Source organism: Tamandua tetradactyla, chromosome 2 (genome assembly GCF_023851605.1).
Source record: "Tamandua tetradactyla isolate mTamTet1 chromosome 2, mTamTet1.pri, whole genome shotgun sequence".
Lineage (NCBI taxonomy): Eukaryota > Metazoa > Chordata > Mammalia > Pilosa > Myrmecophagidae > Tamandua > Tamandua tetradactyla.
Window position 1 is genome coordinate 202,109,298 of NC_135328.1, and position 58,439 is coordinate 202,167,736.

Here is a 58,439-nt window from a genome sequence, read left to right on the forward strand (position 1 = left end):
ACGTCCCACCTCTCCCACCTCTCCCACCTCTCCCACCTCCTGCCTCCCCCACCTCCCCCACCTCTCCCACCTCCCCCACCTTCCCCCTCTCCCCCTTCTCCCCCCTCTCCCCCCCTCCCACCTGGCCGGGGCTGCCAGCAGGAGTGTCAGCCCAGGCGGGGCTGCCCCGCGGCTCAGCCTCCCATTGGCTGCCCGGCTCGTCACGCGGAGGACGGAGACCCGGACCTGAGCTGGGCGGGGCTGCGGGGCAGCAGAAGGGAGTCCGGGCCGCCAAGGGAGTCATGGTCGAGGCCCGGCAGTGGGTCCCCCTGCTCCTGTGCCTGCTGCAGTCCTCGCCAGGTAACGGAATGGGGCCACGGGGGTCGGTTCTTTCTTCCAAAGGCTAAATTTCCCAGAAATTCTTTTCTGGGAGGAACTGAAATCTGTTTCTTCATTGCTTCAAGTGAACTGGTAAAAAGAAACCATGGCCTTTTAGGAAGTAACTGCATTTATTTTAGAGTGCTTTTTAAGGTTTCCAGAAACCCTTTTCCCTGCATTGATGCAGTGCGGTGCCCTCCCCCGGCGTCCCTTCCCCTGCGGTGGCAGGGGCCCCTCCCAACCTGAGGGGTTGGAGCTCTGGCTTGGCCCACCCTGTAACCTAACAAGCTCCTTCTTCTGAGCCGCCCCCCAATGGAAAATATGTTTGATCTTCCACCATTCCAGCCAGTCCTCCGGGGAGAAGGTCCCGGAAGGGTCCTTGGACCAGATCTTATAATGAAAGCCAGCATTTATTGAGCAACTTCTACATGCTGGGCACCGTATTATCCAATTTCAGCTATACAAGAGTTCTTCAGAGTGGATTTTATTTGCCCCCTTTTCGGATGGGGAAACTGAGGCTCAGAGCAACTAAAGGAATTGTCCAAGAGGGAAGGCTGAGGTGAGACACACAGTACAGAGAACACTGAGGCTGAAGTGAGATGGCGGGTGTCGGCTTCGGGGAGGGGCAGCTGGAGCGGGGCTGTCACCCACCTTGGGCACCTCACGGAAGCCCAGCTTCTGCCTCTGCACCTGTGTAATTCCTTCACCTGCCACTTCCTTTTAATTTCTGAAGGTTTCAGGGGTTGTGATATTCCTTTGTCTTCTCAGAGAGTGTTTTTCCAGCCTGCGGGAGGTGGGGGGGGGCAATGTCCCTGTCCCTGTGGGTTTCTGGTCCCCTCGTTCACTGTCACACTCAATAGTTAACCTATCCAGACCTGGCTGCAAGTGTCCCAGACCAAGAGAGATTTAGCACATGCAACGCAGACTGTGGAGTAATGGCAGAGGGTGAAGTGCCGCTAGATCCAGGCTCAGTCAGATCCTGGCTCCTGCACAAACTAGCAGTCTCAGGCAAATTGTTTAGCTTCTGTCTTTGAGCCTCACCCCTCTGTGGAATGGAGATGACACCTAACCCATGGGATGGTTTGTCCTGAGGACCGATGAGGTTTTGCATATAATGTGCCAAACCAGTACCCTTTGATAAAGGATAGCTGCTCAAGATGCTATTTCCCCGGAGTACCCAAGCTCAAACTCTGGGCCTGTCCTACCCACAGGATACCTTACTAATGGCCTGCAGAGCAACTTCAGCCTCTTACTGGGCACCTGCTAGGAATCCCAGAGGCCAAGACTAATGGTAGCATTAGCATCCTAGTGAGCCAGTTCCAGCTACAGGCCAAGGGTGGGGTAGAAGCAGGTTCCGACGTTTGGGTCCAAAAGGGCGGGCGTGCACAGTCCAGGCTGGCCCCTCCCCCCCATGCCATTCTGTAACCTGTGTGGATTTCCATCATGGCCCACGTGGCACTTCAGGGCCCTGAATTCTCCATGGGACGGTGAGCTCTCAAAGGCAGGAATCAAGGTACATCCCTCTCGGAAACTGCAGTACCCCGCAAAGGGCCTGGTCAGTAGGTGCTTTTAGAAGGACGAAGTTGAACAGACCCCAGGAGAGTTAGAGGAGGAAGTGTGGTCAAGATCTGACCCTTGGGAGTTGGCTAGGCCTGGATTTGAATTCTGATTCTACCACTTAGTAGCTCAGAGGGCCTCAGTTTCCTCAGCTGTAACACAGCGATCATAATTCTTACCTGCCTCCTGGGGGTGTGGTGAGGATCGAAAGAGAAAAGGTAGGTAAGGTGCTTAGCACAGTGCCCGCCACACAGATTACAATACATCTTAGCTGCTATTATTAGTACCACCACCTCTTAGAGAAATCAGGGAAGACTCCATAGAGGAAGTGATATTTGAATCAAATATTTAAAAGATTAGATGGTGGAACACCAGGCAGGCAGAGACACTCAGAAGAATGCTGTGCTTTGGGAAGAGCAAGAAGGAAGATTGGCCACATCCTGGTGAGCCTTTTGAGGAGCTGTCAGGGAAAGGTCAGCCAGATGGCCCGGCCAGGTCAAGCTGGGCAGGGCCCCGTGTGCCCTGATAAGGAGTGTGGACTTTATGCTGAGGGCAAAGTGAGGAGTGAAACTGGAGAAACGCATATTGCAGAAGATGAGGTTTAGCAGTGAGAGGGAGGGGACAGAGACTTGAGAGGAGGCAGGAAGACTCAAAGACTCTCAGGAGGATGTTGTCAGTGGGAGGTGCTGGTGGCCTGCCCCAGACTGTGGCAGTGGGCGTGAAGAGAAAGGGGGATTCCAGAGTCATGTGCAGTAGACCAGTAGGAGTGAGTGATCGCTGGGAGGAGGCTGGCAAAGAAGAGGACTCAAACATTCACTCTTTCAGCGTGCATTGCAGAGCAGGCACAGAACGACTTAGGGTGAATTCAAGGCTCTCCAGCTCAGTCAGAAGCCAGGAATGGACAATCTGCAAGTTCCCCTCACCCAAGAATTCATGACTCTGGGCTGAGACCAGGGACTTGCCTGACTCCATCCCTTTTTCTCTCTTAGCAGCAAATACTTACTGACTGCCTATCATGTGCTGGGCAACGTTCTAGATCCAGGGACACAGCAGGGAACACACCATAGATCTTACCCTCATAGAACTTTCATTCTGGTGCAGGAAGGAAGACGGGACATTAGAGGATGAGTGCTGGAGAGGGAAGTAAAGTAGGATAAGGGAGATAGGGTTGCCAGGGGAGGTTGGAGGGGCCAGGTAAAGGTGGGCAGGGAAGATACCACCAAGACAGCTACATCTGAGCAGAGACGTGAAAGAAGCAAAAGGGTGAGCCAGGTGGCTGTCCAGGTGGAGAGCAGCCTAGGTAGGGGGACAGCCCGTGTGCAGAGGCCTTGAGGTGGGAGTGTCTGGTGTGCACTGAGATAGCAAAAAGGCCAGTGTTGCAGAACAGGGGGAAGCAAAAGGGGGTAGTAATAGGCTGTAATGGGTAGGGTCTTGTAGATGATTGAAAGGACTTTGGCTCTCACCTTGAGTGAGATGGAAGCCATTGGAGAATTTTCAGCAGAATTCGTGACCTGCCTTTCATTTGAACTCTGGGTGCTGTGTGGAGAATGGATCAAGGGGGCAAAGTCGAAAGCAGGGAGACCAGTTAGGAGGCCTTTGAAATAACCCAACTTATCAAAGTATTCATTCATTCACTCATCAAATACTTAGTATGTACTGTGTGCCAGGCACTATTGCAAGGTCTGGGGACTTGGCCAAGAAGAAGACAGAACCCCTGCCCTCTCGACCCTTGGGTTCATGTGGGCCCTGCCTGGTACAGCCAGGATGCTGAGGCTAGGAATGGGAAGGGCCTGCTGAGGTCAGGACAGCCAGCTGATGCCTGGAATCCTGACCCCTGGTTTGCAGAAAAGATTTACTGAAGCAGTCCTGAGACTCCTATCCTTTGAAAGTCCTGCCTGCAAGGTTGGCCCTTGACTGACCTCTGAGAACTTAGATTTGGGGAGGGGTCCCACCTTATCAGGGTTCTTAACCACCCACTGCCTGGTTAAGAGAGGCTCACTGTGCCTAAACAGCTTGTGCAACAGCGTGGTTTATGCTGAATTCCTACTTTCCTTCTGGGAGCCTGGAATTATGGGACATGCCAGGCAGAGGGTGCCTGTATGACGAGCCCCTGGTAAAGACCCTGAGTACTGAGTGTCTGATGAGCTTCCCTGGTAGACAACATTTCATACATGTTGTCACAGCTTGTTGCTGGGAGGTGGGGATTAAATGCATCCTATGCGTCTTCACTGGGAGAGGACTCTTGGGTACCCCTAGCACACCTGGATTCCCAGTCCACACTGTGCCTCTTGCTTCAGCCCCCCAGTTACTCCTGGTTCCTCAAACTCAGCAATATCTGACATGCCACTGTTCAGCTCTAAATGGCCCTACATCAGGACCAGCCAGGAGCTCCAGGCTTCACAAATTCTTTTTACCCCACAGGTAGGCCCCGCCTGACCCCTCCCCAGAACGTGACTCTGCTCTCCCAGAACTTCAGTGTGTATCTGACCTGGCTCCCAGGACCTGGCAACCCCCTGAACATCACCTATTTTGTAGCCTATCAAAGGTAGAGTCTTAGGGCTGGTGGAAGGGGAGGCTGAGGAGGTGGGCCGTGACTCTCTGGGGTGGCTGTGCTCTCCGTGGTCAGCACTTGCTGGTTCTGTGTCCTTTGGGAGATGGCGTGGGGCGGGTCCATGGAGGGGCATTCTAGGCTCACGTAAAGGTCTGGAGGTAGGAATGATGCTGATAAAACAGTGCCAGGGATGGAGGTGCGTCTTTGCAAAAGTTGGCATGGGCCAATGAGAGCTAAATAATGGGATGCTCCCTTGCCTGGAATTGTTCCAGCCAAGTAGGAAGGGGAGATGAACAACAAGGGGACTGTTATAGTACCCTGCAGAGCCATTGCAAGGCGGGATGACCCCACACTTTTCCCCACTGAACCTGGCAGGGCCTCAGGATCCGTCCCGACTCATGCTTTGTTTAGTTTGCTAAGGCTGACAAAATGCAACATACCATAGGGTGCACAGGCGGTTCCGTGGAAGAATGCTCGCCTTTCATGCGGGAGGTCTGGGTTCGATTCCCGACAATGCACCCCCCCCCAAGAAAATGCAACCGGAAATGGGTTGGCTTTTACAATGGGGTTTTATCAACTTACAAGTTGACAGTTCGGGCTGTGAAATTGTCCGCATCAAGGCATCAACAGGCGTTGCTTTCTCTCTGAAGACCAGCTACAAGTGAGCTTGGGCTTCTCTGTCATATAGCAAGGCACGTGGTGACGTCTGCTGGTCCTTCTCTCCTGGTTTCATTGCTCTCAGCTTCTGACTGCTCCATCTGGGGCTTGCCTTTTGAGTTTCCATATGTGTCCTTCTCTCTCAGCTTTTCTCTTTCAGCTTTCTGGCTTTTTACTATTATCTTCTCCCTGTCTTTTATCCTTTGATAAAGGACTCCAGTAAAAGGATTTAGACCCACCTGGAGCAAGTCTCAATTGAAATAGTCTAATCAAAAGGTCCCACCCACAATAAGTCTCCACCATAGGAATAGATCAACTTTAAGAACCTGATCTTTTCTGGGGTACATACAGCTTCAAACCACAACTCGGCATCCCAGGCAGCCACTGCTGATCAAGAGGAGTCTGAAAACGGAAAACAAGCAGATTCCCCATCCTTGCATGTACATGGGAATCATTGTAAATTCTTTAGTAGGAGAACAAGATGACGAAAGCTGATACTCAGGAGGATTAATCTCGAATTGGTGGGAAAGGGGAAGGAGGAAGGGGAGGACCCACCCATGCCAGACGGAGTGCTGAGGACGTTACCTGAGTATCTCACCCCCTCCCCCCAGTATCACCAGGTAGGCACAGTACTGTCCCCATTGTAGAGATGGGGAGACTGAGCTCAGAAAGGTGCTGTGATTTGCCCCAAGCAGCTAGTGTGGAATTAGAACAGGCAACCAGGTCTGTGAACCGCACAGCTAGTGTTCTCACTGTTCCATCGTGAACTAGTTATCTTGGATTAAGGCCCACCCAATTTAGTTTGGGATCTTCACAGATCCTGTTACAAGTGGGTTCATATCCACAAGACTGGGAGTTAGGACTTGAATGTATCTTTGGGGAGACATGATTCAATCCATAGCAACACTAAATTCTTTCCCTTTTTTAATCTTCATTTAGTTTTTTGGTTTGTTTGTTTTTTTTTTTTTTTTTGTATGCTATATGGTGGGGACACATCTCATTCCTTTTTTTCATGTGAGTATCCCATTATTGCAGCATCTTTGTTGAATTTTTGTTTGTTTTGCTTGTTTGTTTGTTTTGTGCAGGGAGGTGGAGGGGAAGTGCATGGATTGGGAATCACACCTGGGTCTCCTGCAGGGCAGGCAAGAATTCTACCATTGAACTACCCTTGCACCTCCCGTTTAGTTTTAGTTCTACAAATGTGCTAGACGGAATAACGTCTCCCAAAAGATGTCCATGCCCCAATCACCAGCACCTGTGAACATGTTACCTATAAGCCAAAAGGGACTCGATATAATGTGATTAAGTTAAGGATCTGGAGATGGGGAGATTATCTGGATTATCTAGGTGGATCCATTGCGATCACATGGGCCCTTATAAGAGGGAAGCTGTAGAATTAGAGAATCTCTACGATGATGGAAGCAGAGGGAGAAAAGGTGAGGCAATGCGGCGCCTTGACCCAAGGAATGAGGATAGCTGGTCGAAGCTAGAAAAGGCAAGGAAACCTGTCCTCCTCTAGAATCTCGAGAAGGAACCAGCCCTGCCAATACCTTGATTTTAGCCCCATAAAACTCATTTTGGACTTCCAGCCTCCAGAACTATAAGAGAAAAAATATTAGTTGTTTTAGGCCAATAAGTTTTGGCAATTTATAGCAGCAATAAGAAGCTATTATAACAAGTAACTATAATTAATTCTCTCCCCCAGTCCTTCTATCAGTGTCTCTCTGATGGTCTTGGTTGTCTAAAGCCTGTTCTCTTGAACATTTCTGAGGAAGGCCACATGGGAACAATGTTCCTTGACGTCTTTCATAACGTGTTGTAAGGCCTCAGGTTTCATGTGCTGCCTTCACATCTTTGAGCCTCACAGGGCCCCAAGGCCTAATCCTGAGTTTCCTTGCTCCTGCCATGTATATGCCCCCCACCCAGCGGGAAAGGCCTCCCATGCAGCTAGTTCCCCTCTCAGCCAGACCAGCTGCACTTTCTCAGTCCTCAACCTACTGGGTTTCACTTCCCTGCCAGTTGCAGAATTATTCAAACAAACCCGTCACATCCTCCTGTGGGAACCAGGAGTCACCCACCCTCTTATTTCTACTAAGTGTGCCTCCCACAGCTCCTGCTGTTCGTTCTGCTCTCAAGTGCAACCCCCACGTGGCCCTGCACGGTGGGCAGTGTCACCCTACCCCGGGCTGTGAGTCTATGTTACTGATAAGCAGCTGTCAGTCTCACCTGTCTGGTATTGGATGGCGTATGCTCGTCTATCCCCATAACTCTAGGACAGAAATCCCTCCTCAGCAAGGAATGATCATATGATAATATAGTTTCTCTATGCATTTTATACTTAAAATTAAGTTTGGATAAGTATAAAACTCTTCATTCACATTTTCTTTATTTCTGTGTGCATTTTAAATATGTCACTGCATTTTTTTCTGGAATAAAGCACTGCAGTCAAAAAGTCTGATGATAATTTAATTTTCTTCCTCTTACAAGTCACCTGCTGTTTTTGCCCTCAAGATTATTTCTTTTTCTCTAAAAAGTCCATAAATTTCACTAGACTGTGCCTTGCTGTTGGTCATTCTGGGTTGATGTTTTTAAGTACTCAGTGCACTCTCTTTACATAGTTTCAAGTCTTTTTAATTCAGGGGTGTTTCCCTGAACTACAGTTTTTAGTATTTGTTCAGTGTCCTTGCTTTGGTTTTCTTCCTCAGGGGCTCCTATTATCCTTATGTTGGATCTTCTAGTCTGTCTCCAGTGTTTGTCTTTTTCTTTCAAATTCTTTCAGTCTTCTTTTTCTCCTGTTTTTTAGATGGAATTGACTTTGTTCTTTAAAAAAAATACGGCTGTGTGCTCAACTTTCTTAAGTCGAGATTAAACATCTTTATATTCTTTATCTTAATTACCTTCGTTTATAAATCCTTAACCCCTTTTCCCTTTTAGCGGAAATGTTTGTAATTGAGATTTCACCTCTCTTATAATCCTGTTGACTTATTTCCATTTTTTTCTACCAAAATCAACATTAGCGAGTTATAGTTTACATTCAGTAAAAGTCTACTAAGGCAATTTTTTGTAACGTGTTCACATACAGTGTAAACTCCATGAGAGTAGGTGCTTTATCTCTAGCACCTAAAACAGTGCCAGGTATTGTTTATAAAACTCAACAGCTTCAAAAACATATAAATTTCCTCCCTCTCTCTCCAAATACCCAGCTTCTATCCCCAGAGGAGACCACCACTTTACCAGTGTCTTTTGTGTTTTTCAGTAATATCATAAGCATATCTAGGGGTAGATATGTGCATGTGTATTTATGTGTGTATACACTGTAGTCCTTTTTTCCTCTCCTCAGATGGGAGCATTTTATGTACATTTTCTGTTCCTTACCTTCTGCTCTATTTTGGAGTTCATTTCATGTTAATTTTGGAAAACTCTCCTTATAAAACAGCACAGAGTTAAAGTCTAGGTTAGCATAGGTTATCAGGAAATAGAAAGAGAATAGAGATTGGGCAATTGATGCTTAAGGAATACAGAATGTTCAATAATGGTGATTGTAAATGTTCAGAAATGGACAGCATAATACTGTGTGATGGTAGCACAATACTGTAACTGTCATTAACAAAGCTGAGTGTGAATTGAAAGAGGAAGGCTAGAGTCGTGCAAGTCACCAGAAGGAAAGCTAGAAGATAAAAACTGGACTCTTACAGTGAAACGTAGAGTGTACAATGATGTAGTTATTTGTATAAATATAAGAAAGTTCTATATGAACTAGAATAAACGTCCATCACTATTACAAGGTGTTAACGATAGGGTGGTATATGAGGAAAATACAATTAATGTAAATTAAGGTCTGTAGTAAACAGTAATATTGTAATATTCTTGCATTAATTGCAATAAAGGCACTATACCAAAGCCAAATACCAAAATAATGGGATAAAAGGGGTATGAGATTTTTTTCTTCACAAGAAATGAGAATGTTCTCCTATTGACTGTAGTAGTGAATGCATAACTATGTAATTATACCAAGAGCCATTGATTTTACACTTTCGGATGGATTGTGTGGTGTGCAGAATACAACTGTTAAAAAACATAAAAAAATAGTCTACTGAGGTATATAGTATGATGGGTTTTGACCTGGGTATACACTTATGTAACCAGCACCACAATCAAGATGCAAAGCATTTCCATCACCCCAAAAAGTTTCTTTATGTCACTTTGCAGGCAGTCCTCCCCAGCTCTAAAAAAGTACAGATTGACTTTGTCTCACTATCCATTTTGCGTGTTCTTGAATTTCATATCAACAGATTTGTATAGTATGAACTATTTTATCTGGCTCCCTTTACTCGGCATATTGCTTCTGAAATCCATCCACATTGTTTTGTTTATCAGTTGTTCATTACTTCTCATTGCTGAGTGTTATTCCATGTTATGGATATACTTCAATTTATTTGTCCATTTCCTCACTGATGTATATTTGGGTTGTTTCCAGTTTGGTGTTATTATGAAAGAAACTCCTATGACTATTCATATATGGGTCTCTGTTTGCTTTCATTTCTCTTAGTAAGATCTATGAGTAGAAACTGGGAGTTACGGTAACAAGAAACTATGACCATACCATTGTGCATTCCCACCAGCAATGAATGAAGTCCCAATTGCTCTCCAACACTTGGTGTTGTCAGTCTTTTTAATTTTAGTCATTCTCATGGGTTTGATTTATTTGGGCTTTAATTTCCATTTCCCGAATGATTAATAAATTTGAGCATCTTTTATGTGCTTATTGACCACTCATGTATCTTCTCTTATGATTGTTCAGATCTTTTTCCCATTTTTTTTTATTGGATGGTTTGTCTTCTTGTTGATTTGTAAGAGTTCTTTATACTAGATAAAAGTCCTTTGTTGGATATATGTATTTTGTTTTTACTTTTTTTAATTGTGAAACATAACATATATGCAAAAAAGCAATAAATTTCTAAGTGCATTTTAACAAGTAGTTAAAGAACAGATTTTAAAGTTTGGTATGGGTTACAGTTCCATGATTTTTCTGTTTTTCTTCTACTGCTCCAAGATGCTAGAGACCGCAGAAGTGTCAATATAATAATTCAGCAGCATACTCATTTGTTAAATCCTATGTTCTCTGTTATACTCCTCCTTCTCTTTAAATAACATATATGCATAAAAGCAATAAATTTCAAAGTACATCATAACAATCAACTGTACAAATTTCAGAGTTTGGTCTGGGTTACAATTCTACAGTTTTGGGTTTTTATTTCTAGCTACTGTAAGGTACTGGAAGCTAAAAGAAATATCAGTATAATGATTCAGCAATCATACTTATTTTTTTTAACTTTTTTTATTAATTAAAAACAATTAACAAACAAAACTTTAAGATATCATTCCATTCTACATATACAATCAGTAATTCTTAATATCATCACATAGTTGCATATTCATCATTTCTTAGAACATTTGCATCGATTTAGAAAAAGAAATAAAAAGACAACAGAAAAAGAAATAAAATGAAAACAGAGAAAAAAAAAGATTATACATATCATACCCGTTACCCCTCGCTTTCCTTTACCACTAGCATTTCAAACTAAATTTATTTTAACATTTGTTCCCCCTATTATTTATTTTTATTCCCTATGTTCTACTCTTCTGTTGATATAGTAGCTAAAAGGAGCATCAGACACAAGGTTTTCACATTTGCAGAATCTCATTGTGAAAGGTATATCATTGTTCAGTCATCATCAAGAAACATGGCTACTGGAACACAGCTCTACATTTTCAGGCAGTTCCCTCCAGCCTCTCTACTACATCTTGAACAACAAGCTGATATCTACTTAATGCATAAGAATAACCTCCAGGTTAACCTCTCGACTCTGTTTGGAATCTCTCAGCCATTGACAGTCTCATTTCACCTTCCCCCTTTGGTGGAGAAGTTTCTCTCAATCCCTTGATGTTAATTCTCAGCTCATTCTAGGGTTTTTCTCAGTCCCTTGATGCTGAGTCTCAGCTCATTCCAGGATCTCTGTCCCATGTTGCCAGGAAGGTCCACACCCCTGGGAGTCATGTCCCATGCAGAGAGGGGGAGGGTGGTGAGACTGCTCGTCATGTTGGCTGGAGAGAGAGGCCACCTCTGAGCAACAAAAGAGGCTCTCTTGGGGGTGACTCTTAGGCCTAAATTTTAAGTAGACTTGACCTATCCTTTGTGGGGTTGAGTTTCATATGAACAAACCCCAAGACTGGGGGCTCAGCCTATAGCTTTGGTTGTCCACACTGCTTGTGAGAATATCAAGAATTCAACTTGGGGAAGCTGAATTTCTCCCCACTCTCACCATTCCCCAAAGGGGGCTTTGCAGATACTTTTCCCCTCACTGATCAAATCACTCTGGGATTCATCTGGGCATCACTCTGGACAAACCAACAAAATCTCATGTACTACCTGAGATTCCAAGTACTTATGACATTCAATCAAACTATCTACATGAGTTATATTAGGAAATGCTCTAGTCAAAATATAAATTTTGTAACAAATAAACATTTTTTGCTTTAGTCTCACACATAAGGTGACATTTTAAAGTATTTATTACCATCTATTTTCAGCACCCTGCAATAATGACATCCCTTTGTTCTTCATGCAAAAACATTTTTAAAATTTTTACATTGTACATTTCACTATTATTATACACTCTAGGCATTCTTAGATTATACCATCTCAGTCTTTACCATCTATCTTTCTTTCTGATTTCATTTATGTCCCAGCCCTCCTCCCTCTATCATTCTCACATGTAGCTTCATTCAGTGTTTTAACATAATTACATTACAGTTAGGTAGTATTGTGCTGTCCATTTTTGAGTTTTTATATTCAATCCTGTTGCACAATCTGTATCCCTTCAGCTCCAATCACCCAATATCTCACCCTATTTCTATCTCCTGATGGTCTCTGCTACCAAGGAAATATTCCAAGTTTATTCACTAATGTCAATTCATATCAGTGAGACCATATAGTATTTGTCCTTTTGTTTCTGGCTAATCACACTCAGCATAATGTCCTTAAGGTCCATTCATGTTGTTACATACTTCATAACTTTATTCTGTTTTACAGCTGCATAATATTCCATCTTATGTAAATGTCAGTTTGTTTAGTCAACTGTCTGTTGATGGACATTTTGGCTGTTACCATCTCTTGGTAATTGTTAATAATGCTACTATAAACATTGGTGTGTAAATGTCCATTTGTGTCCTTGGCCTCGTGTCCTTTGAGTAGAGACAGCATATAGATGGGTCCTGTTTTGTAATCCATTCTGCCAGACTATGTCTTTTGATTGGAGAGTTTAATCCATTACCATTCAGTGTTCTTACTGCATGGGTAGTACTTTCTTCTACTATTTTGTCTTCTGGATTTTATATGTCATATCTCATTTTCCTTCTTTTTACCTTTACTCATAGTCTTCCTTTCTACACTCTTCTCCACACCTCTCTCTTCTGTCTTCGTATCTGTCTCTAGTGTTCCCTTTAGTATTTCTTGCAGAGCTGGTCTCTTGGTCACAAATTCTCTCAGTGATTTTTTGTCTGAGAATGTTTTAATTTCTCCCTCATTTTTGAAGGACAATTTTGCTGGATATAGAATTCTTGGTTGGCAGTTTTTCTCTTTTAATAATTTAAATATATCATCCCACTGTCTTCTTGCCTCCATGGTTTCTGCTGAGAGATCTGCGCAGAGTTTTATTGGGCTTCCCTTGTATGTGATGGATTGCTTTTCTCTTGCTGCTTTCAAGATCTTCTCTTTCGCTTTGACCTCTGACATTCTGATTATTAAATGTCTTGGAGTATGTCTATTTGGATCTATTCTCTTTGGGGTACACTGCACTTCTTGGATCTGCAATTTTAAGTCTTTCATAACAGTTGGGAAATTTTCAGTGTTAGTTTCCTCCATTAGTTTTCTCCTCCTTTTCCCTTCTCTTCTCCTTCTGGGACACCCACAACACGTATATTCATGCGCTTCATATTGTCTTTCAATTCCCTGAGTCCCTGCTCATATTTTTCCTTTTTTTTTCCTATAGTTTCCGTTTCTTGTCGGATTTCAGATGTTCCGTCCTCCAGTTTTGAAATCCTATGTTCTGTCTCTCGAAATCTACCATTGTAGGTTTCCATTATTTTTTTCATCTCTTCTACTGTGTCTTTCATTCCCATAAGTTCTGTGATCTGTTTTTTTCAGACTTTCAGTTTCTTCTTTTTGTTCTTTCCTTGCCTTCTTTATATCCTCCCTCAATTCATTGATTTGGTTTTTGATGAGGTTTTCCATGTCTGTTCGTACATTCTGAATTAATTGTTTCAGCTCCTGTATGTCATTTGGATTGTTGGTTTGTTCCTTTGACTGGGCCATATCTTCAATTTTCTTAGTGTGATTTGTTATTTTTTGCTGGTGTCTAGGCATTTAATTACCTTAATTAGTTTATTCTGGAAATTGCTTTCACTTCTTTTATCTAGGGTTTTCTTGAGGGATGAATTTGTTGTCTGTCTGTTCTTTGACATTCCGTTCAGCTTTATCTGGACCTTTAGCTTAAGTTTTGTTTAACAGAGGAGAATTTTTCAGTTCTTGTTTTCTTGTTTCTTGCCCTGCTTGTGTGGTGCCTTCCCCCCACACACACACACTTAGGAGGGTCTACTTAGATATTATAGACCCCAGCCAGATTTTCCCAGACCAAACTGGCCTCCTATCAGGAGGAAAGAGTCACCTGCATCAGTTTTCCCTGAGGGTGAGACCCAGCAGGTTGAAAGACTTTCCTGTGAAGTCTCTGGACTCTGTTTTTCTTATCCTGCCCTGTATGTGGCGCTTGTCTGACTGCAGATCCACCAGCATAAGATGATGCAGTACCTTTAACTTTGGCAGACTCTCCCTGGTGGGGGCGTGGTGGAGACAGAGGAGAGGTTGTAGGCTGGTTTTAATGGCTTCAAATTACCAAGCCCTGGGGTCTGAATTCCTTGATGGAGGGATTCCACCTGAGTTGGGCTTCACCCCTCCCCTGGGGAAGGCACAAGCTCCCCCAAAAGAGCTCACTTCTGCCTATGCCTGGGGCAGTTGCAGCCTGAAAAGTCCTGCCGCTGTATCTAGAGGCAGTCAAGCCTTTGTAGATACACAGCCACAAAAACCTCTGTTTCCTTCTTTTTTTTTTTCCCCTTTTTTCTGTCAGTCCTGCCCCCTTGGCGCCAGGGCAAAAATGAGCAACCTCCACTTTGATCAGGTTCACCTAAGCTGGGGGCCTATTTTTAGTAGTCAGAATTTGTTAATTAGTTCCACAATTGGTGTTTGATTGTGCCCAGTCCCTGCTGCTGGTAAAGTCCTTTCCTTTCCCCTCTGGGAAGTGGCCTGTGTGGGAGGGGCGCTGGCCGCCGCAGCTTTGGGAACTCACGGTTCTGGGGGTTGCTTGCAGCTGGTCCAGACTGGGGTACGCTGTGTGTCTGGTCACTGACATGGCCCCAGGAGCTGTTCTGTACTGTTTCTGGTTATTTAGTAGTTGTTCTGGAGGACGAACTAAAACGCTCATGTTGTTAAGCCGCCATCTTGACCCGGAAGTCCAATCATACTTATTTGTTAAACCCGAACTTCTCTGTATAATTCCACCATCATCTTTGATCTCTCTCCCACTCTTTGGGGGGCTATTCCCATCCTAACTTTTTCATGTTGAAAGGGGCTGTCGATAATATGGGATAGAGGGATGAAACTAGTTGATATTCTGGAAAGGCTAGCCCCTCTGCATCTCAGGACGTATCTGGTCCAGGGACCCATCTGGAGATTGTAGGTTTTGGAGAGTTACTCTAGTGCATAGCACTGTTAGAGAATCTTACATCATGCCCTAGGTATTCTTTAGGATTGATAGAAATGGTTTTGGTTGGGGGTTGGCAAGTTATGATAAGTAGCAATGTCTAACTGAAGCTTGTGTAAGAGGGACCTCCAGTGTAGCCTCTTGACTCTATTTGAACTCTCAGCCACTTACACTTCTTTTCCCTCTTTTAGTTAGGATGGGGTTGTCGATCCCGTGGTGCTGGGGCCATTCTCATCCCTGGGTATCATCTCCCACGTTGCCAGGGAGACTTTCATCCTTGAATATCATGTCCCACGTAAAGGGGAAGGCAATGGTTTCACTTGCAGAATTGGGCTTAGAGAGAGAAAGGCCACATCTGAGCAACAGAATAGATCTTCTGGAGGTGATTTTTTGGCATACCTATGGGTAGGCTAAGCTTCTCTGCTACATACATAAACTTCACAAGAGTAAGCCTCAAGATCAAAGCCTTGGCCTATTGATTTGGGTGTCCCTAATGTTTGGCACAGTATCTAGGGTTTCCAGTGGTAAAATTTAATAGTTCTGTAATTTTTCTCCCATCCCTCAGGGGACTTTGCCAATAGTTCCTAATTATCTGCTTCATAAACTCTGGGATGTATCCAGGCATTACATTAAGCTATACAGGATTAAAGGCCCTCGTTCTAATTTTGGCCTCCCTGTGTTTGAATTGTTTAAATGATCTATCCAGACAATTTGAGTTAGATTATATGCTACAGAAAATCTAGGTTCTGGACGTAATAAAACTTTTTTCCTTTGGTCTCAAAGAATAGGCGAAGTTCTAAAATGCAGGCAATATCTTCCTTACCCCTGTATTCTGAATTACCTTAATCCCAACCTGATTGGCTTCATTCTTATCTCTAAACACTAGGTTATACGTGTATAAAATAGCCCCTCAAAATCCAGAAATAACAATTACCACTCCAGACTAAATGTGACTGCTGTAAGAGCTTACAATCTAGGCCCCAGTTTTCTTATAAGTATTTTTTAAATGAGGTCATACAATATTTGCTCTTTTGTTTCTGGCTTACTTTGCTTCACCAAATGTCCCACAGGCTCATTCATGTTGTTGCATGCCTCACAGCTTCATTCCTTTTTGTAGCAGTACCATGTTCCATCGTATGTTTACACCGTCGTTCACGGATCTACTTCTCAGTTGGCGCATCTTTCAGCCGCCTCTTATCTCCTGGGCCTCATGTATAATGTCCAAAGTCAGCAGTCCATCAACACTCTCAATTTTAGATAATTTCATTGTTCCCAAGAGAATGATAGCCAATAGACACACCCTCACCAAATAGAAAATCCAGACCTCCCCCTAACTCTTATCCCTCCCCCCATTTTGTATCCCTGATACTGCTGCAGTACCGTTGATGTTTTCCTGTTGAGTATAGCCCAGAGTATGCAATATTATTTTTCCCCCATACCCCCAAATTATACCCTTTTTGTACAAGAGTCATATGATATCATCCATACTTTAAAATTTCAACTTCTGTGTGAGACTTAAGGGAGAAATGTTTATTTGGTCCAAAATTCCTATTTTGGCTAGTGTATTTCCTAATTTAACTTTTATGGTCAGTTTAATTGAACACCGTAAGTACTTGGAATCTTGAATAGGACAGGAGATTTTGTTGGTTTGTTGGTGTGATACCCCGATAAATCCCAGAGTGATTTGGACAACGAATAAAGAAATATTTGCAGAGTCCCCTTGGGGGAATGGGGAGAAAGGGGGAAATATTCAGTTTCCCATTTGGAGAATTTCTGATATGCTCACAAGCAGTGGAACAACGAAATCAGTAGGCCAAGTCCTCGATCTTGGGGTTCGCCCCTGTGAAATTTTTCTCTGCAAAGGATAGGGTAAGCCTACTTAAAATTTTGCCTATGAGTCACCCCCAGAGAACCTCGTTTGTTGCTCAGATGTGACTACTCTCTCTCTAAGCCGACAGGGCAAGTGAACTCACTGCCCCTCCCCTTCCCTCTTCCCACCCTCCACCCTGCTGCGTGGGACATGACTCCCATGAGTATAAATCTCCCTGGCAACATGGGACAGAAATCCTGGGACTTGACATCAAGGGATTGAGAAAAACTTCTTGACCAAAAGGGGGAAGAGAGAAATGAGACAAAGTGTTAGTGGCTGAGAGATTTCAGAGTCATGAAGTTATCCTCGGTATATACACTTCTGAAAATATGCCAAGTAGTGGTAGAGAGAGGATATCTATATAGTATCTTACGCATTATATAGATATCATATAGATATCCCTTTTTAGTTTATGGTATATTGGAGTGACCGGCAGGAAGTACCTGAAACTGTTGAGCTGTGTTCCAGTAGCCTTGATTCTTGAAGATGATTGTATAATGATATAACTTTTACAGTGTGACTGTGTGACTGTGAAAACCTTGTGTCTGATGCTCCTTTTAAGAGATAGGAATAAGGAGTATGGTATGTATGAGTTTTTTCTTTTTTTTCTTTTTTCTTTCTTTTGCTGGAGTGATGCAAATGTTCAAAACATAATTAAGGTGATGAATACACAACTATGTGATGATGTTGTGAGCCATTGATTGTACACCATGTATAGAATGTTTGTATGTTTGTTGAGGTTTAGCAATAAAAATATTTTTTTAATTTTAATTTTTTTAAAAAAGATTCATACCTTTGAAGTAGTTCATGCAAGGACTTATTTATATTTGTAGTGTTCATTGGTGGGACACATAAGTCTATACAACCCCTTTCAATCATGTTCACCTTCAGTATGATAATATTACTTACAGACCCATTAATGAATTACCTTCACTTCTATCAGTTCCCTTACAATTAAGTTCAACCTCATTAGCAGACTATTCACCTATCTCAAGCTTCTATGTATCTCTGAGTCCCCTATATTCTGTATTATAAGGTTCTGATTTTACCTTTACCATGGTCATAAAAATAGAGTCATTCAGTATCTGTCCTTTTACATCTGGCTTATTTCACTCAGCATTATGTCCTCAAGACTTATCCATCTTATCACATGCTTCAGGATGTCATTTCGTCCTGTATAATATTCCATTGTATGTATATACACATTTTGTTAATGTACTGGTCTTCTGATGGGCACTTAGATTGTTTCCATCTTTTAGTGATTGTGAATAGTGCTGCTGTGAACATCGGTGTGCATGTATCTCTGTGTCATCGCTTTCAGCTCTTCTGGGTATATACTGAGTAGTGGTATTGCTGGGTCGTAGGGCAAGGATATATGTATTTTAGTATTACTTTGGACTTTAAAGTCTTTATTTTGTCTTTTATTAATATAACTACTCCAGTTTCCCTTTTTATTAATTTTACATAGTATGTTTCTTTCTACCGAGAAACAAAACAGAGGTATTGCTCCTTCCCCAAATTCCATTCTCTTTGTCAGCCCCCACTTCAGCCTTCTCATTCACCCACTGCTCAGTCCCAAACCCCAAGTATGTCCTTGAATGCCCTTTTCCTCATATTTCTCCTCTAATCCATAAAAAAAAGTAAAGTGCTGTCAGCTTTACTTCTGGAATAATTTGAAACCCAACTCCTTCTTACCATTCTCTTCTGGGCCACTGCCACAACTTTCCAGCGGGTTCACCAGAGTGATCTTTTAAAAACAAAAATTGGATGACCTCAGCTCCCCCATTCAGAAGCAATGGCTTCCCATGAAACTTGGAAGAGACTCTTAACCAAGACCTGTGAGGCCAGGCCTGTTCTACCCCACCTTCCTTTCCCCCCTCATCTCCAGTCTCCCCATACCTCTACCGCCCTGGCCCATAGCCTTCGGCCATACTGGGCTTACTCTTTTCAGAACAGGTCAGGCTCCTTCCCTCCCCAGGCCTTTTGCTTTGGCAGTTCCTTCTCCCAAACCTTTATTTGGCTCTCTCCTCATCATTTAGGCCTTGGCTTCAACGCCACCTCCCAGGGAAGCCTTCCCAGAGCAGCTTTTTGAAAGAATCACTGCATGTTATCCTATTTTATCTCCCTCATTGCACTTAACCACCTCCTGCGTTTATCTTATTGATGCAATTATTGTCCCTTGTCCCTCACCTGCCAGAGTATAAGTTCCCAGGGGGCAGGAACCCCTCTCTCTGATGCTCTGCTGATTCTCCAATGCCAAGAATAGCGCCCAGCCCATAGGCCCCTTCTTTGGGCCCCATTGTTCTCAGGAGGATGGAGTAATGGACCTGCCTGTTCCCCTTTGACGTCCCCCCAGCAGCCAGCACAGTCCCTGACATACAGCCGGCAGATGCTCTGTAAACACTGTATAAATAAAGACACAGCAGAATCGTTACTAGTACTGGCAATAGCAGCTACTGCGTTGTTACCCCTATTTACAGATGAAGAGACTGAAGTTTAGGGGCATTAACCAGCCTGTTTCCAAAACTCGTGAGAAGCAGAGTGAGGATTCCCACTCACATCTGTCTGGCTCCAGAGCCCAAGTTCCCACCCAGTCTGTGACTGGCTGCCTGTCTGGACAGATGGATGGGTGGATGGATGGATGGATGGATGGATGGATGGACGGACGGATGGACGGATGGATGGATGAATAATCAGGAGGAATGGAAGGCATGAGTGATCATATGTTCCCTCACATCCCTTCCCGTCCCCCCTCCCCACAAGTGGCTGAGTCCATGGCCTAGGCTGTCCCATCTCCCCCCTCAGCTCTCTGAACCCCAGACGCTGGCGAAGAGTGAAGAAGTGTGCAGGAACCAGGGAGCTGGTGTGTTCCATGATGTGCCTGGAGAAACAAGACCTGTTCAACAAGTTCAAGGGGCGTGTGCAGGCGGCTTCTCCCAGCTCCAGGTCCCCCTGGGTGGAGTCTAAGGACTTGGATTACCTTTTTGAAGGTAGGTCTGAGGCTGAAAGAGTGGGCAGGGAGGCTCTCTGTCCAGGAACTTGACTCAGTGGCACTGCCATTCCTAGCCTTCTGCCTCCTGCTTCTCCAAAACAGAGAGCAGCTGTCCAGGATAGCCCTCCATGGTGCCCCAGATCCAGCCTGAGCGGCCTGACTTCATGGTGGGGAGTTTGGGAATTCTAGCCAGCTAACCTTAACAGAGTTAGTGACACAAACAGAGATTTACATGCTGATATTCTTAGCAGCACTATTCACAATCGCTAAAAGATGGAAACAGTCAAAAGATGAGTGGATTAACAAAATTTGGTATATACATATGATGGAATATTATGCAGCAGTAAGACGGAATGACATCCTGAGCTGCGTGACAAGCAATTCAACTTGTACTTCCTGCTAAGAATGTCTGTTATCTTTTATTGCACATCACCTTGGTCATATACTACACAAGGCATGTTATATACTTATTCCTATTTTTTTAATGTTCAAGCTCTCTCTTTAAGACACAAATTTCTTTCTGTCCTGGTGGCAAAAGTCATGTCAGTACACTGTATGATTTTGATGGGAAAAGAAGATAAAAGTAGAGAGGAAAAAAAAAATCCCTTGTGACTACTGCATTCAGAAATAAGCAATTTTAACACTTGGGAGAGACAGCACAATTTTTCCCCCCAGTTTATTTTATTTCTAATCCTCACAATGAACTTATGAGGGTTATTTTCATTATATCGTTAAAAATAAACAAAAGAAGACTCCCGGAAGCTAAGGAACTTGCTAGGTGTCACAGCTAAAAAGTAGTGGAGATAAGATGTGAGTTTAGATCTTTCTGACCTTGAGCAAGAGGATCAAGAATGGGGAGAGGCTGCTTACAAGGGGAGGATAGACACCGAGACAATACCCTCATGGAGCTTAGAGCTGTCACTTGCTGCTTTGGCAATGGAAGGAGAGGGAGGGAATGAATGAATGATGGCAGCAAAGAATGGCAGAAAAGTAAGAGATGATTTGCAAGGGAAGAAGCTGGATGGAAGGAAGAGTGAAGGGGGGAAAAAGGATTGAAAGGTAAGTGAAGAAGAAGAGAAATGTAAAAAGAGTGGAGGAGAGGAAGAGGAAACAATGGATGAATGGGAAGGAGGGAGGCTGGGTGGAAGGACAGATGCTTGTGAGGAAAGAAACAGGTGTGGATGGAGAGGTGGGGAATGGAAGTAAAGGTGATGGGTGGATCGCGCAGAAGGAAGGCCGCTGTCTAGGAAGGGCAGGAGAAAAGGGAAGGGAAAGGAAAAAGGAAAGAACTGAGGGAGGAAGAAGGGAGTAAGGAGGAAAGGAAGGAGGGAAAGGATGAAGGAAAAACAAGAAGAAAAGATCCATAGCTAGGAAAGAAAAGAAGAATGAATGAGTAGAAAAGTAGAGTGGCTGGATGCAAAGAAGGCAGGAAGTATAAATGAAGGCAGAAAGAAAGGACGAATAGGAAGGAATGTTGGCTGGAGAGAAAAGAAACAAGGAGAGGATTATCGGAAAGAGAGGAAGGATGATTGGGGAAGGCAGTCTGGCTAGAGGAATGAAGGATGAACCACGGCAACTGCTGGATAGTTTGGAATAGTAGATTAGAAGAATAGAGAGAAAGACACAGTGAAGAAGTTAAATGAAAAAAAAAAAAAAAGCCTGCTGCTTCCTCCCTGAAGCCCTCCGGATTCTCCTGCAGCAGCCCCCAAGCCAGAATGCCCCTCCCCACGTCAGTACTGCCACCGCACTATTATTCCTCCTCTCCGCTGTGACCCTGGCCACTTGCTTTCGTAGTTTGTATAGTTCATTTCCCCTTAATTGTCAGGTAAGGGCCGGGCCTGGAGGCAGGAGAACGGACACAGCAAAACCCCAGAGGGCGCTAACGGGTGCTTTCTGTCCCTGCCAGTGGAGCCGGCCCCACCCAGCCTGGTGTTCACCCAGATGGAGAAGGTCCTGAGTGTCAATGCCACATACCAGCTGCCTGAGTGCATACCCCCGCTGGATCTGGAGTATGAAGTGAATTTCTGGAAGGAGGAGACTGGGAATAAGGTAGGATGACACCCTCCCAGCCGCCTCCCGCTGAACCCCCTACTGTCCTGCCTAGCCCTGCTCTTCCCCCCCTCCCAGCCTGCTCCCCATATGCCTTCTCCAGGCAGCCTTTCCCAGCACACTCCCCACTCCTGACAGTCCCCCCTGCCCTCAGTGCCACTGAGCTAGCCTCAGTCACATCTCAGTGACCAGTGCCTGTGACTGTCTCCTAGGAACAGAAGAAACCCAGGACCCACCTGAGGGACACCCAGGACAGGGCAGGGACTGCAGAGTGATGGGCCTGCAGCCTGCAGCCTGCCCCTGCCTTCTCCACCAGAGAGGCCAAGGGCAGGGCACCTGCCCTGCACATCACAGGAGCCACAGCACAGCAGTTTTCTCCCTCGTTTCTTTTTAAATTATGAAACCCTTTATTTATTTATTTATTTTTGCACGGACAGGCACCGGGAATGAGCTCTGCCTGCTGAGCCATCGTGGCCCGCCCCAAACCCTTTATTTTTGCTTCTTAATAAAATCTGTGGAAGTAGGGTAAGCTGTAGGAAACCTATTTGTTAAGCCACGAGATTCATTACAGAAAATACAGATAAGGGCTAAGAAGAAAATCAACAGTACCCAGAGGCAACCACTAACAATTCTTTGGTGTGTAGCCCATTTCAGACCTATGTCATACGAATGCATATGTATGTATTTATTTAGAGCAGGGTTTGGCAAACTTTTTCTGTTACAGTGCTAATGAGTGTGTATTTTTGGCTTTGCAGGCCAGTCTGCATTATAATTACTGAGCTCTGCCGTTGTAGCATGAAAGCGGCCATATACTATAGGTATAGAATCAACGTGGTTATGTTTTAATAAAACTTTATCTACAGAAACAGGTGGCAGACCAGAGCTGACCTGTAGTTCACAGTTTGCCGACGTCTGATTTATGGAATCACCACCATTAAACCACTTTATAGCCAGCCTTACGCAATTAGCAACATATCACAAACATCTTAAGATGTTTTTCTGCACTGTAATAGTAAATGATTGTGTCAGGTCTATCGCATGGCTGTATGGACCATTGCTTTTTATGAAATCTTTCCCTTGTGGAAATCAGTTTTTCGTTGCTCTGGGTTATTGGACAGGTGCTTTGATCTTTCTGAGCCTCAATTTACCCCAATTTAAGCATGAGTAAACAGGTTTACACCTTCCCAAGGGAGAACTGTTGTCAAAAATTAAGCCTTTGGAAAATGGTAAATGAATATGCGTTCTCCTCACCTATCTGATCCAGGTTTTACATCGCATGAGGAGGCCTTCAGACATGCATCTAATAAACACACTCACACAGGCACACAGCCATTCAATATTTATTCAGCAAATGTTTGCCCAGTGCCTCTTACATCCTACCCGGGGTGCTGGGGTTCCACTAATCCACTTCAGGGACCAGATAGTAAATAGTTACAGCTTTACAGGCCACAGTCTGTCACAGCTGCTCACCTCCAGCTTTGTAGCACAAAAGGAGCCGCAGACCCTGTATAAACAAATGGGCATGGCCATGTTCCAATAAAACTCTGGTTACAAAAACAGGTGACGGGCCACGTTTGGCCCATGACCTACAGTTGGCTGACCCCTGTTCTTGTTCATTTTTTTTCTACCGAACCAGCATTCCCATCCCACTCTCCTGTATACTCTGGTCCTAGGGATTTAGATCTGAATCCAAGGTATACCTGGCCTCCCTTTGGGAATCTCACAGATATTCTAGACCAGCACTGTCCAGGAGAAACAGAATGCAAGCCAAAGAATTTTAATTTTTCTAGGGGCCACATCTAATAAAGTAAAAAAGAAACAGGTGAAGTTAACTTTAATAGTAGATTTTATTTAATCTTACAGATCTAAAATGTTATTGTTTCAACATGTAATTAATATAGAAATTATTGAGCTAGTTTACATTCTCTTTTTGCTTTCCACCTAGTCATTGAAATCAGTGTGTATTTTATGCCGATGGCACCTCTCAGTGTGGGCCAGCCACAGTTCAGGTGCTTGGTAGTTACATGTGGCCAGTGGCTGCTGTACTGGGCAGCACAGCCCTCGGGTCTCCTCTGCCTGTAACAGCTGAATGACCCCCTGGGGTAGGAAGTCAAGGGGCCTGCCCCCCAGAGTGCTGAAGCAAGAGGGAGGAACAGAGGACCAGCAGGCCCAGGAAAAGGTGCATGTGGGAATGGCCCTCAGTGGCAGGGTTGATTTGAACTAGGCCATCCCTCTCTCAAGACTCAGTTGAAAAAGAAACCGCGTAGTGTTGGGCAGTGCTCCCCCAGTGCTTGGACTTTAATGCAGGAAAAGAAAAGAAGGCGGAAGCATCACCGTCATACGCTGCCCACTGACCCCACGTTGACCTGGCTGCCCAGAGTCAACCCCACAGCAGATCTGCCTGACCTCTGCCTCGCTTTCCACACAGACCCTATTTCCAGCAACCCCCCATGGCCAGCTGGTCCAGATTCCTCTCCAGACAGCCACCCGTGGTCACCACTGCCTCAGTGCCAGGACCATCTATACCTTCACTGCCCCCAAATGCAGCAAGTTCTCCAAGCCCACTTGCTTCTTCCTGGAGAATCCAGGTGGGTGCAGAGGGTTACAGAGGGACTCTTTCCCCGGGTCTCAGAGTTGCCATAATATAATGGTTAGAATGTGTTGAGTCTAGAGACAGACTCACCTAGATTAAAATCCCAGCTCCACCGCACTGTTATTCTTTCTTCTCTAGAAGCCAGCTGGCCATTCCTGGTGCTGCCGCTGCTTCTGCTGCCGCTGCTGCTGGTGATTGCCACAGGGGGTGTGATCTGGACGAGCTTTGTGGGGAACCCCTGGTTTCAGCGGGCCAAGATGCCACGGGCTCTGGTATAGTAAATCTCAGGGGGCAGGTGGTAGATGGGGGTAGAGGTTGAAGAATAAGGAAGTGAGGCTAGATTTACAAGTAGTTAAGGTAGAATATCAAGACAGTCCAGACCACAGACTTCTCCTATTTTCAGGTCTAAATTTCCACCATTAATAACTCATTCCTTTGGCACCCGATTAAAATAGCAAATACTCCTGGGAGGGAGGAGTGCTTTACGTCTTTCTTAGTGAAATAACCTCATCTCTGCTAAGGATTTGTTGGGTACCAAAAACAGAGCCCTTAGTCTTAGGACTTGGGCAAGATGCCCAGAATGGATGTGGGGAAGGTGACACCGAAAGAGGAAGTCATAGGAGAGCCCAGCGCTTAGTTCACAGATTAACCAAGGACCAGTCTTGCCAGACAGGCCTTGGAACTTCCTCACTAGTCCTTGGGCTCACTTCCTTAGAATCTGATGACCAGCTTGGGTAGGGGAAAGGGGCGAGGCTCAGAGGGCAGTGGGGTGAGGTTGGGGCTTTGAGGCTGGATTCTGAGTGTCGCTGTACAGGGGAAGTTTTCAAGGTTCCTGGCTCCACTTCCTACGGGAAATCCCACTGACTCTGATGGTAGGTACAACCTCTCAGCCTTCCCATTTTGTGCTCACCAGCTCACCTTCCAGCAGACAGCACCTCCATCCCAGGGACTTCTCCTGGGGGCTAGGATCTGTCCTGCTCCAATGCATGGTAGGCTGCAAGTGGCTGGGAATTAGCACCACCGCCACCCCTTAGAGGGGTGACAGCAGCTGGTGCCTAAATGCTCTGCCCTCTCTCCCCAGGTGGGGTGCTCTGAACTGAGCACACTACAGCTGCTCCCTGAGTTCCCCAGTAGGATTTGTCCCCCAGTGCCCACAGTGGTAACTTTCTTTATAATACCCCCTTTGTTAGCTACTTTTCTGCTGCCTGGGATCACCTCCTAGAGAAAATACCCACTCTCGAGTATTTTTCTCAGTGTCTGTTTCTAGGGGAATACAAATTTAAAAAGGCATGTTTCAAGAAAGGCTGAATTCTGTGCTCTTTTCTTCCCTCCCCTAATCAGGAGTTTTCTGGACACAGAACCCCAGTGGCAGCCTTTCAGCCCAGTGGCCCAGAATCCTCAGATGACTTGCTCCTCTGTCCCAAAAAGGAACTGACCAGAAGGGCCAGGCTGACCCCTGGAGTCAGAGCCCCATCTGCCCTGCAGGCAGAGTTAGAGGACAGCACTGAGGATGAGGAGGAAGACACAGACGACAGTGACAGCTTCCAGCCCTACATCAGACCACCCCCCTTGCTGGGACAAGGGCGTCAGGTCCCGGGGCAGCCTGAGGCAGATGGGCTGGACTCAGTGGGGCCCTACATTCCCCTGGTCCAAGTCAAAGACGCCCCTACTGGGGATTATTCACGTAGACGCTGGGCCAGCACCGTGGGCTCCTCCTCCTGGGACAAGGCGGAGACCCCTGCCTACCTGGCCCAAAAGGGAACAGGCAAGGAGGTGGATGGGGATGGACATGGGGATCCTCTCCCATTACCTGAATTTTCCAAGGATTCAGGTCCCTTGGAAGAGCCACTGAAAGACGACCTCTCCTCACAGCCCACCTGGAGCTCCTCTTCAGCAGGGCCGAATCTGCTCCCCAGGGAGCCCCTGGTTTCTCTCCAGACATTGACCTTCTGCTGGGACAGTGGCCCCAAGGAGGAGGAGGAAGAGGATGGAGGGGAATCAGAAACTGAGAACAGCGAAGCTGGAGGCTGGGAGACTGAGAGACCCCTGAGCCCTCGGGGCAGGAATGGGCTGCTTGGGCACTACATGGCAAGGTGAACCCACCTTCCTGCTTCCCAGCGAGTCTGGTGCTGCTGCTCTGGCTGCTGGCTCCTCCAAGGGCCCAAGACACTACCAAGAGTTGAGAGCCTGCAGTCATCCCTGCGGCCTGAGGGTTCTCGCTACACTTCCTGGAACTGCTTGTCAGTTGGGTTGAGTGGGGAGAAGCCACCCCATCCTATGGCTCACCCTCTGAGGGCTGGACCCCCACAGGGTGGAGACAGGATGGGCTAAAATTGAGGGTTGGTTGAGAGTCAGATCCCGAGATCCATTGTTCCTGGGGTAACAGACCAGGTGGAGAAAGTACCTTCAGACAGCATGCAACAGGTGAGGTCAGATGACAGGGCACATCGAGGGCAGACACCACCGAAGAGCTGGCTGATATTTTTAGGGGAGAGGTCATCCTGCTGGACGCACTTCTGGTATATCAGAGCCTCAGGCCTTCCTCCAGCACCCGTGGAGCCCCCTCTTCCCCCAGGTCAGGCTTCCTTAGTCAAAAGTTCCCTAGAATGGGCCCAGATGAATCAAAATCCCTTCAGCTAAGGGTACCGGAGGGGAAGGCAAAGGAAGATCATTACTCAAATCCCAGTCCATGGGGTCATGGTATTGCACAGTCGTTTTTTTTTTTGCATGGCCAGGCACCGGGAATCAAACCTCAAACCCAGGTCTCCAGCATGGCTGGCAAGACCCACTGTGGCCTGCCCTGCAGTCTTTTATTGTCGGATCTGGGTTCACGTTCCTGCTCTGCCATTTACTAGCTGTGTGATCATAGGTAAGTGACCTTCCCTTCCTGAACTTAGGTTTGCTCATCTTGCATCTACCTCCGGGGCTGCTATGAGCATTCAGGGAAATCTCAGACGTGTGCCGCGTTGTACCTGCACAATTGTTCATGCCTCAGTGTGGGGCAGGAAGGGTTCTCCATCATCCAGGCTCTGAGGAGACCCCTCCCTGAGCATCTCCCATCTGTGATCCCCAAACTCCGAGTGGCTGGAAGCATCCAGCTTTCAACCCTGTCTCCCCTCTAGTTTACCTCCTTCCTCCCACCCTGCTCCTGGCCTCCCCATCAGGAAAGTGAGCCCTCAGAAGGCAGAGCTTGGTCCCTCGCCCTTTTCCCAGAAATGGGAACTCTGTGGCCCGCCTTCCAGCGGTCCAGTGTGTCGGGAGTTTGGATGCCCGGGCCTGCCATCACTGTTTTGGGTAGCATGTGAGACCCTTTGGTTGACTATTGGTGTCATGAAGGAAGAGTCGTTCCCCTTCCAGTCCTGCAAGCAGTTGACTGCCCCCACCTGAGGGTCGTGGTGGGCATTCTCAGACACTGCTTTGCTAGCCCTCCACTTGTCCTGCATACAGACACGCATCCCTGAGTCTTTGCCCTCATGACCAAGACTTTTGTCAGTTTTGTGGCCAGGGATCTGAACTCTTAGCTCTCTGACCTGAGCCCGGCCACTTAACCTGCCAGGACGTCCATTTCTCCATTTGCCATAAAAGGATATTTGTGCCTATTTTATCTACAGAGCTGTGTTGTTTGAAACCATCATAAGGGTATAGTAGTCAGTGGCAGGTATGGAAAAATTCCTAGAAGTTATCAAGTCCAGAGGTTCTCAAACCTTGCAGCTTTGAAAGGCCTTGGTCCACAGGGAGAAGTCTCAGATGGGGGGAACCACAGGGCTGGAACCCCCTCCTCACCTTCAACCTAAGCAGCCTCTTGTGCCCTGATTTGCATTCAGCGGCCTTCCACTTGAAGTTTTGTTTAGGGAATGAATAAGAAATCAGCCAACCACCACTCCAGTGAAGAAGTGGAGGCCCAGGGTGGCAAAGGTTCTTGCTAAGGTCACCCAACAAGGAATGGCAATTTATTGTGTATGAAATTGGTCTCCTCCCAACTGGGCCATGTCCAACAAAGGCCTAGATATTACCCAGGATTTCCAGGTGGCATTAAGTTGGCAAGAAGCCTTCACTGCTGCTAGGGCTCACACGTTCCTCTGGGGGTTTCCCCCACAATGAGACCTTTCCACGTTGTTGAACTCAAAGGAGGAACAAACTGAAACCACAGAGCTGGAACAGACGGTGACTCAGGGCCAGCTCCCAAGGAAATGCCCAGAGGCTGACCCAGCCAAGCTGCCTCGTGGAGGTAACGTCACAAAACTAAGAACTGCCCTTGCTACTGTTTTAAGTAACCACTTTATTCTTTAAATCCTGTTTTGTTTTGTTCTTAAAGTTCAGTTTCTAATAGAGGCTGAGATTTTGAGGAATTCTAACATCCAGCTCCGTTATGGTCATTCAGTAGGGAAAAACCCGTGGGAAGCATGTATGCCGGTTTGAATATATGATGTACCCCAGAAAAGCCATGTTTTTACCCTGAGTTAGTCTTGTGGAGGCAGCCATTTCTTTTAATCCTGTATGGCCATGTAGGTTGGAATCTTGTGGTTAGGTTGTCTCCATGGCGATGTGACCCACCCAGTTGTGGGTGTTAATTTTGGATTAGCTGAAGATGTAACGTCACCCATTCCAGGTGGATCTTGATTAGCTCACTAGAATCCTTTAAAAGGAAACATTTTGGCAAGAGTCAGAAACGAAAGAAAGGACAGAGCCTAGACAAACAACAGAAGCCTGAGAGCCGACAGAAACTTCCCAGCAGAGCTGACACAGGTGCAGACACGTGGATGTTTGGAGATGCTTTGGAGCCCAGCAGACATTGTCATGAGATGCTAAGTAAACCAGGACATAGAGAGAGCCATGGGAAGCCAAGAGATGAAGGCCAGCCCTGTAGAAGCAAAGTGAGGAACCCCCACAGGATCAGAGGCTGAAGGCAACGGAGTCCAGGAGCAAGGGACCAGTCTACCCTCTCGGATGACACAGGTGTTCCAGATGTATCAGCCTTTCTTCCATTAAGGTATCTTTCCCTGGTTGCCTTAGTTTGAACATTTCCATAGACTTCAAACTGTAAGCTTGAACCTTATTAAATTCCTCTTTTTTAAAAGCTGTTCCAGTTCTGGTATATCACATTCCAGCAGCTTGCAAACTAACACTGATAATCAATATACTATCTTGTTACATGTGTTCAGCTCTCAACTGTTTACAAAACCCTTTCACATTTCTGAGAGCAGAAGCAGGGAGCTGCAGAGCAGCGGGGAGGGTTGAACCACTCTTGAAGGATCTCAAGTGAAAAAGTGTAGCACCTTAGGTTATAGCAACATATATCATTCTTTAAAGTAGCTGAGAAGAGTCTGTATTCTTAGATATTTATATTTATTCCTAAGTTTGTTCTAGGTTTATATCATGTTTAAATAATGCCCTAATGCTTGTTGGCATCTACCCCAAACTGTTTTAATAAAGTTCTATTTTTAAAGAAAAATTGAACAGAAAAGTGTGTGCTTTTATTTTTCAATGGCTCTTCACCACTCACAATGGGAAACCTAAGTGTTAAGAAACAAGAGTCTTGGGTTAGGTCCCCCAGAAACAGGCCTAGAGACGAGGATTTGGGGGTATAAAGTGATACATTTGGCATTGACTCCAGGATGCACTGCTGGGGGTGGGGGCAGGTGAGAAAGGGAAGTGAAGGCAGCCAGTCAAGGTATATAAACGAGCAGGTTGCTGCTATGGACAGCGAGCACAGTCCCACTGGAAAATTTTTTTGGGGGGTGGGGTCATGTAGCACACTCCAGATCAGTTCCTCCTTGCCTGGGCAGGAGCTGGGGCATCGACCCTGTGTTGAAGGCTGCTCCCCTCAGGCAGAGTTCATCTGGGTGCATAGGAAAGATGAGTGCCAGGGATACGGGCAGGGCCTCAGTATCCTCAACGGCACCACCCTGGCAGCTCACTGATCGCAGCTATGGTCATTGGAAGGACATAGCACAGCCTCTGTGTGGCTGAGCTTTCAAGCCCAAACTCGTGGTGGTAGGTCTCTATCAAAGAGCGGCTCTCCACTCCCAGCGATTCTTCCAGGGCCATGTGGTGGCTGCCCAGCAAAGGCTTGCAAAGCATCACCATTGACTGATACCAGGTGAGCACCAGACCCAGATGGAGCTGGTCCAAGTCCCTTTCCCTGGGATTCGGAAGTCTTCCTGGCTGGTGGGACCGGGAACAGGTAACTTCCAACCTACAATGGCCATATTTCCCACTCTGAGGAGCAGGAAAGCCCAGTCTGCACATGAGACAAGAGCGGGGCTGCCCCATGAGAAGCCAAGAAGAGAAATGATATGCTCTGGTTTCAGTCCATTGCCAAGGCCCAGACATAGCTCTGTTCTCAGTTTCTCTAAGTTACCCTACACCCCGGTTTTAGGCCAGCATTTAAGCCACCGTCTCCTGGCTTTTATTACTTGTAACCAAATAAATGTCCTTGGTAATTCACCAAGACAGAGACAGTGAATGTCACAATTTCTGATCAGAGTTTGAATTTCTGCCTTCTTTATATGCAGAAGATCCTTTCTATATAACAGAGCAATAACTAGGGCTCTATCTGAGATTCTACAAAAGTTTCATCCACCATGATTACTTTCCAGAAACCTACAACTTCCAGATGTTCCTAGGCCAGATAAGTCCTGCAATCCAGAGGGGCCAGCCTCTCCAATAATATCAGCTAGTTCCATCCCACTATCCCATATTATCGATACCCCTTTCCAACATGAAAAAGTTAGGATGGGTATAGCCCCAATACCCATAAAGATTGGGAGAAGGATCAAAGGAGAAGGAGGAGTTATAACAGAGAAAATAGGATTTAGCAAATGAATATGACCGATGAATCATTATATTGATATTTCTTTTAGTCTCCATTGTCTTGGAGCAGCTAGAAGGAAACAACTAAAATTGAGTAACTGTAACCCATACCAAACTCTGAGATCTATCTGTTCTATAACTACTTGTTATAATGTACTTTGAAATTAACTGCTTTTTTGTATATATGTTATATTTTATAATAAAAAATGTTTAAAAATTTGACAGAGAAATTAGAAAATGAACTAGAATGAATCAAATAGTGTCACATTTTAGAATTTAAATTCTATTCAATGAACTATTTTTTAATTAAAAAAGAAAATGGAGCAAAACTTTCCTCTCCAAACCACCTCCCCACTTTCTTAACCAGGTCACCTTTTGAGCTCTTTTTAGCCTCTTTGCTTCCCTTCTGGACAGTGGTGGCGTGGCAGGGCTGCTCAGATCGCACGTGTTCTCCCAAGGGCAGTGCTCAAGGTTGCTGGGAGCGGGGAAGTTTGGGGTGATGGATGTTACCTCCTGGAACTCCTCTAAGGAAGGGACTGGTTTTCCTCCTGGCACCAGCTTCTGGCACAGAGATGAATGAATGAATGAATGAATGAATCAATGAATCAATGAATCAAGGTCAGGAAGAGGTTGAGGAAGAACTCCCAAGGCGCTGACTGTGCCTGACTTCTGTATAAGTTAGCCAGAAAGCTTGCGTCAGACGATGCCATCCTACACCCCCAAATTCCTGCTGCACAGCAATGCCTGTCTTCCCTCAACCCAGCATCTGCCTGGAGGGGGGCTTCAGAGCTGTGCAGTGAGTGAGCCAGCGAGGGACTGAGGGCAAGTGGGGCTCAACAGTCCCTGAGTCTCCTAGTGTTTTCACTCTATAACTTATTTTCCAGATGGTTAAAGCCTCACTCCATCAGTGATTGCTTGCTTACATCTTTCTTGAGTCCATATTGTGTATGCAAAGTGGAGCTAAAGTGATGAGGGATTTTTGGTTTTTTTAAACAGACCGGATGGTATATATAAACCTAAATAGGTGAGTGAGTCCCATGAGTCAATTGCTCAAGAGATACTGGTTTGCTCTGGGACCCAGTCCAACCCAGAAAGCCCCACCCCGTGGCATGTGGTAATGCAGGATACAGAGGTGTGCAGCTTTTATCAATTATCAAGGGTGATTTTTTTTTCTTACTACCTCTTTAAATAGGTTAGGAGGAGAAGGTGGGGGGGTGGTCCCAAGATAGGAGTGCCTCTGAGTACCCTGTCCTGGTGGGCAGTGGGGGTGGTCTCTGGGTGTCCGAGCCTGCAGGATGAGTCGGGGCTGTCCTTGAGGGACATGCACCACCACCCCCCAACCTCACTTTCTCTCAGGGGCCCAGAGCTCCCTTCCCCCGTTCCTCAGTGAGCCCCAGGCCCTGCCAAGGCCTCATCTGTAGGCTGCAGCGCCTTTGCCTCCCCCACCCCTGGGGTTTGGCCTCAGAAAGCCAATTCCAACTTCAAGTGGACGTCATTGTCCTCCTTGCCCCCACCCACACTTTGCACACTCAGGAATCCAGGTTGCGGCACAGGCGTTCAAGGGACCTCACTTTGCTCTTGGTTCCTCATTTGGTACCAGGCGGCTCGCTGCATGAGACCCCGCCTCAGAAGCAGCCCCGCCGCGTCGGTGTGCCTGACCCTCACAGCAGCGCTGAGGAGCAGAGGTACTGTTTCCAGTTTGCAGATGAGAAGGCTGAGGTTAAGTGACCCGCACACGGTGGGTAAATGACGGAGGTTGGATCTGAACCCAGATCTCTACCCAAAGACCATATTCTCTCCACTTCACCCAGCTCCCAGAGGGCAGGTGAAAGTGTTATCTAAATCCTGGCATGAGAAGCTGGATCTTCTTTTTTATTTTTCTGGGGAAAAATAACCTTATAAGCATGTAAGAAGCTTCTGGAACTCCTTATCCCGAGAGCTGAGTCAATAAATGCTGGGATAAATGTGTCCTCATGTAATCCACAATAGTCATGAAGGGGATTCTGGGATGGCGGGGAGATTTCCAACCCCAAAGCCACGCAGAAACAGGGAGCTCTCAAGCTCTCCGGGCCTTCGAGATGAAGTCTCCCTCCCAGAGAGAGAAGCTGAGGCCCTAAGGGAACGTGGCGTTGGGTGCAGAGCTGGGACCTGCCCAGGCCATCTAAGTCAGCGTCCCTGGTTGACACAGCCCAGGCTTAGAGTCAGATGGACGCCAAAGTGAGTCTCAGGCTTCTCTCCAGGAAGAGGCTCTGGGGCGGGTGGTCCAGCTGTGCTCTTTGTTCCTCCATCCAGGAATGCCAGGGGCCTTGGGCTCTCAACTGCAGAGTCGCCACCAGAGACAGCGCGCCCCACCCCGGAAGCCCTCCTGCAGATGCCCCTCTGCTTTTTGATGTTCTCACTTCCACAGAACAGGCTCTGATTTCCCTGGGTGTTAAAAGAAGAGAATGGAGCAGGGCACGTTCCTGAGTACGTGTCTTTTTTTTTTTTTAATTGATACACATTATATATTCACACAGCATGTAATCATCCAAACTGTGCAATCAGTGATTCGCCATATCATCATATAGCTGTGCATTCATCATCACCATCAACTTTTTTCTTTTTTTTGAAAAATAGCATATATATGAAAAAGCGATAAATTTCAGCACATCATAACAATTAGTTGTAGAACAGCTTTCAGAGTTTGGTATGGACTGCAGTTCTACAATTTCAGGTTTTTACTTCTAGCTGCTTTAAGATGCTTGTGCTGGTTTGAAAGGAAGCATGCCCCCTAAGAAAAGCCATGTTTTAATATAAATCCCATTTCATAAAGGTAGAATAATCTCTATTCAATACTGTATGTTTGAAACTGTAATGAGGTCATCTCCCTGGTTGATGTGATTTAGTCAAGAATGGTTGTTAAACTGGATTAGGGGATGACATGTCTCCACCCATTTGAGTGGGTCTTGATTAGTTTCTGAAGTCCTATAAAAGAGGAAATATTTTGGAGAGAGAGATTCAAAGAGAGCAGAGAATGCTGCAGCACCACGAAGCAGAGCGTCCACGAGCCAGTGACCTTTGGAGATGAAGAAGGAAAATGCCTCCTGGGGAGCTTCATGAAACCAGAAGCCAGGAGAGAAAGCTAGCAGATGATGCTGTGTTCACCATGTGCCCTTCCAGCTGAAAGAGAAACCCTGAACTTCATTGGCCTTCTTGAACCAAGGTATCTTTCCCTGGATGCCTTTGATTGGACATTTCTGTAGACTTGTTTTTTTTTTTTTATTTTAATTTAATTTTTTTTTACATGGGCAGGCACCGGGAATTGAACCCAGGTCCTTGGGCATGGCAGGCAAGCATTCTTGCCTGCTGAGCCACCGTGGCCCGCCCTGTAGACTTGTTTTAATTGAGACATTTTCTCGGCCTTAGAACTGTAAACTAGCAACTCATTAAATTCCCCTTGTTAAAAGCCATTCTGTTTCTGGTATATTGCATTCTAGCAAACTAGAACAATGCTGAAGACTAAAAGAAATATCAATATAATGATTCGGCAGTCATACTCATTTGTTAAACCCTACCTTCTCTGTATAACTCCACCATCACCTTTGATCTTTCTCCCTCTCTTTAGGGATGTTTGAACTATGCCTATTCTAACTTTTTCATGTTGGAAGGGGCTGTCGATAATATAGGATAGGGGGATGGAACTAGCTGATGTTCTGGAGAGGCTGGCCCCTCTGCATTTCAGGACACATCTAATCCAGGGACCCATCTGGTGGTTATAGGTTTCTGGAAAGTTACCCTAGTGCACAGAACTTTTGTAGAATCTTATGTAATGCCCTAGGTGTTCTTTAGGATTGGCAGGTATGGTTTTGATTGGGGTTTGGCAAGCTATGATAGGTAGCAATGTCTAACTGAAGTTTGTGTAAGAGTGACCTCCAGAGTAGCCTCTCAACTCTATTTGAACTCTCTCAGCCACTAGCATATGTCATTTTAAAACATGCTTTTTCTACAACTTAGGGATGTCCTGTAGCCAGTATCAAAGCCCTGGCCAGTTCCCCCAGTACACTCATTCATTCAGCAAATATTGCTGAGTGCCTGCTTTGTGCCAGCTTGTACTGGATGCTGCAATCCCGAGGGGAGCAGGTTACACCCTCTACCTCCACAGTCAGCAGAGGCAACAGGGGAAATGGAGAATATAATGCCATCAATGTCAGGCTGGGGCCAGAGCACCAGGCTCGGGTAGGCAGCATATACGCACACAGGGAAGGCTTCCTGGAGGAAGTAAATATGAGAAGAGGTCCAAAGAATGACCAGGAGTTAGACAGGAAAAAGAAGTGCAGTGGGTATTCCAGACAGTGAGAACAGCTCATACAAAGGCTCAAAGGCAAGAGAATGCGAGGAACATTGGAGAAAACAAGTGCATTTTCCCCGACAATCCGAGCCAAAGACTCAGCAGGGCAAATCTGCTGCTAAAAGGTCAATTCCATAAGTCAGTGTTGGACATCTGCTCTGTGTTCAGCCAATTGGAGGGTACAGAGAAATACATCACGGCTCTTTATAATCACAATGCTTTCTCTCTCACTGGGAAGACATTGAATTTTTAGAAACCAGAGGGTGAGATTATCTAGGGAACATCTACCAGAGCCCAGAGCCTCTCTTTGAAAACCTCCAGCAGCCAAGAGCTTTCTACCTCACCAGCCCATCCCAGAGCCACCCACGTCATCATAGTGAGAACTATTTCCTTACCCCAAGGAAAAGTTGCTTCCCTAGCATGGCTCTCCACTGGCCTGGTTTTCTCGTTTAGACTCAGTTACACAAAATGAATCTAGAACCTTCTCTGCACAACAGCCCCTCAGGTATCTGAGGACCGTGCTCATGCCCCACCTTCCCCGCAGCCTGAACCTCTCCTTCCAGATGTGAACGTGTAACTCAACTTAAGAATAATATCATAACTTATGTAGATAGTTTGATTGAACACCATAAGTACTTGGAATCTCAGGTAGGATATGAGATTTTGTTGGTTTGTCCAGAGTCATGCCCAGATGAATCCCAGAGTGATTTGATCAGTGACTGGAAAAGTGTTTGCAAGCCCCCTTTGGGGAATGGTGAGAGTGGGGAGAAATTCATCCTCCCCAAGTTGAATTCTTGATATTCTCACAAGCAGTGTGGACAACCAAAGCTATAGCCTGAGCCCCCAGTCTTGGGGTTTGTTCATATGAAAGTTAAGCCCACAAAGGATAGGTCAAGTCTACTTAAAATTTAGGCCTTAGAGTCACCCCCAAGAGAGCCTCTTTTGTTGCTCAGATGTGGCCTCTCTCCCCAGCCAACATGACGAGCAGTCTCGCCACCCTCCCCCTCTCTGCGTGGGACGTGGCTCCCAGGGGTGTGGACCCTCCTGGCAATGTGGGACAGAGAGCCTGGAATGAGCTGAGACTCGGCATCAAGGGACTGAGAAAAACCCTAGAATGAGCTGAGACTCAGCATCAAGGGATTGAGAAAACCTTCTCGACCAAAAGGGGGAAGAAATGAGACAAAGTGTCAATGGCTGAGAGATTCCAAACAGAGTCGAGAGGTTATCCTGGAGGTTATTCTTATGCATTAAGTAGATATCACCCTGTCATTCAAGATGTAGTGGAGAGGCTGGAGGGAACTGCCTGAAAATGTAGAGCTGTGTTCCAGTAGCCATGTTTCTTGATGATGACTGAATAATGATATAGCTTTCACAATGTGACTGTGTGATTGTGAAAACCTTGTGTCTGATGCTCCTCTTATCTACCATGTCAAACAGACAAGTAGAACATATGGAATAAAAATAAATAATAGAGGGAACAAATGCTAAAATAAATTTAGTTTGAAATGCTAGTGATAAATGAAAGCCAGGGGTAAGGGGTATGGTATGTATAATCTTTTTTTTTTCTCTATCATTTTATTTCTTTTTCTGCTGTCTTTTTATTTCTTTTTCTGAATTGATGCAAATGTTCTAAGAAATGATGAATATGCAACTATGTGATGATATTGAGAATTACTGATTATATATGTAGAATGGAATGGTATGTTAATGTTTGCTTGTTCTTAATTCTTTTAATTAATAAATTGATTAATTTTAAAAAAAAGAACAATATCAGACAATGCCAAGATGCAGGGCAGATCAGACGCTCTGGACGGATTTTTTAAAAATGAGACTTGTGATCTGGAATTGTCATGAGAATTCAAGTCCCAGGAGGTGGAGCCATGCCAGCTGGGCTTCAAAGTAGCTGTTTGAGGGAGAGGAAATGGCACTCCAGGAGAGAGACACAGCCTCCCACCCTGAAACAGGGACCTTGATCACATCCACCCTAACCAGAGTCCAGGCTTCTTCAAACATCTCAGCGGGGCCCAGCGAGCACTCCCAGCCCCAAACACCCCTTCCAGTGGACGTCACGTTAATCTCTTTAGACACAGCTCTGCACATCAGGATGAGGGTTTAACTGAGCAATTAGAACCTCATGGTCCCCAAACCAAAGCCCCATTCATGCCACCAATCTCGCCGCCATCTCTGGTACAAAAGAAAGAATGACTGAGGTTTGAGATTAGTGATTTTCCTAGCTTTTTGCAGGTTCCAGACCCCCAAAGTCTCGAGACCAGAGTGCCTGGGCATCCCCAGCCCCAGCAGCCTTTCTGAGAGGGAAGCTGTCCCCAGGCCCATTGTCCATCCCAGGGGACCAGCCTTGCCATGGAGTACAAGGAGGGACATCAGATACCCTAAATCTCCTCCTGACGGAACAAAGTCAAAGAGTCATAGCTTTTCCTCTGCTGCAAGGAGCATTCTGGAATTATGAAACTTTTCATTCTTTTTTTAAAATTTGATTTATTTATTTATTTATTTTTGCTTCCTTGTTCAGTTATTTTCTTGGGTAAATCCCCTGCAAATGGAATTGCTAGGGTAAAAGGTCTGCAGGTGTTGAAAACTTTTGATACACAGTGCCAAATTGCTCCCTGATAAAGCCATATGTTGCGAATTATTTTTGCCTTTTCTGCCTCTCAGCTGCCTGATAAACCATTGAAGAGTTCCTGGGATGAATCAGCCGCCAGACCAGATGAACAAGCCGCCCTGCGGTTGTTGCGTGCTGTGACTCCCTTGGATCCCTCCCAGAACCTGGAATGCCAGAGCACACAGCCAGGCACCTTTGTACCCTCGCTCCCCATTGGCCCAGGCCCCACCCTCGCCTCCTTTCTCCTCCCCGTGCCTGGGTGGGGCCTGCTGCCAAGGCGCCAAGGCCTCCCGGCCCTCCCTCTGCTCACTGTCGGAGGGAGGCCAAAAGAGAGCTCGGGGCCAGGCCCGATGAGGACACTACTCACCATCCTGGCTGTGGGATCCCTGGCGGGTGAGTACCCGTCCACCCTGGGGCCGGACATCCCCCCACCCCAGAGCCAATGGTCAGGGTCATCTCCCCCATCCCCCATTCAGTCCTAGAACTGCCAGTTTCAGTTTCTGCTCGGCTAGGGCTAAGCGCAGTGCCAGGGTTCCCTGGAGAAGCAGTTGCCCAGCTTGGGTTGCTGGGGAGGATGAGAGGATCGCTCAAGCCGAGCTTCTCAACTGACCCTCAAGTCTGGGGCGGGCATAGCCAATAGTCTGAACGAGGGGTCCCAGATACCCACGGCACCATGGATGGCGGACTGACTTAGGGAGGTGAGCATCCTATGGTCCCTCCCCAAGTCCTTCTGGTAGGTGTTGTCCTATCCACTGCTTCCCGCTGGCTGATCTGACAAGGGAAGGCGGGAGAGGGAGGGGATGGACAAAGCTTGAGTCTGGCCATTGCCTGTCCAGGCTCCAGTGGGGGGTCTCCTCTGGCCTCTCTTGCAGGAGTTGAAAGAGCATTTTCTCCCAGCGAGGCCAGGTCTGCTACCCCAATAGGTCTGAAAAGAACCAGGATCTTTTTGAAAACAGGACTAAAGAGTGTAATTTTCAAATCCAATGATTTGGATTCAACATTTCGGAGAACTTCCAGACAGACGCCTGACACCCTAGATTGTGTCTCCGCTCCCCCAAGAGGTTTAACAGCATTCAGGAAGCTTTCTCAGGAGGCTCACGCATGGCTTCCACAAGGCCCCTCTTTGCTCAAGTGCAGGATGAGGCGACAAGCATGTGGGGGCCACAGCCGTCCCCCGTGCTGTCCCGGGCAAGTGCCCACTGGATCCCCAGCTGCAAGGAACCAAGGTTTCCTGCTCCTGCCCCAACCTTCCCAGGCTCTCCCGCCCACGGCATCCAGCCAGGCCTTCCCAACATGCTCGAGCTGGAGCTAGAGCCGAGGCTGGGGCTGTGGCGGGCCCAGGAAATTTGATGCACCCCCTAAAGGAACAAGGCACCTTCTTTTAGAAACCCAGCCCCTTAAAGGCTCCTAGCCCTTTATGATGGGGGACCCCTGAGAAACAGCCCCCAAGAAACTGTTAGGGGGGCAGGCCATGGTGGCTCAGCAGGCAAGTATGCTCGCCTGCCATGCCAGAGGACCTGGGTTGGCTTCCCAGTGCCTGCCCATGTAAAAAAAAAGAAACTGTTAGGAGTCAGTAAGGTCATTTGGGGAACCCCCACTTCTCCCCCCCACCCCCATATTCTTAGCTGACTCCAGAGAATAGTGAATTTTTTGGGTTTGCTTTTCCTTAGCATCCCTACTGATTGACATAAAATTGTTTCACCACCATAATGTGAAAACTTCCCTTTTGTAAAGTCTACCAGGCTGTCAGGTTCACGTGTCTCCCCGGGATTTCACAATGTAGACTTTCACCCCAGTAAATGCAGGATCGACAGGCTGCTGACGGATTTGAGGAAGAAAAGGCAGCAGGCGGGCAGGAAGAGAAGGGAGACCTCGTTAGCCGCCGGAACACCCTGAGGCCCACCACCCCACTTCAGGGCACCCACGCCAGTTCCCTCCTGAAAGCGGCACCCCCTTTCGCTCAACCCAGCGCCTCTCCCTCACTCAGGGGTTCCAGCCTTGTCCTCCCAGACAGCCTTCCCGTGCCCCTCCAGGACACTGCCCCCAGCCTGCAGCCTTTCCCACTGAAGACCCTAGCCCACCCCCAGGGGGTCCTGACCCCCCCTCACAGCCCACCCTCTCTCTTCCCTGCCCTTGACCCCCACTACCCCACCCAAAGCCACCACTCAGATCTGACCTCAACTGGACTCCCCTCCACTTAAGGCCCGGCCTGAACCCAGGACCCCCCACCCCCACCCCCGCCAAGCATGTCCAGGCTGAGAACCCCGTGGGTGGCCCAGAAACTCTGCCGTCACACTGAATTGTCAGCCAGACCCTCCCAACCCCCAACACTCCATTCCGGTGGCTCCAGGAAACCTGGAGGATAATCGTTTCTGCAGCTTCTGGGCCAGACCAATCTCGATGCAGGGAGGGGGTCTCCCTGGCTTCAGCCTGGGGACTGTCCTAACAGCCTAGCCCAAAGCCACAGGTGCCCCCTCTGCCCTTGGACCCCTCTTACAGAAATAGAGCAGTCTCGACAGGGAGGAGTAAATAACCATCCCTTGAACCTGGGCCTGCCGGTGGTCATGGTCATGCCCCGGGGTGCGCACACAGCCTCCCGGCCACGGCTCCCCTGGGTCAGTCTGCACCTGTGTATTTCCCACCCAGCCAGCCAGGCCCTTCTGAGCATGCTCAGAGCTACTGGCCGCCATTTTTCCGCAGCCTCCTCCTCACCACAAGCCAAGCTTGGAAGGGTCAAGAGAAGGGTTTTGTAAGTCAAGGGCTCTCATTACAGTGAAGTTCGCTTCAGATGCAGCAGCCCCGTCCCCATTTTGGGGGTTCAGGCCTTTACTGCCCTTTCTTTGTCATGCACTGGGCAAAGGTCTAGGCTGGAAGAGTTGGCAATGCACTCTTTCAAGGTCAGTCTCTTCTCTCCTCTCTCCTCTCTCCTCCCTAAACTGGTCCCATGACCAGGGGCTCAGGCCACTGAAGCTCCGCTCCACACCATAAGAAAGGGTGAAAAGTACAGGCCCCTCCCGACACAGTGAATCTCTTGCCTTCTGAGGTCCCATCCCCTCACTTAACGCACATGCATAAGCCCCTGCCAAGTGCAAAATGCTTTCATGGGTGCTCCGCCACAACCTGTTTAGCATTGTGAGCTCTGCTGGGTAACTGATCGCCTCTGAGCCTCAGTTTTTCCCATCCATAAAATAGGGATAGAAACAGTATCCAGCTTATCAGGTGGTTGTGAGGATTTCATGAAGTAAAAGGCTTAGCCCAGAGCCTGGGACCTAGGAAGCACTTAAAATAGTAGCTCCTGCTGTTGTCATTGTTTTCCTTTAGGTAAATAAAATTACTTCCATTTTAGAGTTGAGGAAATTGAAATGCTAATTGCTTAAACGACTTCTCTGAGGGCAACCTACCTGTGGGTGGCCTAGTGTGTGTGGCCCCAGGAGGTGCCTTTGCCTCCTTAAGAAAGCAAGCATGGTGGAGTAGGAAGCCCTTGGTTTGGCCAGCAGAGAGGCTGGGATTTGCAAACACACCCTGCGTCACTGAGATGACCAACTTCGGGCAAGTTACTGCTTACCCATTTTAGTTGAGAATCTCTAAAATAGGAGTGAGGACACCAGTCTCAGATGGTGTTAGGAAGTGGTTGAGAGACAGTAAGCAGTGTTGACAAGGATGTAAGGAACTTGAATGCTCAAACATCGCTGGTGGAAATGCAAAATGGAGCAGCCACTTTGGAAAACCTTTTGGCAATTCCTTGTAAACATGGAGTTACCGTAAGACCCGGCAACTCGACTACTAGATACAAACCCAAGAGAATTGAAAACATATGGCCACATAAAAACGTGTACATAATAAGTGGAAACAACTCAAATATCCATCATCCGATGAATAGATAAACAACCAATGGCGTATACATTCGATGGAATGTCATACAGCTATAAAAAGAAATGAAATACTGATTTGTGCCTCAATGCGGATGAACCTAAAAATATTATGCTAAGTGGAAGAAGCTTGACACAAAAGACCATGTATTTATACGGTTCTATTTATTCTATATTTATATGAATACAGAATATAGAATAAATAAAATATACTTATTCATATATTTATATGGTTCTATTTATTCCAGAATAGGCAAATCCATACAGACAGAAGGTAGGTTCGTGGTGGCAGGTGTTGGGGAGGTCAGGGCATGGGGGTGACCACTGATGGTTATGGGAGTTTCCTTCATGGGGTGATGAAATGTTCTGAAATACAATGGAGGTAATGGTTGCCCAACTCTGTGGCTATACTAAAAACCATTGAGTTGTACACTTGGAAAGGGTGCATTCTCCCCCACCCCAAGGGGGCAGTTTGGTAGAAGGCTAGGGGAGAGGACCGTCTTTGAGTCCGTCTGCTAACCCTGACCCTGTCCCCTGCAGCCCACATCTCTGAGGACACCTCGGAGCTTCTTCAGCACGTGAAATTCCAGTCCAGCAACTTTGAAAACATCCTGACATGGGAGAGCCGGCCAGAGAGTACCCCAGGCACGGTCTACAGCGTCGAATATAAGACGTAGGCTTCTCTCCCAACCCCATCCCTTTTGATCCAGCTCTGAAACCACTCCCCCCCCCCCACCCCACCCCCCGGAAAGTGGCCCGCTCATTCCACTTGTAACTCGCCTCCTCCCAGCTGCAGCGATGCTCCTTTCTGTTTCTTTTGTGGAGGAAGATAAAAATCATGGTTAAAAGTACAGGCTCTGGAGTCAGGCTGTCTGGGCTTGAATGCCGCCCCCACCCTGTGCGAACTTGTTATGTGGATTTAAATTAGATAAAGAAAACAATTAGCGCTTGTGCCTGGCACAGAATAAGTTACCCATCAAAAAGTTGTGCCCACTCTCTCCACACCATGTCCCTGTTCCTGCCCTTCTCCCTTGCCCTGGAGGGAAGGAGGGCTGGCATGGGCTCACAGAGCCTGCAGGCCAGGGCTCCATTCCCCTCTGTGAGCCTCAGTCTGCTCTTCTGTAAAATGGGGATAACCATACCTGCCTAGAAGGGTTCTGGTGAGCATGAGCCCAGGATGTGGACTCGGACTGGGTGGGGCTAAACCCTGGCTCCCCACATGCCTGGTTTCAAACATGGGCCCAAATTTTACTTCTTTGAACCACAGCTTCCTTATCTGAAAAAAGAGGGAGAGTAACATAGGGACCTCACAGGATCACTACGAGAACTAATTGAACGAACCCACCTACAGGGCCTGGGACACAAAGCATGCTAAATCAATATCAGGAGCAGGCCTAGCGGGAAGCCTGATGGCTCAAGGTTGGGCCCTGCCCCTCCCTCGCCGACAGGTACGGAGAGAGAGAGTGGCTGGCAAAGGCAGGCTGCCAGCGGATCCCCCGCAAATCCTGCAACCTGACTGCAGAGACGGGCAACCTCACCGAGTTCTACTATGCCAGGGTAACCGCCATCGGCGCAGGAGGCCAGGTGGCCACCAAGATGACCGACCGGTTCAGCTCGCTGCATCACAGTGAGCAGGGGTCACCTGCCTGTCGTGGGGAGGGTCGGGCACGGGCAGCCCAGGTGAGGTGGGAGTGGCTTCTTCTCTGGAGTGAGCAGAGGTGCCCCAAGTGGCTCTGCCTCTTTGGGGCCAGAGAGGGATGTGGCTTTGGGGGAAGGCACCGATGGTTAGAAAGCATACCTAGTGCGTTCCTGCATTTTTCTCCATCTACACTGCCATTTCCCCCACTGTCCCTTTGACCTCTTCCAGCCCATTCTCCACCGAGCATTCAGAGGCATCTTCTCGAAGCCTAACTCCTGCTTAAAACCCTCCAGCAGCTTCTTAAAATAAGACCCAATGCCTTGCAGCGGGCTGCAAGGCCCTGTCTTTCTCTGGGGCTCATCCCGTGCCCCTCTCCCTGCACCACCCCAAGCTCCGACAGTTTCCCGCCTCTGGACTCTTGCTGCTTCCAAGGTATGACGTACTCTTCCCGCCTCTTCCTGTAGCTGAGCTGTAGGTCTCAGCTTCCACGCACCTCCTAAGAGAGCGTCCCCACCCCCAGCCCTGATGGCCTGAGCGCAACAGATCTCTGCCTGTTATTCTATCACAATGCACTGCTCACTGCCTTCCTAACTCCTGCTACTATCTGCAGTTATTGTCTTTGCCATTATATTTATCCTCTTTCTGCCTCCCACACTAAAATGTGCACTGCAGGAGGCGTAGGCTGTGGGGCCCACTGTATTCACAGCTCTTAGCACAGTGCCTAGTGCATAGAAGATTCCAGATAGTCATTGAATGAATGAATGAATGAATGAATGAATATGAGCTGCCAAACCCCTCACAAAAAGAGTGAAATTCACACACTGACTTAACAGCCACGTGGTTTTTTTAGGAAATTAAAAACCTAAACAAGTTATTTTTTCCTAACTTGTTCAGTTAATAAATGTTCATTGTAGACAATTTGGAAAATATGGAAATGCACAAAGAATAAAAATAAAAGTCACCCAAAATAACCTAAACATTCTGATATAACCCACCATAAGCGCGGCTTTTAGCAACTGTATCTGCTACTTTGCAATCTTTTTTTCCTCATATAATGGTATCATGAACATTTGTCCATGTCATTAAACATTTTTCCACAAATGGTATCTCACAGCTGTGAAGTGATGCTTTCCATGGCATACTTTAATTTACTCACTTAATCCACTTTTTGGGAACATTCAGCTGAGTTTTTCAATCATATAAATAATACAAGTAAGCATCTTTCTAGCTTAGATTCTTTGAATCTTGAATCCTTGAGGGATTTTTCAAATGGGCTTCAAGTGCAAGGGAAGGAAATTTCATGAATCCCGGTATAAATAAGATGCAAGATTTTTATATATGTACATTTTTAGGGAGAAAAGATCCATAGCATTCATCAAATTCTCAAAGTGGTCTGTAAAAAACCAGTAAAGGTCATTTGCCCCTTGGAAAATTCCATCTTGACAGGAGAGTGAAGTCTTAGACCTGGCCTTTAGAGGCTGCACAGATTGTGTAAGATGCAAATCATCAGTCTGTAAAATTTATGTTGCCAATAGGGTGGGGAAATGTATCTCGGTCAGTCTCAAGACGGAGATGAAAGGGCTGGAATGTGTGCAGGCAGGAGCGAGGGCAAGACCAAGGGGCCTGTGCCCCTATTCCGCGGTTCTCGCCACTCTCCTGGTAATCTCATCGCCAGCCTTAAATCCAGACGCCAGAACTCTTCTCTCTTCACCTATTTGTTTAGCCGATGCTTTCTGAAGCACAACAGGTGAAGGCAAGTGTAGGAGCCAAGGGTTAATAGAAAACCTGCGGAATTTATTGGGAGTGACTGGCTTCAGAGTGGCCTTGGCAGTAAACTGTGGAGACTGTTATCTGCTTACTTGGAGGACAGTCTGAGAGGAACAGAATGTTTGTTTTTTCTTAAGCCCCAAGGTCTTTTTAGCTATCTCTTGTATGTAGGGAGTATTATACTGAAAAGCAGGCTTGGTCAGCAAAAGAGCTGTGAGAAATGATATAAAATAAAGCAGCTGAAGCTCTTCGGGGCTGCAGTCATCTTGTCTGTCTTGTGTGTCTGTGTGACTCTTTCCACAGGGTTGCTGAAAGACTGCAACAAGTGTCTGCGTCTTTGTCTCTCATTTTACAGGGCCACAACAGGCAAGAGGAGAGGGGAAGCCATCATCTGCCATCATCCAGGGCAGCCTCAGACCCTCCAGCTGATGCCAACTTTTTCTTTGCTCTCTTCTCTCTCCCCTTTCCCAGCTACCATCAGACCACCTGATGTGACCTGTATCCCCAGAATGAGATCGGTCCAGATGATTATCCACCCCACCCTCACGCCCATCCACACGGAAGACGGTCACCAGCTAACCCTGGAGGATATTTTCTACGACCTGTCCTACCGCCTGGAGCTCCAAGTCAACCAGACCTACCGCATGGTAAATGTACGCAGCACCCTGCCCCTTCCCTGCCAGCGCAGCCCCTTCCTCACTCAGTCAGCGCTGCCTTAAGCGGAAAGGACAGGTGTCAGCACTTAGCATTTCCCAAAACGTGTCTCTTGGGAGGCCTCCTGAGTCCTGCAAACAACACAACCAGCAGCCTCCCTTTGGCAGATTCACATGTGCATTAGCCTGCTAAAGGCTCTGAGAAGTCCTTCAGAGACAAGACTCAGTTTCAATTTGCTTGATACAACGTCCTCAAATATGTTTAACCAGAGAAAAGGAGAAAGGAAAAGAGAAACTCTTCTTTTTTTTTTTCTTTTTTGCATAACGTCAATTTTTTTTTCCTAATACCTAGTAACATCTTGGGGAACAACTTTAATTAACATCCTTAGGTAAACCCTTTGAGAATTGCTGCAATCAATTTCTACTGCTGTATTTTGCTGGTTCTCCTTTATTTGTGGAAATTGTATGCAGGGAACTTCTTACGCAAGTAATAGCACAAAGCAGAAGGCAAGGGCAGAGATTGTCGAATAAAATAAAATTATTTCTTTTTTGTATTCAGAAAATATGTCTTTTCCCCTTGCATGTCCCACTAAGCCATAATTCCATTGAACTAATATTCAATTTAGGCCTGCTCTGTGGTTCCTGCATTCAAGGAATTTATCATCTAATGGGTGAGGGGGGAGTTACAATAAGAATTCAAACAGCCACAGGTAAAGGAAAAATAAGAATGTTGTGGAATAAAATGATGTCAGCTCAGCAAGATCTGGAAAGATTTCCAGAACGTTGCTAATACCAATTTCTGACCCCCTCCTTAGGCCAGGTAATATGTGCATATTATGTCATTCAATCTCCATAACAGCCCTAAGAGGTAGGTACTAGCCTCTCCATTTTTCAGATGAGGAAACTGAGACTCAGAGAGGTTAAGTCACTTGCTCAAAATTGCTCAGCAAATAATAGCATAGCCAGGATTCAAATCCAGCTATGTTCAAAATCCACACTTTTCCCTCACTGCCCTACCACGATCAGAGAGGGAAGCAGGAAACCTTAAAGACCTTTTTGGAAAGCACAAAGCTGCCCAATTTGGAGCAGAGGGATGTGTCAAACTGTCTCTCAAAACACGTTCCCAAACCAACTGTGTCAGAATCTGTTGTGGCACCTGTTTACAATGCAGGTTCTTAGACTCTTCCAATCCACTGAATCAAATTCCTATAAGCCCTGGGATCTGAATTTTAGTATTTTAGTGAGCAGCGGCTTCTTACCACCCTGAATCTTGCAGACCACTACTGAAGAGGAGCCAGGAGAGAGAAACCTGGGAAAGCAGGTATGGGATGGTGGATGGAGGAACGTTTATTTATTTCAGGAGTCAAGAAGAACAGGGAGAGATAAGCGAGCACAGAGAGTCCTTGTCACATTTTTTTGGTAAATATTTTGGAGTTTTTCTAGATATTTTATTGTTATTGATTTCAATTTAATTATTTGTGGCAGGAACATATTATGTATAATTTCAATCATTTTACATTTATTGAACTTGGTTTTTGCCCAGCATGTGGCCTATACTGGTGAATGTTCCACATGCACTTGAAAGGAATGTGTATTTTGCAGTTGTTTGGTGATGTGGTTTATGAATACCAGCTAGGTAAAGATGGTTAATAGTGCTGTTCAGATCTTTTCTGATTCCAGTGGCGAGAAGTCCTATTCTTCTTTTAATTGCTGAGAGAGGGTATTAAATCTCCAATTATGATTGCAGAGTTGTCTATATTCCCCTTTAATTCTGTGAAGTTTTATTTCGTACATTTTGAAGGTCTCTTATTAGACACACCTGTATGACTGCTGTATCTTCTTGAAGAACTGTCCCTTTTATCGTTAAAAAATGTTTCTTTTTATCTTAGTAATACTATTTGTCTTCAAATCTACAATTATCTGATATTAATATAACCATTTCATCCTTCTTACACTTACAGTTTGCATGGAATATCGTTTTATATCCATTTATTTTCGACCTATCTGTATCTTTATATTTAAAGTTCATCTCTTACAGACATTATTCTGACAATCTTTGCCTTTTACTATTGAAATATAATTGACATACCACAAAATGCACCCTTGAAAAGTATACAGTTCAGTGGCTTTTATTATATTCAAATTGTACAGCCATCACCAATGTCTAATGCCAGCACATTTCAATCTCTGCCTTTTAATTGCACTGTTTAATACATTAGCATTTAAAGTGATTATTAACAAGATAGGATTTCTGCCTACCAATTTATTATTTGTTTTCTATCTGTCCCCTCTGGTTTTTTTGTTCCTTTATTATTCTTCTTTCCTGCCTTCTTTTGGATTAACTGAAAATTTCTTAACATTCCCTTTTAATTTGCTTATTAGCAGTTTAGTCATAAACTCTCTGCATTATCGATTCACAGCAGCTGCTCTGGAGATTGTAATATAAATCTTTACCTTTTCACAATCTACTTAAAGTTTACATAAAGTGTATGAATCTTGCAACGGAACAGTTCCACTTAATGTCTTCCCACGTTTATACTATAGTTGTCATAAGTATTCCATTTACATACCTGTCATAAACCCCATAAAATGTTATAATTTTTATTTCAGCCACAAATACTTTTTTTACATTTTAATTTTTAAAGAAATTAAAAGAGGAAGAGTTAGGAGGAAGAGCAGTGGTGAAGTGGTGGCTGGGGTGATGATGAAGATTTTGATCATGTGATGATAGCAGCAATTAAGATTTAGAGTGCTCACTCTGCACTAGGCATGTTCCAAGTAGAAATACATGCAGCTGGTGACTAGGCGTATGTGGGGATAAGACAGAAGGTAGGAGAAACAGACAGAAGGCCTGGAAAAGCAAGGGGAGTATCATGACAGTGGCCAGAGTATCACTGAGGTAGAAAGCTGACCCAGAGTCACCCAAGCCACAGTGAAGGCTGACCCTCTAGTCTCTGGTACCATTTTTCTAAGTGTGGCAATCCAAGACAAGGGCTGGACGGGTTTGTAGGGCTCCACGTGGAGGCAGGCGTGTAAGAGGAGTCACCTTGGATTTTCTGTCACATCCAGCACCTCGGAGGGAAGCAGAGAGAATATGAATTCATTGACCTGACTCCTGATACGGAGTTTCTTGGGACCATCATAATTTTTGTTCCAACCTGGTCCAAGGAGAGCCCTCCCTACGTGTGCCGGGTGAAGACGCTGCCAGGTAAGTTTAGCTGAAGCCAGACGGAGTCCTGAATCCGACTCGCAATTCCCCCTCTTTCCTCTCTTTCACCAAAGTGAGGCTTGTCGGTGTGCTAAAACACTGCAGGTGTTATTCATGTATTATTAAGGTTAATGTTTGTTTATCCATAAATGAGTTAGCTGATGGGTTATCATAGGAAATATGATAGCCTACATCTGGATTTCCTCTCCCTGGCAAGCTTTGTGTGTACCCTGGCAAAGCAAATTCATCTTAATATTAACCCAGGCGAGATATGCTGGGGAAAAACCTTACAGGGGAATGAGCAGAGAAGATAAAAAGATCCTTCCATATCCTCCAAAGCCCTGTGATAATGGTGAAAATGAAAGCCAGCGCTTCTGCAGCACTAATCAGGTGTGAGGCAATATAAAGCCCAATCATCGCAGGCAGTCTTTGAAGTAGGTTCGATGATCATCTTCATTTTACAGATGAGGAAGCCGAAGCTCAGGGTGGTTAAGTAACTTGCCCAAGGTCACACAGCTTGTGAGCGATGGAACTAGAGTTTGAACCCAAGCAGCCTAATTCTGGAGACCATGTTCCTATCACTGTATTACTACAGAAATGGTTCTGACTCATCACCCTCTCGATGATGTCATCATGCTCCCTTCCTCCAGCACACAAAGTTGAAACTTGACACTCCTCCTAAGTATCATAATATTTTTATTAGCATTTATTTTCATAGACACATAAAAACTTTATAACGTGCAGATCTACAAGTTTAAAGAATGAAAGTGATAACAGTGGATCAGATGGATTTAGATAAATGTCTGCACCTTAGTCAGGATGGTTTCTGTTCCAGAGGCACAAACATTCAGAACAGGGCTGGGCATAGTGGAAAGAGGAGGGAGGAGGCACTGCGGTCAGGCAGCAGCCAGCTGTGCACCCCGGGGAAGTCACTCAGCCTCTCGGCGCCGGCTCCCTCATCTGACAAGTGAGGTTGCCGATGCCAGCACTGCAGCACTGAACAGAGGCGAGGTGACTGCTAGAGGCTGGGCCCTTGGGACTAATTGCAGTTTGATGGAGTAAGTTCTGGCCCTCAGCTTAGTTCCGAAACTTGACTCATCAGTTTCTCAGGAGCTCAGAAGGAAGTGATATCTCCCCATGCGAATCCTAGTGCATTAATTTGCAAGGGAAGTTATGCCTGGTGGAAGAGCGAGCACGGGCATGCCTTCCCTGGGAAAAGAGCCACGGGGAGACGAGAATAGAAAGTAGGAAGAGGAGAACTAGAAAAAGGAAACCGGATTTATGGGCTCTAAGTTGGGAAGTTTGTGAGATTTGTGACCCTCTACCCTAGACCGTACCAGGCAAATCTCACCCGTTCCTTGCCACCCACAACCCCACTTTTTGACAACATATAGACCATCCACCCTTATCCTGCTGTTGGTGTGTCCTTACGTGATCATGATGTGGTTCTATTTGTTTCCAAGGCTGTAGTTCCTTTTCTATAAATCACACTTCTTGGTGGCTATTTCTTGCTGATATATAGAAGGCACCTTATTCTTACAAATAAATGACATTAATGATATGTCCTACTATTTATTAAGCACCTGCTATTTTACCAAGTACCGTGTTAAATGTTTTACCTACATCATCCTATGTAGTCTTTATAACAATCCCACGGGTTAGTTAACATCATCCCATTTTACAGAGAAGAAACTCCAGCCTCAGAGAGGTTAAGCAACTTGCCTGTGGCTTCACAGCTAGTTACTGAACCTAACTAGGTTAAGTTTGATTCTGGGGGATTGGGCTCTAACCTCCACTTGGCCATGCAGTTTACAGCTAGTTCCCTCTACTGTGCACTGATTCCCATTACTTCCATTTCAGAGTGATATGTCCTGCATTTGACCCCGTATTCTAGGGTCTTTCTTACCCCCAGAACCCATAACTCCCACTTTATCTAACTCTAAGGCATGTGGAAGGGTCACAGAGCATAGTCACAGCATGTAAGAGCTGAGGAGGACTCTAGGAGTCATCTCACCCAATATCCTAATTTCATACACACAGGCGTCATAGTGTAGTGGCCATGGGGAGGAGTACTGGAGTATATAGATTAATCCTGGTTTCTCCAGTAAGTAGCTGGGTCTACTCTGACCATGCCCCTCCCCACAAGATGGAGAATCCACATGGTAAAGGGAACAGGTCCCACTGGAGCCTGTGGTCCACCTTCTGGATCACACTCTGGGTACCTGGGAGCCCAAAATTCCCTGTACAAATGGTCCCGAGCCTTTACCCACCTGTGCAGAACTTTCCTTGGCTCCTTCCTCCAAGGGCAGACATCCTGCTGATGGGCAGTCCCTTGGCCCAAAGCTGGCCAGCAGGTGGCTAGCCATGGGTGCATGGGTGAGCCTGGCTGTGAGGGCCGGGACCCTGTGTGCATGCCAGGCCTCTGGCAGCATGAGATGGAGCTGGGGTGGGCCACGAGCCCACGCTGGGCTCTCCCTGCACCTCCGCATTTCAGCACGGTGCTCCAGGAAGTCCGAGAATCCTGAATTCAAACCTGGCCTTCTGGGTCGTTGCAGAGTCTATATGTCAAAGCGGGAGCATAGAACATATTTTCTGTGGCGGAGTGAGTGTGGTTTATAGATTCTGAATGTTTAGACATAATGGTGAGTGAACCTCCATTTCTGCTCTGGCTGGGGCCCTGCGAGTACCGGGGTAGGAGGTCACCTCCCCAAGCCTGGCCTGAGCGGGGGGGGCAGGGAAAGCCCCGAGTATGCACAGCCATGCTCGGGACCCAGCCCAGACGCGGCCCCCAGCCTCACCCTTCCTTCTCTGGCTCTCGGCCCACCCAGATCACACGTGGGCCTACTCCTTCTCGGGCGCCGTCCTGTTCTCCATGGGCTTCCTGGTCGCGGTGCTCTGCTACCTGAGCTACAGATACGTCACGAAGCCGCCTCTGCACCCCAACTCCCTGGTGAGCCCTGCGGCTGGGGCGGGGGCAAAGGGGAGCATGGGCCAGGGCCCCCGGTTCTCCCCAGAGAGCAGAAATGTAGACCTGAGTTCTCCCCCTGAGGAGCTCACACCCAGCCGAAAATCGACAGAATTAGGGCCGGGCAGGTCTTGGGGTATGAGAAGAGGGGCGGGTAGTCGGGAGGCAGCTAAGCCCTGCAGCCTGACTGCACCCAGGACCAGGCAGTGAGGGAGGGATGCAGCCAGCGGGCTGGGTGCGGCCTGGAGGCAGGGGGCCAGGGTGAGCTGGAGCTCACGGCCGGTTTAAAGGGGCAGCTGGGTAACACCACGTGGAAAGGCAGGTCCAGTCTTCCCCTCCTTTAAGAGAAGAGAACCTTTCAGACTGAAATGTGAAAGCTCCCAATCTTCAAACATTGGCAACTAATTTGAAAAATGTGACCACTGCAGAGGCACCCAGAGCCGAGCAGTTTGGGGCCCCTGGAGCTGCCTCTTCCCACCCAAGGGACAGGCCTGAGGGCCTTGTGCTCGCTGTCAAAGCCCAGACAAGCTGTTTCCTGTGAGGCTCCCCCAGTCTCCCCTTAGCTCCCACCCTGCCCCACCGTGGCCCCTATCATCAGGCCCTGGGAGAACCCTGAGCCGAGAAGTGGTGCAGGCCTGCGGCTTGAGAGCGTGCCCCCGGCTGGCCCGAGTCCTGATGGGGTGGGCATTGTTGTCTCCGCACAGAACGTCCAGCGGGTGCTGAGCTTCCAGCCGCTGCGGCTCATCCAGGAGCATGTGCTGATCCCGGCCTTGGACCTCCGCGGCCCCAGCAGCCTGGCCCCGTCGGTCCAGTACTCCCAGGTGAAGGTGGTCGGGCCCGGGGAGCTCCCAGGAGCTCCACAGCTGCACGGCCTGCCCGAGATGGCCTACTTCCAGCAGCCGGACCTCTCCGTCCTCCAGAGACACTCTCACCAGACCCTCTCCCTGCAGTCCTACGCCCCCCAAGCTGTCCCTGAGATGAGGCCCCCATCCTACGCGCCTCAGGCCACTCCCAAAGCCGAACCCCCATTCTACACCGCACAGGCCATCTCTGAGACCCCACTTCCCTCCTGCAGCCCCGAGGCCTCTCCAGAGAGCTGGCCTCCCTCCTATGGGGTGTGCATGGAAGGTTCCGGCAAAGACTCCCTCCCTGTGACACTTTCTAGTCCCAAACACCCCAGGCCTGCAGGTCAGCTCCAGAAAGAAGCACCCGTGGGAAGCTGTACCCCAGAGGGCCTTTCTCTGCAGGTGATGGAGGAGCCTCAAGAAGCAAAATCTTTCCACCCCGCTCTGAGGGGTCCCACTGAGAGAGCACCTGGCCTGCCTGTGCTGCCCGGTGAGGAAACAGGGATGCCAGCATACCTAGAGGGCCAGCTACCCCTCCTCTCCTCTATCCAGATAGAGGGCCACCCCGTATCCCTCCCTCTCCACACTCCTTCCCTCCCCTGCTCCCCTTCGGGCCAGGGCCCCAGTCCCTGGGGCCTGCTGGAGTCCCTCGTGTGTCCCAAGGACGAGGGCTTCGCGTCCAAGACAGAGACCGAGGCCCCAGGCCCTCAGGCCGTGGACCCGGAGCAGCCCCTCCTGCTGGACTCCCTCTTCAGAGGCCTGGCCCTGACCGTGCAGTGGGAGCCCTGAGGGGCGGCCGCCCTGTCACCAGCCCCTCCTCGCGTCCTCGGCCGTCCCTCCCGCACCCACCCTGGCCCCGCGCTCCGTGGCCCGGTCCCAGCAGGTGCCCTCGGGGGCCAGAGAGGAAGGAGGGTGCTGGGCCCCTGTCGTGGGTGGGCCCCCCACCGGAGCAGAGGGGCGCGGCGAGAAGGTCCCGTGCGCCCCGTGTGCAGATGAGCGGAAGCACTCCGAGCCCTGTGGGGCAGGACGGGACAGGCAGAGAGACGGGAGTTACTGCAGGGACTCGCCCTGGAAATCCAGGGCCCCGGCGCCTCATCTGCTGGACTCCGAGCCCTCCGGGAGCCTGCCTGTCTTCGGCCTGAGCCTGGCCACGTGGATAATCTAGCTGGACAGAGAGTGAGGCTCCTGCCTCCTCAGTGACTCCCCAAAGGCAAGGAGTGGGCCCTAGAAGAGGATGCCTCATGGTAGGCGGGGCAGAACCGGAACAACCTGCCTTTCCGGTAAGGGCAAAGCAGCAGAAGGGCCAGACTCCAGGGAGGGGTGCGGCCTGGGGCTGGTCCCTGGCCAGTGCCCCTGCCCGAAAGTACCCCCCTGCAACCCCACTGACTAGAGGCTCCTCCCAGGTGCCATGCAGGGTCGCCGGGAGGGAGGGCACAGCCACCTTGCCCGCAGGTAGGCGTGCCAGACCCTGTCCTGAGAGCAAGGATTGAAAGGAACGTGGGGCCATGTCGCCCCTGAAGGAGACACCACACAAACTGTACTTACCTCACACCTTTGGAAACTCAGCTTGGGTTCAGCCCAGCTGGGTTCAATCTCAGTTTTGTCACACGCCAGCTGCACAACTTCCAGAGAACCTCAGTTTCCTCATCTGTGAAATGGGGATAATAACCCTCCTCCTGGGGTTGTGGGGAGGGTGAAATGAAGTCACGTCTGCAACAGGCTTCACAGCACCTGGAGTGTAGAAAGCGCCCAATAAACGGTAACTATGTCCTGGTGTTTTGGTTTTTTTTGTTTTGTTTTTCAGTTGGGCAGCTCAGGGAGTGACCCGCTTCCCCAGTCGGGGTCAGCTCCAGACCCACGGGACATTTCTTCATGGGCCCAAGTGGCCCTGATTTCCTCAGGATTATTCCAGGCCAAGCCAGAGGGGCTGGACTGTCTGGGGTTGCCAAGGGAAGGCATTGCAGGGGATTCTGGAAATAGGAACCAGAGACAAGCGAGATAGAGGCAGGCACTGTTTGAGGGGTGGCTGTAGCAACCTCAGAGCCCCCAGGCCTCTGGGGCCCCACCCTCTCCGGTGGCCACACAGTCCTACGGTGACCTCTGCCCCCATATCCACAGCTGGCTTTGAGCTGTCAGAGCCTTGTCACCACATTGGCACCGCTGGCACCTCCTGTGATCCTTGTATTGAGAAAACTGGGGCCCAGACTGGTGAAGGGACTCGCCCAAGGTCTGGCCGCTGAGGCCGTGTCCCCATCGACACAGGAAACTTTCCACACCTCTTTGGAATCTTGGAGGATCCGACCCATGTGGCGTAAGGCTGGGAGGGTCTCTCCTGACCTCAGGGCCTTTGGGAGCATTTCTGAGAAACAGGATCAAACGCCTGTTGCCTCAGTGCTCCTTCCCAAGTGTAGGGCCTTTCCCCTTACCCACATGCGCCTCTCCCTTCTCCCTCCAGCCCTGAACCCTCCCCATGGCACAGTAACAGGTGGTGTTCTTATCTGTTTGAAATTAATATTTAACGTCGTTTCAGGGTCACTGGCTGAGGCCCAATATCCCATCGCAGAGGGGCAGGTGGGCCCCCTGAGCACCCACCCATGCTGCTCTCAGCAGCTGCTAGCACTCTGCCCTCCCCCCCACTGCAAACAAGTCCACCTCCCAAACTTGGCCAAAGGTTGACCGTCTTCACCTTGTTTAGTCATGAATAAGCGACTTGTCATCTGGGCTATTCTCAGACAGGTAAGTGGGACAGGTGGAGCACGGAGATTTCTATCAAAAGCCTCAGGCATCCTTCCCACTCCCAGAACCAGGCAGCTCTCCAAGCTCCCTCAGGGTGGCAAATACCCCACTTACTCCATGATCCTCTGAGGGGGGAGCCTGGGGGCCCACGGGAAGAGGTGAGTGGCTCTGAGTCCTGGGTCCCCCCAGCCCTGGCTCAGGCTGGCCGCAGAGGGACAGGCACCAGGCCGTGTGAGCCCCCAGGGCCAGAGTGCCTGAAAGGGAGCTGGACTTGGCAGGCCTTTCTGAGAGTCCGAGGTCCTGCCCCAGTCCAGAGAAAGGGGAGTCTCCAAGGTGCCACCTGCCCGCCAGACATGGCTGAGTCCAGCCAGGTATTATTTTAGACTAATACAAATACATAATAATAGCCATAATAAGAATGAGGAGGAGGAACCCCCCTATATTGCTTGGTGGTTCATATACTCTTTGTCCGTCTTGCCCTTAACTTCCCACCTTAGCTGGTATGGTTGGTATTTTGCAAGGGTGGAAATCATGGCTCAGGGAAGCTATTTGCTCAAGTTGGTTTCCCAAACTTGCCTCATCATGAAAATCCCCTGGGGAGCTTACTAAGCATACAGCAGGGGCCCTGAAATCTGTATTTTTAATAAACTCCTTTGGTGATTCTTACCAGGCAAATTGAGGGAGCACCCCCTCACCCAGCAGTTTCTCTACCCACCGTCTCAAATCGCCTCACAAGCATCCCCATTGCGCTGTCCAGACAGGGGTGGGGATGCTGCAAGGACACTTGGGTGAAACCTGCACAGCCCCTGACCACCTCCCCCACCCCGGGCTCCTCCAAGAACATACCGGGGTGGCCTGAGTTTCCACCAGAGATTAGGGCCAGGCGGTGTGGAGCTTCTCCAGGGTCTCCGAAGTGCCTCCCAGGGCTGAGGGTCAACATGGACAAAGGGATAATGGCTCAAAATAACCGCCACCAAGTCTCATCCCTACTGCTGTCCCACCCCACCTTCCAAGCAGTGGGACAGAAACAGCAAGCCGAGGTACGAATGGCCAGGCGCCCTTCCCCTGGGAACGGTTCCCAAAAGGTGCGGCTAAGCCAGTTATTTGGAACTCAGACCATAATTCCCAATAAGAACGACGCCATAAATGGTTGGCTTATCAAGGCCGACTTATTAGTGTTCCTTGATACGTGGTTATAATCTAATGAATTACTCAGTAATTTAGTAATAATGGGTGTCGGTTCTGTCCTCTGGAAAACAGATGCTGTGACAGAGTTAGGAGGGCAAGAAGTTTCTCGGGGGAGTAATTTATCCTGTGAAGGATAAAGGGGATGGAAACCGCACTGGGCAGGGAAGGCTTCAGGCCCTGTGGATCCGATGCATCTTGGCCGACCCAGCACTCCGCTCTGTAGAAGAGGCTCATGTTGGCGACAACGGCCAGGCCCTGGGCTGGAGGCTGCCAGAAGAGAGTGGCCTCGGCCCACGTGGCAGCAGACCCTGCGGATTATCTGTCAACTACATTTTCCTCAGCTGCGCAACAGGCTCCTTTGTTTTATTTTTTTCATTATTCTTGTCTTTTTAAACGTTTTATCTTGAAATAATTTCAAACTTACAAATAATTTCAAAGTTGCAAAAATAATGCAAGACCCACCCAGAGAGCTCTAGCACACATCGATCCCCGCCAGGTACCCAGATCCACCAACTTTTCACATTTTGCCACATACGCCCTATCATGCTCTCTAGCTGTCCATCCATCTATTCATTTCCTAAACGTTTGAGTAGGACGTGTGTATTATTATCTGTGAACACTTAATACTTCCATGTATATTTCCGAAGAACATATTTCCTTATGTAACCCCCTTAAGTACAGTTACCAGGTTCAAGAAATGTAACACTGACATAAAGCTGACAGCCCATATTCCAGTTTTTCCCTATGTCCCAACAATGTCCCTTCAGGCATTTTCTCCTCCATTATTAGATCCAAGCCAGAGCGAGCTCTTTCTTGAAGGAGGATCCAAGCAGTGCAATTTCTTGACTGGGACGTATGCTAGACTTTCCCAACTTCTTCCTAGTGCCCTAAGAGACGGCATGGGTGGCAGCGTTTAGAAACATAGACTCTGGGGCCAAAGTATCTGGTTTTAAATTTGGCTCTAGCACGATTTGTGCTTCCACGAGCAAGTCCTCATCTGTAAAAATGTGAAGATTAAACAAGTTAATATATGGAACATACATAATAAGTACTATTATTTAAATACTAATAAAAAACCATTATTGCTTACATATATTCTCTCATTGATATTCACAGCAAACCAGTGGTTAGGGATTATCCCCATTTTATAGGTGAGGACACTGAGGCAGAAGGAAGTTAAGGGACTTGCCCAGTTAATAAAATGGAGCCAGGATTGGCACCAAAGCCAGTGAATAACCTTACCCATCTCCCTGATGCATCAGCCACGACCTGCATGACTGAAAACCATGTGCTTGCCACAAAGATTAACACAAGACAATGCTGTCCAATAGGAGTGATTAAACCTAACTGAGATAAAATGATATTACA

The 58,439-nt window shown here is 47.4% G+C and overlaps 2 protein-coding genes and 1 long non-coding RNA gene across 9 annotated transcripts; 2 read left to right on the forward strand and 1 right to left on the reverse strand.

Annotated features, from left to right (window-relative positions):
* The first annotated feature begins 233 nt into the window (after window positions 1-233).
* Window positions 234-29,886, forward strand: IFNLR1 (interferon lambda receptor 1). The gene is made up of 7 exons (XM_077150840.1): window positions 234-339; window positions 4,336-4,459; window positions 19,613-19,797; window positions 21,706-21,848; window positions 24,277-24,436; window positions 24,580-24,713; window positions 25,783-29,886. The coding sequence occupies exons 1-7, from the start codon at window positions 282-284 to the stop codon at window positions 26,536-26,538; spliced, it is 1,560 nt and encodes a 519-aa protein (XP_077006955.1). The 5' UTR covers window positions 234-281; the 3' UTR covers window positions 26,539-29,886.
* An 8,591-nt stretch (window positions 29,887-38,477) lies between these two features.
* IL22RA1 (interleukin 22 receptor subunit alpha 1) lies at window positions 38,478-54,915 on the forward strand. Of its 7 annotated transcripts, none has more exons than XM_077150832.1 (8): window positions 38,478-38,594; window positions 42,611-42,743; window positions 43,519-43,697; window positions 45,948-46,129; window positions 47,406-47,450; window positions 49,199-49,337; window positions 52,166-52,287; window positions 53,007-54,915. In XM_077150832.1, exons 1-8 carry the CDS (start codon window positions 38,552-38,554, stop codon window positions 53,934-53,936), a joined length of 1,773 nt encoding a protein of 590 aa, XP_077006947.1. In that variant the 5' UTR covers window positions 38,478-38,551; the 3' UTR covers window positions 53,937-54,915. The 7 variants fall into 7 exon arrangements, with proteins under 7 accessions (XP_077006947.1, XP_077006949.1, XP_077006950.1 ...); XM_077150834.1 differs by having other exon boundaries at window positions 45,948-46,123; XM_077150835.1 differs by lacking the exon at window positions 47,406-47,450.
* Window positions 47,616-56,897, reverse strand: LOC143674758 (uncharacterized). Its single transcript, XR_013171205.1, has 3 exons — window positions 56,730-56,897; window positions 54,693-54,878; window positions 47,616-49,201 (listed from the first exon to the last, which is right to left on the reverse strand). It is a non-coding gene; the product is annotated as an uncharacterized LOC143674758 (long non-coding RNA).
* Window positions 56,898-58,439: the final 1,542 nt, after the last annotated feature.

What these genes read in the sequence shown, in the direction of transcription:
- IFNLR1 (XM_077150840.1), top strand. Translation starts at nt 282, where the DNA reads ATGGTCGAGGCCCGGCAGTGGGTCCCCCTGCTCCTGTGCCTGCTGCAG. An exon ending in AGGAGGAGACTGGGAATAAG is followed by an intron (nt 21,849 to 24,276) that starts GTAGGATGACAC and finishes CTTTCCACACAG; the next exon opens with ACCCTATTTCCAGCAACCCC. An exon ending in CCAAGATGCCACGGGCTCTG is followed by an intron (nt 24,714 to 25,782) that starts GTATAGTAAATC and finishes TCCCCTAATCAG; the next exon opens with GAGTTTTCTGGACACAGAAC.
- IL22RA1 (XM_077150832.1), top strand. Translation starts at nt 38,552, where the DNA reads ATGAGGACACTACTCACCATCCTGGCTGTGGGATCCCTGGCGG. An exon ending in TACAGCGTCGAATATAAGAC is followed by an intron (nt 42,744 to 43,518) that starts GTAGGCTTCTCT and finishes CCTCGCCGACAG; the next exon opens with GTACGGAGAGAGAGAGTGGC. An exon ending in CTCTGCACCCCAACTCCCTG is followed by an intron (nt 52,288 to 53,006) that starts GTGAGCCCTGCG and finishes GTCTCCGCACAG; the next exon opens with AACGTCCAGCGGGTGCTGAG.